The sequence below is a fragment of the Melanerpes formicivorus genome, unplaced genomic scaffold (genome assembly GCF_026170545.1).
Source record: "Melanerpes formicivorus ecotype bairdi unplaced genomic scaffold, bMelFor1.0.p_v2 SCAF_81, whole genome shotgun sequence".
Classification (NCBI taxonomy): Eukaryota; Metazoa; Chordata; class Aves; order Piciformes; family Picidae; genus Melanerpes; species Melanerpes formicivorus.
In genome coordinates, this window is record NW_027142433.1 from 2,648,479 (window position 1) to 2,717,765 (window position 69,287).

The 69,287-nt window shown below is 54.1% G+C and overlaps 2 protein-coding genes across 3 annotated transcripts; both read right to left on the bottom strand.

The window, feature by feature from the left end:
• Positions 1-5,681: 5,681 nt before the first annotated feature.
• PTGER3 (prostaglandin E receptor 3) lies at positions 5,682-16,973 on the bottom strand. The gene is made up of 2 exons (XM_068164561.1): positions 16,128-16,973; positions 5,682-7,956 (listed from the first exon to the last, which is right to left on the bottom strand). Exons 1-2 carry the CDS (start codon positions 16,971-16,973, stop codon positions 7,669-7,671), a joined length of 1,134 nt encoding a protein of 377 aa, XP_068020662.1. The 3' UTR covers positions 5,682-7,668.
• Positions 16,974-21,293: 4,320 nt separating this feature from the next.
• On the bottom strand, positions 21,294-41,563 carry ZRANB2 (zinc finger RANBP2-type containing 2). 2 transcript variants are annotated; one of them, XM_068164594.1, is made up of 10 exons: positions 41,451-41,562; positions 40,889-40,941; positions 40,647-40,755; positions 38,427-38,509; positions 33,464-33,540; positions 32,164-32,301; positions 30,247-30,419; positions 27,582-27,668; positions 24,298-24,462; positions 21,294-23,098 (listed from the first exon to the last, which is right to left on the bottom strand). In XM_068164594.1, the coding sequence occupies exons 1-10, from the start codon at positions 41,504-41,506 to the stop codon at positions 23,035-23,037; spliced, it is 1,005 nt and encodes a 334-aa protein (XP_068020695.1). In that variant the 5' UTR covers positions 41,507-41,562; the 3' UTR covers positions 21,294-23,034. The 2 variants fall into 2 exon arrangements, with proteins under 2 accessions (XP_068020695.1, XP_068020696.1); XM_068164595.1 differs by lacking the exon at positions 27,582-27,668 and having other exon boundaries at positions 41,451-41,563.
• Between the last annotated feature and the right edge of the window lie 27,724 nt (positions 41,564-69,287).

Sequence of the window (69,287 nt, forward strand, 5' to 3'; positions counted from 1 at the left end):
TGAGGGAGGTTCTCCTGCCCCTGCTCTGTCCTGGTGAGGCCACATGTGATTGGGAGACACCTGGTGAAGCTCACCTTCCACATCACAGCTTTCCTTGGGTCCTCTTCTGCAAGGAGAAACAAGCCCTTCCTGAAGGACTCACTGGAGTCTCCCATGGGTGACTGCCCAAGGGCAGAAACCTGTTTATTGTGTAAACCTCTCCTGCAGCTGGGGCACAGCCTGGGCCTTCGTGTCAACAGTCACAGGCTGATGGAAAGCTTGAGATCAGCACCCAGCAGCTGATGACATCTAACCCACCCTGAGTTAAACCTGGGCTGTCACTGCAGAGCTGGAAAGCCAGCAGTGAATCCTCACCACTCAGTGGGACCCTCACTCCAAGGACATTGAGGGGCTGGAGCAGGTCCAGAGAAGGGAAATGAAGCTGGGGAAGGGTCTGGAGAACAGGGCTGGGGAGGAGCAGCTGAGGGAGCTGGAGTGGTTCAGCCTGGAGAGAAGGAGGCTAAGGGGAGACCTTCTGGCTCTCTACAGCTCCCTGAAGGGAGCTTGGAAGCAGGTGAGGGTTGGTCTCTTCTCCCAGGGGATGAGTGACAAGGGGACAAGAGGAAACATCCTCTGCTTGCCAGGATGGATGATCCCTCAGGGAGCAGTCCTGGGACCAGGCTTGTTCAACATCCCTGTGGGTGCCATGGACAGTGGCACTGAGTGCAGCCTCAGCAGGGTTGCTGATGACACCAAGCTGTGTGGTGCAGCAGACAGCTGGAGGGAAGGGATCCATCCAGAGGGAGCTGGACAGGCTGGAGAGGTGGGCACAAGCCAACCTCAGGAGGTTCAACAAGACCAAGGGCAGGGTCCTGCAGCTGGGTGGAGGCAATCCCAGGCACAAATCCAGGCTGGGCAGGGACTGGCTGGAAAGCAGCCCTGAGGAGAGAGACTTGGGGGTGCTGGGGGAGGAGAAGCTCACCAGGAGCTCTCAGTGTGCACTTGCAGCCCAGAAAGCCAACCAGAGCCTGGGCTGCAGCAGGAGAAGTGTGGCCAGCAGGGCAAGGGAGGTGATCCTCCCCCTCTGCTCAGCTCTGGGGAGACCCCACCTGGAGTACTGCCTCCAGTTCTGGAGCCCCTATGGCAAGAGGGATGTGGAGGTGCTGGAAGGTGTCCAGAGAAGGGCCAGGAGGATGAGCAGAGGGCTGGAGCTGCTCTGCTGTGAGGACAGACTGAAGGAGTTGGGGCTGTTCAGTCTGGAGAAGAGAAGGCTCCCAGGTGACCTCATTGTGGCCTTCCAGGATCTGAAGGGGGCTACAGGAAGGCTGGGGAGGGACTGCTCAGGATCTCAGGCAGTGATAGGACTAGGGGGAATGGAATGAAGCTGGAGGTGGGGAGATTCAGGCTGGAGGTGAGGAGGAAGTTCTTCCCCATGAGAGTGGTGAAGCCCTGGAATGGGTTGTCCAGGGAGGTGGTTGGGGCCCTGTCCCTGGAGGTGTTTAAGCCCAGGCTGGCTGAGGCTCTGCCCAGGCTGATCTAGTGTGGGGTGTCCCTGCCCATGGCAGGGGGGTTGGAACTGGCTGATCCTTGTGGTCCCTTCCAACCCTGACTGATCCTATGGTACTATGATCTCAGTGAGGGGTCTTGGGTGAGCACTGGGGGCTGTGCTCCCACCTCTAGCTATGTCTGAGGTGTTTGAAATCACAGAACCCCGAGCTGGTTAGGCTTGAAAGGGATCTCTAAGAGGTCATCTGGTTGGAACCCCAGTGGTGGGCTGTGGTGGTGCCATTGTGTCCTGTGCAGGAGGAGTCAAGGAAACGGCAAGCTGCTGCTCTGCTGAGCTTTTATTCTGGCTGGCAGGCCACACAAGGGTCTGGAACACAAACAAGGCAGTCCTAAAGGCAAACAAGGATCTCAAAATAATTTTTCCATGCACTGAATTTCCCCTAAGATCTCAGGCAGCCAGAAGCACAAGAGATCAGAGCCAGAAACACTGCTCTGGTGGGACTGAAACACGAAAGGCAACACAGAGACACCTTCAGTGGCAGGCCAGGGCTGCCCTGCAGGTTGGAACGCTTGGGATCCCTGTCTGCAAGTCCATTCCTCCAGCCATGCCCCCTGGTGACCCCCATGGCTGGCACAGGGCTGCAACTCCCCCTCTGTAAACAAGTGCAGAGCAGACATCCTGCCCCATGTGCTGAGCTTTCGAGTGGCTTCTTCAGCTCACCCCACCCAAAGATGGGCAAAGTGCCTCCTGCCAAACACAAGTGTCCTGTTGCACTCCAGGCAGCCATGGTGCAATCAAAGGGTCTGAAGTGGGATAAAGTTAAACCAGCCCTGACATGAAACAACCACAAGGTCATGGCCAGTTCCTCTGGAGCCAAACAAATGCCTTCCTGCAGCTGACACAGGGCAGTGCTGCTTGGAGCTCTTCTCTCATCACCACATGCCTGGAGGTGGTCAAGGCCAGGTTGGATGAGGCCTTGAGTAACCTGATTTAGGGTAGGATAGGATAGGGTAGGGTAGGATAGGATAGGATAGGATAGGATAGGATAGGATAGGATAGGATAGGATAGGATAGGATAGGATAGGATAGGATGGGATGGGATGGAATGGGATGGAATGGGATGGGATAGGACAGGACAGGACAGGACAGAACAGAACAGAATAGAATAGAATAGAATTAACGAGGTTGAAAGAGACCTCAGAGATCACCAAGTCCAACCTCTCACCCAGCACCATCTGATCAACTCAATCATGGCACCAAGTGCCTCAGCCAGGCTCTTCCTAAACACCTCCAGTGATGGTGACTCCACCACCTCCCTGGGCAGCACATCCCAATGGCCAATCTCTCTTGCTGGCAAGAATTTCTTCCTCACCTCCAGCCTAAACCTCCCCTGGCACAGCTTGAGACTGTGTCCTCTTGTTCTGCTGCTGGCTGCCTGGGAGAAGAGACCAACCCCCAGCTGGCTACAGCTTCCCTTCAGGTAGTTGTAGACAGCAATAAGATCTCCCCTGAGCCTCCTCTTCTGCAGGCTTCAAGGAAGGTGTCCCTGCCCAGGGCAGGGGGTTGGAACTCGATGATCTTTAAGGTCTCTTCCCAGCCAAACCATTCTGTGATTCTACAAGAGAAAGCAGCACTGTCCCCTTGGAGCCAGGAAAGAGCTGCTATGAGGGGGGCCAGAAAGGAAAGATTTCTCCCAAGTGACAGGACAAGAGGAAATGGCCACAGGCTGCACCACAGGAGATTGAGGTTGGATATGAGGACCAATTTCTTCCCCCTTCAAAGCCTGGCCCAGGCTGCCCGGGGCAGTGGTGGAGTCCCCATCCTCTGAGGGGGTTTCAAAGCTGTGCAGGTGTGGTGCTGGAGGGCATGGCTTAGCACCAGACCTGGTTGGACTTGATGAGCTGCAAGGCCTTTTCCAGTGTAAGTGCTTGTGTGATTGGAAGGAGTTCTCCCTCTGTGTCCATGGAGGATCCCAGAGAAGCTGCAGGCTCCGCTGAGTGCTGCTGCTCAGAGCTGTCTGGGCAGAGGGTGACTCAGGCTGGTGCCTGAGGTCATCATGACATGGTTTGACAAGTGGCTGGGCTTGTTTGCTTGGTTTAGGACGCTTGTGTACATCCACTGAACAATGCCCCTCCCCCAGGCAGGAGGACAGGCTCACTGGGGCTCCTAAAATCATCTGCCTGAACAAATCTGGCTCCTGGAAGCTGCTTTTCTGTCACCTCCTCCTCCAAAGTGCTGAGGAGCAAATGGACCTGGGGAGCAGCACCACCAAGGTGCAGGCTCCAAGTGTGGTTCCACAGGCTGAAGGACACAGTCATAGAAACACAGAACTGATGTGGTTGGAATGGACCTGCAAGCTCATCCAGCCCAACCCTCAACCCAGCCATCAAACCATGTCCCCAAGTGCCATGGCCACAGGTTTCTTGAACACCTCCAGGCATGGGGACTCCCTGGGCAGCCTGTTCCAATGCCTGACCACTCTGGCAGGACAGACAGACTTAGGTCTGTTCTTTCAGTGGATTTCTCCTCCTTCTTAGACACATCATTTGGACACTGGGAAGAAGCTCTTGGACACTCAGGAAGAAGATCTTGGACACTGAGTAAGAAGATCTTGGACACTAGGAAGAAGATCTTGGACACTTGGGGAGAAGTTCTTGGACACTAGGAAGAAGTTCTTGGACACTGGGAAGAAGATCTTGGACACTAGGAGAAGATCTTGGACACTAGGAAGAAGATCTTGGACACTCAGGAAGAAGATCTTGGACACTAGGAAGAAGTTCTTGGACACTGGGAAGAAGATCTTGGACACTAGGAAGAAGATCTTGGACACTGGGAAGAAGATCTTGGACACTAGGAAGAAGATCTTGGACACTAGGAAGAAGATGTTGGACACTGGGAAGAAGATCTTGGACACTAGGAAGAAGATCTTGGACACTAGGAAGAAGTTCTTGGACACTGGGAAGAAGATCTTGGACACTAGGAAGAAGTTCTTGGACACTTGGGAAGAAGATCTTAGACACTCAGGAAGAAGATCTTGGATACTTAGGAAGAGGATCTTGGACACTCAGGAAGATGATCTTGGACTCTAGGAAGAAGTTCTTGGACACTTAGGAAGAAGATCTTAGACACTAGGAAGAAGTTCTTGGACACTAGGAAGAAGATCTTGGACACTGAGGAAGAAGATCTTTACTATGAGGGTGGTGGAACAATGGAATGAGTTGGAACCAGAGAACTGGAAGAGACCTCTAAGATCACCAAGTCCAACCTTGAACCTAAGACCACCATGGCCATCAAACCATGTCCCCAGGTGCCATGGCCACACATTTCTTGGAGGTCTGGGGGGTTGGTGTCTCCAGCAGCTCCCAGGGCGCTGCAAGCAGGATCTGTTTCCTTCAGTCCATGAGCACTGAGAGGCAGAGTCTGAGATGCTGTAGCCCTGTGGTTTGTGGCTGCCTTGTGAATGGAAGGCAGACACAAGCTCTCAGTTTGCACTCGAGGGCCACCCAGATAAAGTGAGCTGGATGGAGGCAGTGGCTTCTGCTGTCAGATGAATTAGTTTTGTTTGGCTGATCTGAAGATAAGGACTTGGATGAGGCAGCAGCAGCAGAAGGAAAGCCAGCAGCCAGCTTCTTGTTTGAGCAGTGACTTCTGCAAACAAAGGGAGAGGAGGGAAAATGAAAGCTCAGAGCAGGGAATCTCCAGCAGATCCAGGACTATGTTTGCCTTCAAGGCTCCTGAGTTGGGCACCTCGTGGCACACAGCCTGTGGTGGACAACTAGATGGTCTGGAAAGGATCATAGCATCACTTGGGTTAGAAAAGAGCTTTGTGTTCAGCACCCTCCCTCTGGTGTCAGACTCACAGAATCATTGTGCTTGGAAGAGACAACGAAGGTCATGGAGTCCAGCCACGAACCCAGCACTGCCAGGGCACCACTCAACCTCAGCACCACATCTCCACATCACATCCAGGGATGGGGACTCCACCACCTCCCTGGGCAGCACATCCCAAGGGCCAATCCCTCTTGCTGGGAAGAATTTTCTCCTCACCTCCAGCCTAAACCTCCCCTGGCACAGCTTGAGACTGTGTCCTCTTGTTCTGGTGTTGCTTGCCTGGGAGAAGAGACCAACTCCCAGCTGGCTACAACCTCCCTGCAGGGAGTTGGAGAGAGCAAGAAGGTCTCCCCTGAGCCTCCTCTTCTCCAGGCTAAGCAACCCCAGCTCCCTCAGCCTCTCCTCCCAGGGCTGTGCTCCAGACCCCTCCCCAGCTTTCTTGCCCTTCTCTGGACACCTTCCAGCAGCTCAACCTCTTTCCTAACCTGAGGAGCCCAGAACTGGACACAGGACTCCAGGTGTGGCCTAAGCAGTGCTGAGCACAGGGCAGGATGAGCTCCCTGCTGCTGCTGGCTGAGAGCTGAGCTCTCCTGTTAAACCTGAAATTTCCTTGTGGGAAGGACCTGACTAATGCCCACCCTTCCTGGCTCATTTTGAACCTTCCCATAGCTGCCATCTCTCTCAGATTGGTCTTCCTGGTGGAATGACTCCACCATGGAATGGTAGGGGTTGGGAGGAACCTCTGAAGGTCATTGAAGAGGGTCATGGACAGGGGAAACAAACTCTTTTGGGGGGTATTCATTTGGCCACATTGTAGGAACAGATTAGTCATGAAGCATCTCCACTGCTGAAGAACCATTTGGTGTTCATTCCAGTCCTGGGCAGGAGCATTTCCAACTGAAACAGCTGCTGTCAAACCAGGAAGAAGAACATTTCTGGTCTCTCACAGCCTGTTTATCACTCCCTCCATCTGCACAGAGTCATTTGATCACCACAGTCACAGCAGGCTTGTTCTGGGGAGGTGCTTTACAGGCTGCTGCATCAAAAACAGGCAAAGCTTTCTCACTTGTGCTACTCATCCCAGTGCCACATCCTCCTCCTCAGCAGATGACTTTGCTTCAGCTCCATGCAGAGGGAGGATTAATCAGGCCAGACCCACGTGGTGAGACCCCTGCCACCCCCAGGCCTCACAAGAGCATGAGGTCCCAGCAGTGGCTCAACAAAACCTTCTCAGGGTTAAGACATTGAAACCCAAATGAAGCCTCTTAATTCTCTCCTCAGTTCTTGTCTGTTTTGGCCCTTCCTTCCCTTGTCCCTCCAGGAAAAACACAGGGAGGAAGAAGGACTCTCTGAAGAATCCATCACAGAATGGTTTTGGGTTGGAAGGGACCTTCGAGATCATCCAGTTCCAACCCCCTGCCATGGGCAGGGACACCTCCCACCAGCCCAGACTGCCCAAGGTCTCATCCAGCCTGGCTTTGAACACCTCCAGGGAGGGAACATCCACAACCCCCCCTGGGCAACCTGTGCCAGTGTGAGCCTCTTTAATTTAAGCTCCTGAATCTGTTCCAGCTGTCCCCTGACAGCAAACCTATTTTTTCCTACCTCAAAGCCAGAAATTTCATCTCCAAACTCTACCTGAGGCCCCAAAATGTGACATTTTGCAGCTCAGTCATGAGCAGAAGGTAGGTTGCTGGTTGGACTTGATGATCTCAGAGGTCTTTTCCAGCTGAAACACCTCTGGGATTCTCTGGCAACAACAGCAATTCCATCTGCTGCCCTGGAGAATGGTTGGCAGGTGGGAGAAAGGATTGTTTGTCACTGTTAAGTCACCAAAGCCCAGAATCCCAGCATGATGAGGGGCAGAAGTGACCTCTGGAGATCATCCAGCCCAACCCCCCTGCTAAAGCAGGGCACCCACAGCAGCTTGCCCAGCAGCACAATGCCCAGCTGGCTTTGGGAGCTCTCCACACAAGGAGACTCCACAACCTCTCTGGGCAGCCTGCTCCAGGCCTCCAGCACCCTCACAACAAAAAACTTTTTCCTCCTGGCTTCCAGTTTGTGCCCATTGCCCCTTGCCCTGTCCCTGGGCACCACAGAGCAGAGTCTGACTCCATCCTCTTGCCCCCCACAGGTCCTTTATCTGTTGCTGAGCATTGCTCAGCTCCCCTCTGGGGCTGCTCTTCCGCAGGCTCACCAGCCCCAGGGCTCTCAGCCTTTCCCCCTCACGGGGATGCAGCAGCTTCTCCTGCAGATGCTGACAAGTTACCGAGGACCCCCTCCAATTCACAGTAAGGTTTGAAGGGGCTGCTTGGCCGGCGGAGCTCCCCTGCCGGCAGAGCCCTGTCCCTTCAGGCGGCCGTCCGGCGGATCTCCTCGGTCAGGGTGACGGAGCGCCCCTTCCACTCGCTGTTGGAGCACTTGGAGACGGCGCTGGCTGCCTGGCAGAACTTCTGGAGCAGGATCTTCCTGAGCAGCAGGTAAACCCAGGGGTCCAGGATCTGGTTCAGCGAGGCCAAGCGCACTGCCGTCAGGAAGAAGTTGCATTCCCTGTGCAGTTCGGAGCTCAGGGCCCCGCTGGAGAACCTCTTGCAGGGCTCGAAGGAGGTGCGGCTGAAGATCATCTTCAGCATCATGATCTGAGGGAAGGGAGGAGGAAAGGAGGAGACAGATGTTAAAAGGATGTTTGTGTCTGTGTATCACTCCATACAGAGCCAAAATCACAGCAGCACATCCCTGGTGGGGGCTGGAAGGGACCTCTGGAGATCATCCATTCCAACCCCCCTGCTCAAGCAGGGCACCCACAGCAGCTTGCCCAGCAGCACAATGCCCAGCTGGCTTTGGGAGCTCTCCACATAAGGAGACTCCACAACCTCTCTGGGCAGCCTGCTCCAGGCCTCCAGCACCCTCACAACAAACAAGTTTCTCCTCCTCTTCAGGTGGAACCTCCTGGGTTCCAGTCTGTGCCCATTGCCCCTTGTGCTGTCCCTGGGCACCACTGAGCAGAGTCTGGCCCCAGCCTCTTGCTCCCCACAGCTCCATTAGCTCTTGCTGAGCATTGCTCAGCTCCCCTCTGGGGCTGCTCTTCTGCAGGCTCACCAGCCCAGGGCTCTCAGCCTTTCCTCCTCACAGAGCTGCTCCCCAGGAGACCATTTGCCCTCTTGGCCCTGAGGGCACATTGCTGGGGTACAGTGCTGAGCCAGCTCTCAAGAAACTTGTTGTCAGGAAACCTTTTCCCCTCTCATCCCATTCCAAGTGTGAGCAGAGGAGCTCAGTGTGGGGATGGAGAGACAACCACAACACCTTCCAGGTGTCAGCAGGTTAATTGGCAGATCCCATGCTCAGAGGAGGCAGCAGAGGCTGTGTCCCTGCTCACAGAACACAGAATTAACCAGGCTGGAAAAGAGCTTTGAGATCATCAAGTCCAGCCTCTCGCCCAACACCATCTAAGCAACTCAACCATGGCACCAAGGGCCTCAGCCAGGCTCTTTTTGAGCACCTCCACAGATGGGGACTCCACCACCTCCCTGGGCAGCACATCCCAAGGGCCAATCTCTCTTGCTGGGAAGGATTTCTTCCTCACCTCCAGCCTAAACCTCCCCTGGCACAGCTTGAGACTGTGTCCTCTTGTTCTGGTGCTGCTTGCCTGCCTGGGAGAAGAGACCAACCCCCACCTGGCTCCAACCTCCCTGCAGGGAGTTGGAGAGAGCAAGAAGGTCTCCCCTGAGCCTCCTCTTCTCCAGGCTAAGCAACCCCAGCTCCCTCAGCCTCTCCTCCCAGGGCTGTGCTCCAGACCCCTCCCCAGCTTGATCCACCACAGGAAGCTGCGTGCTGGATCCTAGACCTTCAGGACACACTGGTGAGACACTGGAGCAGGTTGTCCAGGGAGGTTGTGGATGCCCTCACCCTGGAGGTGTTCAAGGCCAGGTTGGATGAGGTCTTGGACAACCTGGGGTAGCTGGGAGAGTCCCAGCCCATGTCAGGGGAGTTGGAAGTGGATGATCTTGAAGGTCCCTTGGGGGATTCTGTGAATTACTGAAGGAGGACCTTGGCTGGAAAGGTCCTGAGCTGACCTTGCAGGACTGGCTTGCAGAGGCTCATTTCCTCATGCTCACATTACCACAACCACAGGGGAGAGCTGAGCTCCTCAGAAGGATGTTTTGAGCAGCAAAAAAAAAGTATTTCCAGTCCTAAAAATGCCCTCACTGGTTCAAAAGCTGCTTTGTTCAGTGAGCTCTGAGGGTAGCAATTGGAGTTTAAGGTTAGGAGCTGAGCCAAATGGAAAGGGAGGGGGAAAAAAAAAGCTTAGCAGAGGAGTTTTGGGCAGGGAGTCAAGAAAAATCTCTCCAAGACAACCAAAAGCCTCCACATTTCCTTCTGCTGAAAGCCACAGACTGCATTTGGTGGCCATCTGACCTACATTTCCTTCTCCCCAGCCCCCAGCTGAGCTTTCCCCCCCCAGTGAAAGGTGATGGATTTAAGAGCCTGGTTCCCCAGACACCCAAAGTGCCACAGCTGGGGCGGGGGGGGGGGTGGGGTGGTTTAGGCTCTGCCTTTCAAATTTGGTTCCAGATTTTGAGCAGCAAAGTAGAGAAATGTAAATCAATCTCTCCTGGGTGTGAGAAGGGAAACCAAAGGGCATTCTGAATGATTCCATTGGAGAGAGACCTGCTGCAGGAGTGGCTGTACCACAACAGCCTGCCCTCTTCTGCTCTCTTCTCTGCCTGCTTCATGCTCTGAAGGGAGACTACTCTGCTTCTGCTTGACCTTGGCTGCAGTGTTTGGGGATAAGTGATGGTCTGGAGGAGGGCATTGAGTCCATCAGCAGGGAATGTGCAGATGACAGCAAGCTGGGGGCAGGAGTTGATCTGTTAGAGGGCAGGGGAGCTCTGCAGAGGGACCTTGCCAGGCTAGACAGATGGGCAGAGGCCAAGGGCAGGAGATTGAACACAGCCAAGTGCCAGGTGCTGCACATTGGCCACAGCAACCCCAGGCAGTGCTACAGGCTGGGGTCAGAGTGGCTGAGAGCAGCCAGGCAGAAAGGGACCTGGGGGTAGTGGTGGACAGCAGCTGAACATGAGCCAGCAGTGTGCCCAGGTGGCCAAGAAGGCCAAGGGCATCCTGGCCTGCAGCAGGAATCAGCAACCCAGCTTGGGTGACCCCAGCCAAGGTTTTCCCACGGGAGGCTGTAGTGTGGGCCAGAGAGGTCACATCTGGACTGCTGCTGTCCCCAGAAAGTGGGACAGCCAGGGCAGCAGTGAGCAGGAGCAGAGGCTCTGGGGGAGGATTTTCCCATTCAAAGGGATATTCTGGGTGCTAGATCAATAACCATTTGTTGACCTTGGAGAGGCTGAGATGGGTCTGGAACAGGAGAGGAGAATTGTTTTTGTTTCTCTAAATAGCAGCAGCTGAAGCCTCAGCCTCAGCCTCAGCCCTTCAGCAAAGTCAGCAGGAAAGCAAGGAGCCAGTGGTACAACCTTTTAGATGTGTGGAGAGAGACAGAGCCAGACCACAGCACAGACACCAGAGCCACACAGCCACAACCCTCCCACTTCCTCCAGCTGGTTTGGACACTGGCACAGCTGGGGCACTGTCACCAACAGACTGCCTGCTGTGCCCAGCAGAGCCAGCACCACACCTCCTCACCATTCACTTGGAGAATCAGAGAACTGTCAGGGTTGGAAGGGAGCTCAAGGCTCAGCCAGTTCCAACCCCCCTGCCATGGCCAGGGACACCTCACACCACAGCAGGTTGCTCACAGCCACATCCAGCCTGGCTGCAAACACCTCCAGGCAGGAGGCTTCCACCACCTCCCTGGGCAGCCTGTGCCAGGCTCTCACCACCCTCCTGGGGAACAACTTCCCCCTCACATCCAATCTCAATCTCCCCATTTCCAGTTCTGCTCCATCCCCCCCAGTCCTATCCCTCCCTGACACCCTCAAAAGTCCCTCCCCAGCTTTCTTGGAGCCCCCTGCAGATCCTGCAAGGCCACAATGAGGTCTCCTGGGAGCCTTCTCCTCTCCAGACTGAAGAATCCCAACTCCCTCAGCCTGTCCTCATAGGAGAGGTTCTCCAGCTCTCCAGCCCTTAGAAGACCTCTCAGATCATCAGTTCCAACCTTCAAGCATCCTGATGGGGACTGCAGGGTTGCCATGACCCAAAGGGCAGCATCAGAGAGTCAGTAAATGGACTGTGCCCACTCAGAGCCCATGGAAACCACACCACGTTTGCCATTCCCAGCATCCCAGCAGGGTGGGGGTGGAAGGGACCCCTGGAGACCATCCAGTCCAACCCTGCTGCTAAATCAGGGACAGCCACAGCAGCTTGCCCAGGATCACAGCAGCCAACAGTGTGCTCAGGTGGCCAAAGAGGCCACCAGCATCCTGGCCTGGATCAGCAGCAGTGTGGCAGGGCAGGGATTGTGCCCCTGGGCTGGGCACTGGGGAGGCCACACCTCAAATCCTGGGTTCAGTTTGTGGGACCCTCACTCCCAGAAGGACAGTGAGGTGCTGGAGCAGGTCCAGAGAAAGGTCTGGAGAAGAGGGAATGGTGAGGAGGAGCTGAGGGGCCTGGGGTTTTTCAGCCTGGAGAAGAGGAGGCTGAGAGCCTCCAGCTCTCGACCACTCCCCAAAAGGCGGCAGGGGTGAGGTGGGTCCCAGAGCACAGAGACTGCAGGAAAAGCTGAGCAGACAAAGCAGCTTTGCAGAACTCCACAGGGGAAGTTCCATGCTTCCCATTGCTGCTGCTGCCCCACAGGGAGGTGACCTCTTCCCAAGTTCACTCTGGCTCCTGTCCACGGCACCCTGAGGGGCAGGAGTCCTCCACACAACCATGAAACACACAGGAAGCCACTGCCAGCCAGTAGCCCTTCAGCTGGCCCTGCCTGGCACTGGGAGCAGCAGGCGCCTTGCCAGGCAGTCAGGTCACCTTCCACAGGCAAGGCTCTGAGGAGCTCTCCTTCCCTTAGCAGCTGGCCAAGAGCCTTCTGGAGCTGTCAGAGGTGTTTAGCACAGGTTCTGCTCCATTAGCTCTTCCCATTAACACTTCCTACAGACCCACTCTGCAGAGCTGTGCCCTCTGACTGTTAAACCACCCAGGGGAACCACAGAGTGGTTGGGTTAGAAGAGCCCTTCAGGATGGAAGTCCAACCATGAACCCAGCACTGCCAGGTCACCACCAAACCACATCCCTCAGCACCACATCTCCATGGCTTCGAAACCCTTCCAGGGATGGGGACTCCAGCACCTCCCTGGGCAGCCTGCCCCAGTGCCTGACCACTCCTGCAGGAAGGAAATTGTCCTCATGTCCAGCATAAACCTCCCATGGGGCAAATTTCTTTCTCTTCTCCTGTTGCTTGTTCCCTGGGAGAAGGGAACTGACCCCTCCTCACTCCAACCTCCCTGCAGGCAGTTGTAGAGAGCCAGAAGGTCTCTGCTCAGCCTCCGTTTCTCCAGGCTGAGCAACCCCAGCTCCCTCAGCTGCTCCTCACCAGCTGCTCCTTTTCCACCAGACAGCTTTTCAGCCACTCTGCTGCTAGCCTGCAGCTACAGGCTGGGGTCAGAGTGGCTGAGAGCAGCCAGGCAGAAAGGGACCTGGGAGTAGTGGGTGACAGCAGCTGAACATGAGCCAGCAGTGTGCCCAGCTGGCCAAGAAGGCCAAGGGCATCCTGGCCTGCAGCAGGAAGAGTGTGGCCAGCAGGAGCAGGGAAGTCATTCTGCCCTGTGCTCAGCACTGCTCAGGCCACACCTTGAGTCCTGTGTCCAGCTCTGGGCTCCTCAGGTTAGGAAGGAGGTTGAGCTGCTGGAAGGTGTCCAGAGAAGGGCAAGAAAGCTGGGGAGGGGTCTGGAGCACAGCCCTGGGAGGAGAGGCTGAGGGAGCTGGGGTTGCTTAGCCTGCAGAAGAGGAGGCTCAGGGGAGACCTTCTTGCTCTCTCCAACTGCCTGAAGGGAGGTTGGAGCCAGGTGGGGGTTGGCCTCTTCTCCCAGGCAGCCAGCACCAGAACAAGAGGACACAGTCTCAAGCTGTGCCAGGGGAGGTTCAGGCTGGAGGTGAGGAAGAAATTCTTCCCGGCAAGAGAGATTGGCCCTTGGGATGTGCTGCCCAGGGAGGTGGTGGAGTCCCCATCCCTGGAGGTGTTTAGGAAGAGCCTGGCTGAGGCACTTGGTGCCATGGTTGAGTTGATCAGATGGTGTTGGGTGAGAGGTTGGACTCTGTGATCTCAAAGATCTTTTCCAACCTGGTCTGGTCTGGTCTGGTCTATTCTATTCTATTCTATTCCATTCCATTCTATTCCATTCCATTCCATTCCATTCCATTCCATTCCATTCCATTCCATTCCATTCCCCTATCCTATCCTATCCTATCCTATCCTATCCTATCCTATCCTATCCTATCCTATCCTATCCCATCCTATCCTATCCTATCCTATCCTATCCTATCCTATCCTATCCTATCCTATCCTATCCTATCCTATCCTATCCTACCCTACCCTCTGCAATGTTCCTGATCACTCAGGTTCTGAAGGGAAAAGAAGAGGACAATTCCTCATCTCAGGGCTTTTCTGTGGACATCAGAAAGCTGCTTGAACCCTCAGGTGAGAGGGGCAGAGCCTGCTGCTGTGCTCTCCACTCCTCACTGGCTTTGCAGTGGTGGTTTCATGGCTTGCCTTCGTCACCAGCTGTTAATGATCAGTAGGAGGTGAGCTGCCAGCCTCTGGCTGCCCTTGGGGCAGGGCTAGCTTGGAGATGTGTGGAATTTATAACTAATTTACAAGGCTAAGTTCATTCATTTGAGCTGCTTTCCATTTTTCACCTCCTCCCCACTGGCTGTTAGTGCTGCCAGCCCTTCCTCTTCTCTCAGCCCCAGGTTCTCTGTGCACAAGGAGGAAGAATCCTTCTCTGGCCATGAAATGCCTTTCTCATAACTTCAGAATTACCACAGCTAGCTCCAGCCCTTCCCTGCTCGTGGATCCACTGACAGCAGCAGAAGTTGTCCCCTTTCAGATGGGGTATTTGGCCTCCTGTCCCACATGTCCCACAGCATAGCCAGCAGGGCCAGGGAGGGGATTCTGCCCCTCTGCTCCACTCTGCTGAGACCACAGCTGGAGCTCTGGGGCCAGTGCTGGAGCCTCTGTGCCAGGAAGGATCTGGACGGGCTGGAAGGTGTCCAGAGAAGGGCCAGGAGGAGGAGCAGAGGGCTGGAGCTGCTCTGCTGTGAGCACAGACTGAGGGAGTTGGGGCTGTGCAGGCTGGAGAGGAGAAGGCTCCCAGGAGACCTCATTGTGGCCTTGCAGGATCTGCAGGGGGCTCCAAGAAAGCTGGGGAGGGACTTGTGAGGGTGTCAGGGAGTGATAGGACTGGGGGGGATGGAGCAAAACTAGAAATGGAGAGATTGAGATTGGCTGTGAGGAAGAAGTTGTTCCCCAGGAGGGTGGTGAGAGCCTGGCACAGGTTGCCCAGGGAGGTGGTGGAAGCCTCCTGCCTGGAGGTGTTTGCAGCCAGGCTGGATGTGGCTGTGAGCAAGCTGCTGTGGTGTGAGGTGTCCCTGGCCATGGCAGGGGGTTGGAACTGGCTGAGCCTTGAGCTCCCTTCCAACCCCAACAATTCTATGAATCTCTGTCAGAGACATGGATTCAGCCTCCTCTAGTCCTAATCCATAGATTTATGGGATGGTTTGGGTTGGGAGGGACCTTGAAGATCATCGAGTTCCAGCCCCCTGCCACAGGCAGGGACACCTCCCAGCAGCCCAGATTGCTCAAGCCCTCATCCAACCTGGCCTCAGACCCCTCCAGGGAGGGAGCATCCACCACCTCCCTGGGCAACCTGCTCCAGTGCCTCACCACCCTCACTGGAACGAATTTCTTCCTAATCTCCAGTCTCCATCTCCCCTCTCCTGGCTCAAAGCCATTGCCCCTTGTCCTAGTACTACAAGCTCTGGTATAAAGCCCCTCCCCAGCTCTCCTGTAGCCCCTTCAGGTGCTGGAATCTTCACGAGGCACTCAGTTTGAGGAGAAAGCAATGGTGTTAAGTGAGGAATAACAGAGAAGTGGAAAGAAATGCTAAGGTCCTTTAGAAACCAGGGATGAAAAGCTCAGAGTGCTGCTGCACATCAGCCAGGGGGAAGACCAGGAGGCCCTCACCAAGCCATGAAGCACCAAAGGAAGTTTTGTCATGAAGTGGGAACAAAGAAAAGCTGGTCAATGGCTGTTTGCCATGGGCACAGGGCTCCAGCACTGTAACCTCACATGTTCCCCCTCACTGAGGAGCAAGAAGGATCTGGCTCCCCCTGTCCCACCACCTTCAGACCTCTACGGTGCTATGGAGTGGGTAGAACATGTTGAGCAGGAGCATAACCTGCCCTGCCTGCCTCTGCAGCCTGCAGCCAGCACCAGCTGTCCCCTGCTGCATCTGCTCAGTGCCTGTGGCTCTGTGCCACAAGCGCTGCCCACATCAGTGTGCTGCCCCCAGACCCACGGTCTCCTTGCACTCTCCTCCCCTCGGCTTTGCTCAAGGTCCCTCCCTCTGACACCAGTTCCTTTGCCTTGTATTCCAAACGTGCTGCACTTGGGCTATCCTGATGGACCTCTCTCTCCCAGCTTCCCTCCTGCCAGCCTTCCATACCTGATATCCCCCAAACTCTGTGCCTGTCCCTGCTCTCTCTTCTCAGGGGCCATGCTTGCCCGTGCAGTTGGTGACGAACCTGAACTGAGGTTCCCGGTGGAAACCTCCTGCCCTAAAGGAAGGAGGGAGGGAGGGAGGGAGGGAGGGAGGAGGTCTGGGGTGACCCCAGGATGGGTGGCAAGGCGACCTACCAGCAGCGGTGACCAGCAGGCTGAGAGGACACACATGATCCCCAGGAGCTGGATCAGCGTCTCCATGGCGATCCTTCCCCACTGCTTGCTGGAGCGCGGCGCGGTCGCCTTGGTCCGACACCGGGACACCAGAGCCTCGATGGTGGCCAGGTTGCAAGCCACCGTCACCACCAGGGACAGGAGCCCCAGGACGGCGAAGGTGCAGGCGAAGAAGAGGCTGCCGGCCAGCTGGCTGCCCCCGGTGCCGATGAAGCACCACGTCCCGGGCCACTGCAGGGTGTAGTGGCCCAGGCCGGCGATGGGCAGCAGGGCGAAGGCCAGCACGGTCAGCCAGATGCCCAGCAGCACCGCCCTGGTCACCCGTGTCTTCATGTGGCTGGCGTACCAGTGGGGCGCCCGGATGGCCAGCGTCCTCTCCACGGCCATGGCGCTGGCGATGAACAGCGGGCAGAGCCCGAACACCGTCATGCTGAAGCCAAAGAAGGAGCAGAGGTGACCCGAAGGGTCGACGGCGTCCCAGGAGCGGTTGGCCAAGTAGACGGAGATGACGATGGGGCTGGTGAGCAGCTGCCCCAGCAGGTCGGTGAGCGCTAGGGAGCCGATGCACAGCAGGAAGGACCTTTTCCTCCGGCTCTCCTTAGCCCGGTAGCTCCGGGAGACCAGCAGCATGGCCAGGGCATTGCCCACGATGCCAGTGATCATCATGGTCAGGGGGAACGCCACCGACACGGCGCTGCAGCTCTCGGCCGCCGCCGCCGCCGCCCGCCCCGTCCCGTTGCCTCGCTGCCCCATGGCGCTGGGCTCGGTGCGGTTGGGGTCGCCCTGGCACTGCTGCCAGGGGCTCATGGCAAAGGGTTACCGAGGCGGCGGCAGCGGGGAGCCGAGGGGCCGCTCCATGACAGCGGGCAGCGCGCAGGGGACCAGGAGGCACGGAGAGGAGCGGGCGGGAGCCGTTATAAGGCGGAGGGCGTGCGGGGGGACGGAGCCTCCCGTCCCGAGGGGAGGGGACGGGCGGAGCAGCTCTGGCCCCTACCGCACCGCCCTCAGCCGCCAGCCCGGGAGCGCTGCCCTGGCCCCAAGGAGGCGTCTGGGGAGCCGGGAGCACCGGCAGTCCACTGACACGGCGATAGCTTCCCGTGGGACGGGGATAGCTCCCTCTGGGATGGGATGATTGCCTCTGGAACGGGGATGGCTCCTTCAGGATGGGGATGGCTCCTTCATGGACGTAGCCGCCCGCCTCAGGGGCGGGGCTGATTCCTTTAGCTCCATCAGAATCGAGGATGGTTCACTTCGGGATGGGAAGGTCTTCATGGACGTGGTCGCCTCTCTCAGGGACGGGAGTGGCCGCATCTGAAACAGGAATGGCTCCATCTGAACTAGGAGTGTTCCCGCAGGGACGGGAATGGCTCTCTCAGCGTCGGGGGGATGCTCCCGGCCGCTTCCCAGCACGACGGCGTTGACTTGTGCCGCTTGAGCCCGGCCCTAGAGCTCTGCTGCCCCCGGGTGGCACCGCGGCGGTCCCCGTCCTCTCCCTCGGGAGCCCGGCCTCGTAGCCGTAGACCTTTGAAGATCATCCAGTCCAACCCGTCCGTGACAGAGCAAGGGCCAAGGGGCACAAATTGGAACCCAGATGATTCCGTCTGAGCAGGAGGAGAAGGTTCTTTGGTGTGAGGGTGCTGGAGCCCTGGAGCAGGGCTGCCCAGAGAGATTGTGTTCTCTGGAGAGCTTCCAAGCCCACCTGGCCATTGTGACCCTGGGCAAGCTGCTGTGGGTCTCCTGCTTTAGCAGAGGGGTTGGACTGGATGATTCCCAGAGGTCCCTTCCTATGCCCATCACACTCTGATGCACATACTGCTTCCTCTGACCCATTAGAGATGGAGCACAAAGAACATACCCCTGGCACTCAGAGCAATAAAATCATAGAATGGTAGGGGCTGGAAGGGACCTCTGGAGATCATCCAGTCCAACCCCCCTGGCTAGAACAGGGGCACCCACAGCAGCTTGCCCAGGATCACAAGGGCCATCTGGGTTTAGAAGCTCTCCAGAGACTGCACAGCCTCTCTGGACAGCCTGCTCCAGGGCCCCAGCACCTCCTTTACAGGTGGAACCTCCTGGGCTCCCATTTGCACCCATTGCCCCTTATTCTGTCACTAGGCACCACTGAGAAGAGTCTGCCCCCTTCTTCTTGACACCCACTCTTCAGACATCAGAAGGATTCCCTCTCAGGCTTCTTTTCTGTAGGCTCAACAGCCCCAGGTTGGACTCTGTCCAGTAGTTCCCTGTCCCTCATGAACTGGGGAGCCCAGAGCAGGCCACAATGCTCCAGAAGGCAGTAGAGTGGAAGTAGAACCTCCCCTCAACCCTCTGGCCACAATTGGCCTTCTTGGCCACGAGGGCACATTGCTGGCCCATGGCTAACTTATTGTCCACCAGCACTCCCAGGCCTTTCCCCAGGCAGCTGCTTTCCAGCAGGTCAACCCCTATTGGTTGGCAGCTGCTGAAGGAGCCACACTCTCACTCTCTTGCTGGGTATCTGAGTGGTAGAAGTTCCAGACTGACTGATTAATGGCATCCTGGCCTGGATCAGGCAGTGTGGCCAGCAGGAGCAGGGAAGTCATTCTGCCCTGTGCTCAGCACTGCTTAGGCCACACCTTGAGTCCTGTGTCCAGTTCTGGGCTCCTCAGATTAGGAAAGAGGTTGAGCTGCTGGAAGGTGTCCAGAGAAGGGCAAGAAAGCTGGGGAGGGGTCTGCAGCACAGCCCTGTGAGGAGAGGCTGAGGGAGCTGGGGTTGCTTAGCCTGGAGGAGGCTCAGGGGAGACCTTCTTGCTCTCTCCAACTGCCTGAAGGGAGGTTGTAGCCAGGTGGGGGTTGGTCTCTTCTCCCAGGCAAGCAGCACCAGAACAAGAGGACACAGTCTCAAGCTAGGCCAGGGGAGGTTCAGGCTGGAAGTGAGGAAGAAATTCTTCCCAGCAATAGAGATTGGCCATTGGGATGTGCTGCCCAGAGAGGTGGTGGAGTCCCCATCCCTGGAGGTGTTTAGGAAGAGCCTGGCTGAGGCACTCGGTGCCATGGTTTAGCTGATCAGATGGTGTTGGGTGAGTGGTTGGACTTGGTCTTTCCCAACCTGGTTATTCTTTTCTTTCCTATTCCTATTCTATACTATTCTAATCTGCCCTAATCATAAACCACCTTAATCCTAATCCGCCTTAATCCTAATCTGCCTTAATCCTAATCCGATTCCACCCTAATCCTAATCCGCCTTAATCCTAATCCTAATCTGCCCTAATCCTAATCCACCCTAATCCTAATCCGCCTTAATCCCAATCTTAATCCGCCCTAATCCTAATCCGCCTTAATCCTAATCCTAATCCGCCTTAATCCTAATTCTAATCCGCCTTAATCCTAATCCTAATCCGCCTTAATCCTAATCCTAATCCGCCTTAATCCTAATCCTAATCCACCCTAATCCTAATCCTAATCCGCCCTAATCCTAATCCGCCCTAATCCCAATCCGCCCTAATCCTATTCTGCCTTAATCCTAATCCACCTTAATCCTAATCCTAATCCAGCTTAATCTCAGACCACCTAATCCTAACCCACCCGTCCTAATCCTAATCCACCTAACCCATCCTAATCCGCCCTAATCCGATTCCGCCCTAATATATCGTAATCCTAATCCACACTAATCCTAATCCACTCTAATCCTAATCTGCCCTAATTCATCCTAATCCTATTCTATCCTACTCCACCCTAATCATAGTATTACAGTATCATAGTATCAGTCAGGGTTGGAAGGACCACAAGGATCAGCTAGTTCCAACCCCCCTGCCATGGGCAGGGACACCCCACACTAGATCAGCCTGGCCAGAGCCTCATCCAGCCTGGACTTAAACACCTCCAGGGACAGGGCCTCAACCCTGGACAATCCATTGCAGGGCTTCACCACTCTCATGGTGAAGAACTTCCTCCTCACATCCAGCCTGAATCTCGCCACCTCCAGCTTCATTCCATTCCCCCTAGTCCTAATCCATCCTAATCCTATCCTATCCTAATCCTATCCTGATCCTATTCCAATCCTGATCCTATTTTAATCCCGATCCTATCCTAATCCTGATCCTATCCCAATCCCTATCCTTATCCTATCCATATCCATATCCTTATCCTAATCCTATCCTTATCCTAATCCTATCCTTATCCTAATTCTACCCTATCCTAATCCTATCCTACCCTAATCCTATCTTTATCCTAATCCTATCCTTATCCTTATCCTAATCCTAATCCTAATCCTAATCCTATCGTATCCTAATTAGTACCAGTTAGTACCAATCCTATCCTAATTAGTACTAGTTGGATGAGGCCTTAAGCAAGCTGGTCTAGTGGGAGGTGCCCCTGCCCATGGCAGAGCTGGAACTGGATGATCTTCCAACCCAAATCCCGTTCCATGAAGGCTTGCTGGTGTCTCCAAGAGAAAAGGACTCACTGCACAGTTAACTCACAGCTTTTATTTACACTTTGTTTTTTGTTTTCCTACAGAATAATTTTTGCCTTACAGGTGTTTGGGTTTTTTAATCTAAAGCCAAATGAAACCATCATCTTTCCCTCCCCTCCTCCCCCCCCCCTTGTGTCTGCCTGCTAAAGTTAAAAACCTCTCATCCCTTTGAAGCACAGCAACGATTCCAATACAAAGCACAAGGAGAAAGAGAGAGGGAAAAAAGAACAAACTCCCCCAAAACCTCCTCCTCAAAGAGAAAAATAACAACAACAAAAAAAACCCCAAACCAAAAAGAAAGGGGGGGGAGGGGAACCCCACAACCCCAAAAAAGGAGCTAAGAAGAAAGCATCTATCAGCTCTGATGTGCACAGGTTTGTTAGGCCTGGGGGACTTGGCAAAGAGGCACAGTGACAAGCCTACAAAAACCACCCTGCTCTTGTGCAGCCCCTACACAAGGTCTGAGCTTTGGAAGTGGAAAGCATTGGAAAGAGGAGAGGGCAGAGCACTTAAGCTGCAAAACAAAACGAAACAAAAGGTAATTAAAGAGGTTGTTTTGTACACACACACAAAAAAAACCCCACCACCACCAACCCACCACCCCAAACCCCCTTCTTGCTTGAGTGTCTTCAGCAATGGAAATAAAGGCTTGGGGTTTTTTTTTTTTGGGGGGGGGGGGGGTGTGCAGTTGGGGGTTGAACAGGAAAAAAAAAACCCAAACAACCCCAACCCCTCCCCCAAAAGGTAGAATCTGGAGGAAGATTTTGGAAGTGGGGGAATCAAAATGCTCTTAAAAAAAAAAACAACCCCCCAAAAAAAGATCACTTCCCCTCAGGTAGAGAATGAATTGTCCTTCCCATACTTACCTTGTGTGTGGTGGCACTGCTGGGATTTAAAACCCTTTCCTAAAGCCCAAGGGAGCTCAAGAGAGGCCACTGCTAGCGAAATCGAGGCGATGAAAGCATTTTAAGCCATAAATGCTTCTTGAAAAGGGGGAGGAGGGGGAGGAAAGACACAACCCAAAGCAACAAACCCCCCCCCCCCCAAAAAGAGATTGCTGAGGAACATCTGGAAGAGGCCAAACCTTTCTACTCCTTTATTCTTAAATAAAAATGAAATTGCAATCCCTTGAAAAGGCTAAGCCAGCCCTCCCCCTACCCCCCAAAAGGGGATTTTGCAGGGGGCCTGCAGAAGCTTCACTTGATCCCAAGAAGCTAATTCCACACTCAAACAGCAGCTCCTCAAGAGGATCCTGTGTGTCAGTCAGGATCCTGGAGTCCAGGGTCCACACAGTGGGAGAGCCACTGATGGCAGCAAGTGGTTCCTAAAGAGGGGCACTCAAGCAGTGGAGAGGACAGTGCTTGATGCCTCACCCACCCTCACTTGGAAGGAATGAGGTCTAACTCTACAGAAGCCTAGGATGGATTGGGTGTTTCACAGCTACTTTGCACTGAGCACAGCTAAAGAGAGGGGCATCCAGCTCTACTTTTACTTCAGCACAGGAAAATAACAAAGACTTAGAGCTAATTACTCACTACTGTCATCCAAAAGGTGACACCAGCCCTGCAGCTACCTTAATAATCTCTTGTGGTCCCATTCGAGCTACATCAGACAACCTCAAGGGGTGGATGCAGAAAGCTCACAGGCTCTTCCCCTGCTCCTCAGATACTGACCTGAAGAGCATCCTCAGGCACCATGGGTGAGCTGGGGAACATCCTCAGGCACCGTGGGTGAGCTGGGGAGCATCCTCAGGCACCGTGGGTGAGCTGGGGAACATCCTCAGGCACCGTGGGTGAGCTGGGGAGCATCCTCAGGCACCGTGGGTGAGCTGGGGAGCATCCTCAGGCACCGTGGGTGAGCTGGGGAGCATCCCCAGGCACCGTGGGTGAGCTGGGGAACATCCTCAGGCACCGTGGGCGAGCTGGGGAGCATCCTCAGACACCGTGGGTTGAGCTGGGGAGCATCCCCAGGCACCATGGGTGAGCTGAAGAGCAGAGCTGTGGGAGGCCATATCCAACCTGCACCTGCTCAGACACGTTACACCAGAGCCAGGAATCCCTTAAACCGAGCCTTTAAAAGTTAACAAACCTCTCCCTAGCCAACCAATTCCAAACTTTCACACCTCCTGTGGGCAGTTTATGGCTTAAAATGCTACCTCAAGGCTTTTCTGTTGTTGTTGTTGTCTGATGAATGAACAAAGCTGCAGGTTTCCAGCAAGCAAGGACAGACATGCACCTCTACTAGCAGATTCAGCACTTCTGACCAAGTTTAAGACACCAACTCTGTAAAAATGTCTCATGCACTGACTGGATTTTGTTTTGCTGTTGTTGTTTTTCCTGTTGATTTCTTTTGTTTGCTTTTGTTTTGTTGGGGCTTTGTTTGTTTGGTTTGTTTGAAATGTGTGAGCTTTGTGCACGTTTATTTCTTTTTAGAGCTGGTGCGGGACCCCGAGTGAGAAGATCCAGAGGACGATCTGCGGCGTCTGCAAGACAGAAAAGGGGAGAAAGCATGCAAAGAAATGAGGTGGGAGCTCCTTCTAGCAGCCCCCCCACCCCCCTCCCCCCCTTTTCTTTTTCCTCTTGAGTAGTTTGCATCCTACTATTACAGTGAAAGGATATCTGAGAAAGGGGCTCCTAGGATCCTAGGAAGAGCTCGAAACCACTTGAGACTCATCGAGTTCATATCAAACACATGCCCCCCCCTTTCCTCCTGCCTCAATCCTCCCCCTCCCCAAAATATAATCTAAACTTAACCCTGGAAATAGAATTTTGATTGCTAATTGCAGGACTGGCTGGGGAAAAATCAACCACTGGTGTGCACATCAACTGCAAGAAGGGCGACCGATGCAAGAGGGATCAGAGGTGAGAAAGGTGACCCAGCTGCAGGCACTGGGGGGACCCAGCTGCAGGCACTGGGGGGGGACCCAGCTGCAGGCACTGGGGGGATCCAGCTGCAGGCACTGGGGGGGGACCCAGCTGCAGGCACTGGGGGGGGGCCCAGCTGCAGGCACTGGGGGGATCCAGCTGCAGGCACTGGGGGGGACCCAGCTGCAGGCACTGGGGGGGGGGCCCAGCTGCAGGCACTGGGGGGATCCAGCTGCAGGCACTGGGGGGACCCAGCTGCAGGCACTGGGAGGGCACCCAAGTGCAACAAGGGTGCCCAACGCAAGAAATGTGGATCAACTGCAAGAAGGGTGAGCTGGCTGCAGGAATGGGGACACACCTCCAAAGAGGGCAACACAGCTCTCTCCATGCTCCCAGCAAGAGGAAAGGCAATTTACAGAGCTTTTAATAATGACCTGAGAGGAACCTCCTCTGAATCTCAACTGCTGGGATTCAACTCCTGCCCTGTGAGGAACCTCCTCTGAATCTCCACTGCTGGGATTCAACTCCTGCCCTGTGAGGAACCTCCTCTGAATCTCCACTGCTGGGATTCAACTCTTGCCCAGTGAGGAACCTCTTCTGAATCTGAACTGCTGGGATTCAACTCCTGCCCTGTGAGGAACCTCCTCTGAATCTCCACTGCTGGGATTCAACTCTTGCCCTGAGAGGAACCTGCTCCGAATCTCGGCCCTCTTGCCCTGAGAACCCTTCAGACCCAAATGGAACAAAGCCCAGAGAGGCAGACCTAACAGGCAGACATTTCAACTACAGCCAATGCTTATGCTACATAAACCCAAACCTTTCTGGTGACCGTGATCTCGATCGTCTTTTTTTGCGGTCGCCAGCTGAAGAGGACCGAGAGCGACTTCTCTTCTTGCTTCTCTCGGGGGAAGAGGAGGAACGAGAGCTTGAGTAAGATCTTTTTCTTGGGGTGGAAGAACCCCTGTAGGACCTGGAGCTGGATCTTTATTGATTAAGAAATAAATCAGATTTAATTCTGGCAGTAATTATATGGGAAAAAAAACCCAAACCAAACAAAGCAAAAGCACAACAAAGCAACACAACCAAAGGCAAAGGACAACAGAGACAGGCTGCGTGAGGGCTCCCTACTCTAGTGCCACCACAGCATGGCCACATCAGCATCTGGCTGCTTTCATACTTACTCCTCAGTTACCTGCCAACAAAGCCTCTACTGCTGTGGAGCTTCCTCTAATAAAGTTTGCTAAATACTGTTTCTTGATGCAGGTTTGGAAACCACCGTCCAGCACTCACCAGCCCTCCTCCCTTCAGCCTTTGCTCCTCCAAGCCCTCCTCCCTTCAGCCTTTGCTCCTCCAAGCCCTCCTCCCTTCAGCCTTTCCTCCTCCAAGCCCTCCTCCCTTCAGCCTTTCCTCCTCCAAGCCCTCCTCCCTTCAGCCTTTCCTCCTCCAAGCCCTCCTCCCTTCAGCCTTTCCTCCCCCAAGCCCTCCTCCCTTCAGCCTTTCCTCCTCCAAGCCCTCCTCCCTTCAGCCTTTCCTCCTCCAAGCCCTCCTCCCTTCAGCCTTTCCTCCTCCAAGCCCTCCTCCCTTCAGCCTTTCCTCCTCCAAGCCCTCCTCCCTTCAGCCTTTCCTCCCCCAAGCCCTCCTCCCTTCAGCCTTTCCTCCCCCAAGCCCTCCTCCCTTCAGCCTTTCCTCCTCCAAGCCCTCCTCCCTTCGGCTTTTCCCCCTCCAAGCCCTCCTCCCTTCAGCCTTTACTCCTCCGAGCCCTCCTCCTTCAAGCTCTCCTCCTTCCAGCCTTGCCTCCTCCAAGCCCTCCAGCCTTGCCTCCTCCAAGCACTCCAGCCTTGCCTCCTCCGAGCCCTCCAGCCTTGCCTCCTCCAAGCCCTCCAGCCTTGCCTCCCAACTTTCCTCCCAACTTTTCACCATTTTCTCCAAACCTTTCAACTTTTCACAGCCTGTTAAGCTTTGAGCTTGAGAACCAGATTTAACCCCAATCAACCCATTAATAATGGTTCTTGGCTTGCAAACCAAACCACCAGTTTAACCCTGAGACTTCCCTACCGCTGGATATTTCACACTGGAGTTTTTAATCAAGCCCTGAGTAGGACATGAAAAGCCTTCAGAAGATCTATTTACAAACCTCAAAGTGAATTTGTGTGGAAAGCAACCAAACTGCTTCACACCCCCACCCCTCCCCTCTTTACATGCAGTCTTTTGGATGCTTCACAAAGGATAAAACCAAAGCAGCTTCACTCCAAAATCATTTTGGCTATCTAAAAAGCCAAGGAAAAAAACACCCAACCTATTGGTGGGGGAAAAAAACCCAAAAGAACAGACTGAAAGTCCTAACCTGCAACTGAAATGACAGAAAAACAGCTAAGAGGATTGAGGGTTTCTTTTCCCCCCAAGAAGTTGGATTAAATCTTTAAGAGAAAGCCAACCATCACAGAATGTGTGCTGTGGGTGAAGGGTTTGCAGGGTGCTCACTGTACAGAACACCACAGTCCTGCTCCTGACACGCTGAGGACACTTGGTGGATGCCTTACAACATGCCAGCTGAGACCCCAGAGAGCAGAGAGATGATCTTCCTCCTCCTGCAAACCCCCCAGATTCCATCTCAGCTGACCCTTAGGGCATCATCCCCAGCAGTTTTGTCACCAAAGCGTGGTGGCAGCAGGTGGGGTTTGCTCTTCCCAACTCAGCCTTCCTTCCTTCCAGGTTCCAAACTCTCTGCCTGCCTGGAGGTGGGACAGCTCTTCATCACAAGAGGCATGTCCTGCTAACAGGACACCTGAAGGAACCTGCATGCTTTGCTGACTCCACCACACAGCTCAGCCACTGCTCCCTCCACGGGCAGCAGCCAGCTGGAACTGCTGGCAGCTGCCCCCAAGGTTCACTACTGACACTTTCAGATGGTATGAAGGTAACAGCAGCACTGTCTAGTGGGGGTCAGATATGTTAGCACCTTCCCCCTGGGCCAGAGGAGGTTTAGGCTGGACATGAGGAACAATTCCTTCCCTGCAAGAGTGGTCTGGCATTGGAACAGGCTGCCCAGGGAGGTGGTGGAGTCTCCATCCCTGGAGCTGTTCAAGAAATGCTTGGCCATGGCACTTGGAGACATAGCTTGGTGGCTGTGGTGGTGTTAGGTTGAAGGCTGGACTCAATCTTAAGAGGACTTTTCCAACCCAAACAATTCTATGATTCCCCCAACACAAAGCCAGGAGTATGGTCTGCTTTCCAACACTCTTTGACATGAAGTAGAACCAGCAAAAAGTCCTGAGGCAAACACACAAACACCAAAATCCTTCTTCCTTCCTAGTGAAGATCTGTGGTGTCCACTCCTCCACCTCAGCCCAAACTAAAGCCCTTCAACCCAACCCTCTCACTCTCAAGGAATACATCTGTGGTGGTAACAACCAGGTGCAGAGACTCCAGCAATTCTGAGAACAAAAGGAGCCAGTGCTCTGCTGTGGTGAGAGTACTGCTCACCTGCAGGACTGTGCACAGCTCTGGGACCCCCAGCATAGGAGAGACATGGACCTGCTGCAGCAGGTCCAGAGGTGGCTACAAAGATGATCAGAGGGCTTCAGCACCTCTCCTATGAGGACAAGCTGAGGGAGGTGGGGTTGTTCAGCCTGGAGAAGAGAAGGCTCCAGGGAGACCTTGGAGTAGCCTTCCAGTACCTGAAGGGAGCTACAGGAAGGCTGGGGAAGAAATTGTTTAGAAGGGCCTGTGGTGATAGGACTAGGGGAAATGGTTTGAAACTCGAGCAAGGTAGGGTTAGGTTGGACATCAGGAGGAAGTTCTTCACAATGCAAGTGGTGGAACACTGGAACAGGTTGCCCAGAGAGGTGGTTGAGGCCTCATCCCTAGAGACATTCAAGATCAGACTTGATGTGGCCCCTGGGCAGCCTGCTCTAGTTGAAGGTGTCCCTGCTGCCTGCAGGGGGGGTCGGACAAGGTGACCTCGGAGGGTCCCCTTCCAACCTGATGCCATCTGTGAACCTGTGCAATGGGGTGTTTTTTTTGACCAGGATGAAATCAACCAGAGGTTGGTTCCTCTGCCCTTGTGTTCTCTCTGCAAGGACAGAGTGCTACCTCATTCACCTGGATTTCGACCCACGAGATCTAGATTGTTCTCTGGAACTGGAACGAGATCTTGATCTGGAACTGGAAGAACTTCTTGAATGGGACCTGAAACAACAGGGAAGTGGGTTTTTTTTTTTCCCCCCAGTGTCTGACTGGGAATTCAGCAGAAGATCTGCAGTTGTTAGCAGCAAGAGACAAACCATGAAGCAACACAGCTTGGCCTAGAGCTACTGGAGAAGTGACCATTCCCTCCTACTCCCCCAGTCATCACCACGGGCACGCTCGGCAAACAGGCAACTGGACAGGGAGAGGGTGCAGCAAAACCAACCAAGTCAGCTTTGAATGACAGAGACATTAAACAGGACTGCAGTTACCTGGCAAAATGAAACCACTGCACATCTACTCACTGCTTCATGAGCTCCAGGCCTTAACTTTTGGTTTGTGCTTTAACCTGAAAACCAGCAAGCTGCTTGGAAAGTAGAGCAAGGAAAAGAATTTGGGCTAGCTAGCTCCTCAAGGCAGGGCTCACGAGTGTGTTGGCAGCAGTTGTGAGCTTCCAGAGATTCACAGATCCAGAATTTCACAGATCCACAGAGCCAGAGAATGGTTTGGGTTGGAAGGCCCCTTCCCTGCCATAGGCAGGGACACCTTCCACTAGACCAGGTTGCTCGAGGCCTCATAAAGACTTTCTCCTGCATCAAACATCAGAAGTGAGTTAATCCTTCTCTGAAAAAGCAGACAACATTAACACTGTTTTAGCTAGTCAGAATCATGCTCCATTTGTTTTCCATGGTGATGATCTTGAAGGTCTTCCCCCACCTTAAATGATTCCATGAGTGTGGGATGCTATGGTTTTCTTTAAAGCACAAACCACAAAATGGATCTACCAATGGCAGCAGAGGTGCAGGAGCCACTGGAAGGAGGCAGCACTGCAGTCAAACTCTAACCATATCTTCAGGGCAAGTATCTTCCACCTGCTGTCAACCTCCCAGCTGCTATCACCACCAGCTCCCTTTCATTTGGTGTGCCAAACAAAGGCAGTGTGAGCATAACCCAAGGGTGACATTGACCAAAACCACCTTAAACAGCACAAACAAGCATCCACAAGTGGCAGGGGTTACTGCCAATGAACCAGCTGTAGCTAGAAGCAAAAAGGTCACCAGGAGATTGCAAGATCTCCAGCCAGTTTCCCTTAGGACAACCTCCTTTGACTTTGCTGTTGACATTTGTGAATTAAGGAACAGAGTTAATGGCCAGAGGAGGTTCCTCTGTCTTCTTTGACCTGCCCACTCCCCAAAATAGCTCCTGCACTCCAATGTAGCCTGTGCTGGCTGCACTGTCCTCACAGAGGGCAACACAGCCATGTCCTGGCTGAGAACAAGGCCTCATAAGCCAGCACTGGGCCCTTGTGGACAAGAAGGCCAATGGGCTCCTGAAGGGCATGAAAGAGTGTGGCCAGCAGACTGAGGGAGGCTCTCTTGCTCTGCCCAAGGGAGAATATAGCTGGAGTCCTGGGTCCAGGTCTGAGCTCCCCAGTTCAAGAGGGACAGGAAACTACTGGAGAGAGTCCAGGGGAGGCTCCACACATGCTGAGGGGCCTCAAACATCTCTGTGAGGAGGAAAGGCTGAGAGCCCTGGGGCTGTTGAGCCTGGAGAAGATCAACCTGAGAGGGGATCTGCTCAATGCTCAGCAAAAGCTAAAGGGTGGGGGGAAAGGATGGGGCCAGAGTCTTGTCAGAGTGCAGAGAAGGGCAATGAAGCTGGTGAAGGTTCTGAAGAACAGGTCTGGTGAGGAGCAGCTGAGGGAGATGGGTTTGTCCAGCCTGAAGAAAAGGAGGCTGTGGGGAGACCTTCTGGCTCTCTACAACTCCCTGAAAAGAGGCTGCAGCCTGCTAAGGCTTGGTCTCTTCTCCCTAATAAAATGCCACAGGACAAGAAGAAATGGCCTGAAGTTGCAGCAAGGGAGGCATAGCTTAGATACTAGAAGAAACTTCTTCCCTGAAAGGGTTCTCAAACACTAGAACAGGCTCCCCAGGGAAGTGGCTGAATCCCCCATCCCTGGAGGTGCTTACAGGAGGCAGATAGTTGGTGCTGGTTTAGCAGCAGCCTTGGCAGAGGTAGAGAATGGTTGGACTGGATGATCTTAAAGGGCTTTTGTAACCTCAAGTTCTATGATTCTATGGCTGCCCTCATATGCCACCTCCTCCCACTTCAGCAACATTCTGCTGCTCTCTCTCATAGAATGGTTTGGATTGGAAAAGACCTTTAAATATCATCTAGCCCCAACTCCCCAGCCAGGGGCAGGGACCCCTCCCACCAGAGCCCGCTGCTGGAGGCCTCAGGGATTCAGCACCTCAACGCTGCTACCAAACTGCACCCCCTTGAATCAAGCAGCCTGCAAAAAGCAAATTGTTAAAGAAGCTGGAGGTTCATTGGAAGGGCTCAGCAGAAACATCAAGTTCATTTAAACCAACTATTAGAGACCCAAGAAGCCTCCCTGAGGCTCAGGAGGAGGTCAGGCCGGGACACGATCTCCCTGGGTAGATAAAAACCGTTAACGACCTTCAAACCAAAAGTGTCAAAGCAATCCAAAAACTAAAGAAACCATTAAAACAAAAAGGTAAATAAAGAAGTTAGATACTGACATTTTGCCTGGTGTTACCCTTGACCTGTACCCGTTTACCTGGACCTAGACCTTGAGCTTGAGTGAGAGGATGAGCGCGACGAAGAGCGCGAGTGAGAAGAGCGCGACTTGGAACGGCTGCGCCGGGGGGCTTTCTTCTTCTTGGTACTGTCCTCTTCCTCACTGGCATCAAGATTGTATTTGGAAAGGTCAGCATCATCTTCATCCTCATCCTGAAAAGTGCAGAGACAAAGGCAAAAAAAAAACCCAGCATCACTGTTTTGGTAGTTTACAATAGAACAGAATTAACCAGGTTGGAAAAGGCCTCGGAGAGCATCGAGTCCAAGCTCTCACCCAACACCATCTGAGCAACTCAGCCATGGCACCAAGTGCCTCAGCCAGTTCCCTACTAAACATCTGCAGGGATGGGGACTCCACCACCTCCCTGGGCAGCACATCCCCAGGGCCAATCTCTCTCTCTATGAAAAACTTCCTAACATCCAGCCTAAACCTCCCCTGGCACAGCTTGAGACTGTGTCCTCTTGTTCTGCTGCTGCTTGCCTGGCAGAAGAGACCAACCCCCACCTGGCTCCAACCTCCCTGCAGGGAGTTGGAGAGAGCAAGAAGGTCTCCCCTGAGCCTCCTCTTCTCCAGGCTAAGCAACCCCAGCTCCCTCAGCCTCTCCTCCCAGGGCTGTGCTCCAGACCCCTCCCCAGCTTTCTTGCCCTTTCCTCTGTTGGGTTTTCTACTTCTTGCAGGTGAGGGGTTGGTGTCTTCTGCCTAGGGTCAGGTGACAGAATGAGAGGAAATGGCCTGAAATTGGGCCAGAGGAGGTTTGGGTTGGACATGAGGAGCCAATTTCATTCCTGCAAGAGTGGGCAGGCATTGGAAGAGGCTGCCCAGGGTGGTGGTGGAGTCACTGTTCCTGGAGGTGTTCAAGAAATATATGGCCGTGGCACCTGGGGATGTGGTTCAATGGCCATGGTGGTGTTGGGTGTATGGTTGGACTCAACCTTAGAAGAGTATGATAAAATGTGACTGGAAACTTTGTGTTTCAAAGCAAATGATTAAAAGGCCTGCAAAAAAAACCCCACCACCTGAATTCCCATTGTCTGTTGTTTCACAGAATCAGAATGCTTTGGGTTGGAAGGAACCTTAAAGGCCATCTAGTTCCAACTGCCTGCTCAAGCAGGGCACCCACAGCAGCTTGCCCAGCAGCACAATGGCCAGCTGGCTTTGGAAGCTCTCCACACAAGGAGACTCCACAACCTCTCTGGGCAGCCTGCTCCAGGCCTCCAGCACCCTCACAACAAACAACCTTCTCCTCCTGTTCAGATGGAACCTCCTGGGCCCCAGTCTGCATCTGTTGCCCCTTATACTATCACAGGATACCTCTAAGAAGAGTCTGGCCCCATCCTCTTGCACCCCCCAGGTCCTTTATCTCTTGCTGAGCATTGCTCAGCTCCCCTCTCAGGCTGCTCCTCTGCAGGCTCAACAGCCCCAGGGCTCTCAGCCTTTGCTCCTCACAGAGATGCTGCAGGCCCCTCAGCATTATGGAGCCTCCACTCATCTCTCTTGAAGTGGGGAGCCCAGAACTGGCCACCAGACTTGAGATGTGGCCTCACCAGGGGCAGGAGAACCTTCCTGGACCTGCTGGCCACACTCTCCTTCATGCCCCCCCAGAAGCCATTGGCCTGCTTGGCCACGAGCGCACATTGCTGGAGCACAGATAACTCACTGCCCACCAAGACTCCAAGGTCCTCCTCCATGGAGCCTTGCTGGCCAGAAGTGCTGGCTCTGGTGTTGAGGAGAAACCAGCTTGTGCCCAGGCTGTAGAGAAGCTGCAGGCATCTCCACTGAGAGCTGCTCCTCTGAATTGCTCTGAAGGCAGCTAAAAAATCCAGGCCCAGCTCTACCTGCCCAACACTGAGCTGGAGCAATGAAACATTGACAGTAAATCAACCAACAGCACACTACCTCATCCAATTTGTATTTGGAAAGATCTTCATCCTCATCCTCCTCATCTTCTCCTTCAGATTCCTTATCTTCCACTTCCTTCAGGATGGAGGCAGGACCAACTGGCTTCCCTCTGTACTTTTTCTTCTTGCGTCCAAACTGCAAAGATTCATTGGATCAGGAGAGGAGGGACTCAGAAATCATCCCCAGCTGCTTTGGGCTGATCAACTCACAAGAAAATAAAGCAACAGCAAGATACAAACTACAAAACTTCATTGCATGAGGAGAGGAGGGACTCAGACATCATCTGCAGCTGCTTTCGGTTGGCAGCCTCAGGAGAAAGCAAAGCAACATCGAGGGGCAAGGCGGTGGCGCTCCAGGGGAAGGAGAAGGGTCACTGAAACATCAGCCAGCAGCAAGCAGCTTTGTCAAGAGAGGCTTGCTTTAGATCAAATGGATGGATTAATGGCAGAGAAGATCCATGTAAATCTGAGGTTAATAGGAGATCAATTAATAGTGGGGCCCATGGGATGCCCTTGTGAAGCACCTGGTGGAACACAACCTGAGCGCGGCTGGGGCCAGCTCCCAGGGAGGTTCAACTCATCCACCTTGCACCACTTCAATGTCAACTCATTCCTAGGTTTTCACCCCAAAAACCAGACCAGCTTCAGTCACTCTCAGTTCACAGACTCAGGGAATGGCTTTGGTTGGAAGACACCTTGAAGATCATGGATGGATCAAAGATGTTGAGGGAGCTGGGGTTGCTTAGCCTGGAGGAAAGGAGGCTCAGGGGAGACCTTCTTGCTCTCTACAGCTCCCTGAAGGGAGGTTGTAGCCAGGTGGGGCTTGGTCTCTTCTCCTAGGCAAGCAGCACCGGAACAAGAGGACACAGTCTCAAGCTGTGCCAGGGGAGGTTTAGGCTGGAGGTGAGGAAGAAATTCTTCCCAGCAAGAGAGATTTGCATTTGAAATGTGCTGCTCAGGGAGGTGGTGGAGTCCCCATCCCTGGAGGTGTTTATGAAGGGACTGGATGAGGCACTTGGTGCCATGGTTTAGTTGATAGATAGTGTTGGGTGAGAGGCTGGACTTGATGATCTCCAAGGTCTTTTCCAAGCTGGTCTGGTCTGGTCTATTCTATTCTATTGCCAGCCCCCCTGCCATAGGCAGGGACACCTTCCACTAGACCAGGCTGCTCAAGGCCTCATACTACCTGGCCTTGAACACCTCCTGAGCATTTGACAAGGAGGTGAAGCACAATAGAAGCCACCAAACCCAAAGGTCTCCAAGCCAGCCAGCCCAGCAGGTGTCTCCCCAGCCCTCACCTCATCGTACTCCCCGTCCGACTCCTCGCGCTCGATGTACTCCACGTTCTCTCGCTCGTTGAAGCCTCCTCCGTAGCCTTGAACAAGAGGGAAAAGCAGACAAGCTCATCAGCTTCACCAAGCTCAACCACAACAAGCACAGAGTTCAATCACAGAATCAACTAGGTTGGAAGAGACCTCCAAGATCATCCAGTCCAACCTCTCACCCAACACCATCCAATCAACCAGACCATGGCACCAAGTGCCTCAGCCAGGCTCTTCTTGAAGATCTCCAAGGAGAGTGACTCCACCACCTCCCTGGGCAGCACATCCCAGTGGCCAATCTCTCTTGATGGGAAGATTTCTTCCTAACATCCAGCCTAAACCTCCCCTGGCACAGCTTGAGACTGTGTCTTCTTGTTCTGGTGCTGCTTGCCTGGGAGAAGAGACCAACCCCCACCTGGCTACAACCTCCCTGCAGGGAGTTGGAGAGAGCAAGAAGGTCTCCCCTGAGCCTCCTCTTCTCCAGGCTAAGCAACCCCAGCTCCCTCAGCCTCTCCTCCCAGGGCTGTGCCCCAGACCCCTCCCCAGCTTTGTTGTCCTCCTCTGGACACCTTCCAGCAGTTCAACCTCTTTCCTGAACTGAGGAGCCCAGAACTGGACACAGGACTCAAGGTGTGGCCTAAGCAGTGCTGAGCACAGGGCAGGATGACTTCCCTGCTCCTGCTGGCCACACTCTTCCTGCTGCAGGCCAAGATGCCCTTGGCCCTCTTGGCCACCTGGGCACACTGTTCAGCCTACTATCAACCAGCACCCCCAGGTCCCCTTCTGCCTGGCTGCTCTCAGCCACTCTGACCCCAGCCTATAGAGCTGCTTGGGGTTGCTATGGCCAAAGTGCAGAACCCTGCACACAGCCTTATTAAATCTCATCCCATTGGCCTCTGCACATCTGCCCAGCCTGGCAAGGTCAGTCTGCAAGTTGAGGATGAACTTTTCCCAATGATGTTCTGGAAGCTTCCAGTGGATTTAGGACATTCCCACAGCAGGAACTGAGGTGATCTCTAGAGGAACCTAAATTGTTCCCACAGGTTTTTGCTGCCTGAGGAGAAGAGACTTCAGGGAGATCTTCTGGTGGCCTTTCAGTCTTTGCAGGGGCTGAGAATAAAGCTGGCAACAAACTTTTGAGCAGGGCCTGTTGTGACAGGACAAGGGGGGATTGGTTTGAAATCAAAGAGGGAGATTCAGGCTGGATGTGGCCGTGAGCAACCTGCTGTGGTGTGAGGTGTCCCTGCCACACTGGCTGAGCCGTGAGGTCCCTTCCAACCCTGACAGTTCTATGATTCAGACTGGAGAGAAGAAGGAACTATTTGACACTGAGGGTGGTGAGAGCCTTGCCCAGGCTGCCCAGGGAGGTGGGAGCTGCCCCACTGCAGGTCAGGCTGTCTGGGGCTCTCTGCTCTAGTGGACTAGATGGACCCTGAGAGTTTCCTTCTCACTCAGATCATCCTGTGATTCCATCTTTAAAAGACTGGGAAATACAAACCAAATCAAAACAACAGCAACAACAGCACCCCCAAACCACCCAACCAAACCAGACCCACCACTACCACACAAACAACACCCATCCAACCAACCAAGCAACCAAAGAAAAGCAGTTTCAGGTTTATAGCTTTGCTGAGCCTCCAGCTTCCCAGAGGAGCCTTGGTGGGGCTGCAGTGCCTGAGAACCACCTCAGGCTGGCTAAGCACAAGGAGCCAGGCCAAGGGGTACTGCCCTCAAAGAACACAATCCCACCTCTGAAAGCCTCCCAGCAGCCAACTGGAGAAGCCAGCACCAAAAGCTGAGCTGAAGGCAACGCTGGCTTAGGGCCCTCCCAGCTGCTGGCCTTGCTACAGCCAGGTCCCACTTGCACAAAGCCTGCCTGGTGGCTTCTGGGCCATGGCTGCTCCAACAGCTGAAGCATGCCATGCCATAAAGTCTCCTGGAGATCCTCAGAGAGCAACAGGAATAAATGCATTAGAGCTGGGCTGAATTGGGCAAGATTTGCCTGAAAATCCTTCCTGCTGCTTTTTATGAGGGGAGTGGAAAACCCCCAGAATCCCAGCAGCTACTCCCAGAATCCCAGCATGGGGGTGGGGTTGGAAAGGACCTCTGGAGATCACCCACTCCAACCCCCCCTGCTAAAGCAGGGCACCCACAGCAGCTTGCCCAGCAGCACAATGGTCAGGTGGGTTTGGAAGCTCTGCAGCGAAGGAGACTCCATAACCTCTCTGGGCACCCTGCTCCAGGGCTCCAGCACCCTCACAACATCTCCTACTCTTCAGGTGGAACCTCCTGGGGTCCAGATTGCACCCATTGCCCTTTGTGCTAGCAGTCTGCTCCAGGGCTCCAGCACCCTCACAACATCTCCTACTCCTCAGGTGGAACCTCCTGGGGTCCAGACTGCACCCATTGCCCTTTGTCCTAGCAGTCTGCTCCAGGCCTCCAGCACCCTCACAACATCTCCTACTCTTCAGGTGGAACCTCCTGGGGTCCAGATTGCACCCACTGCCCTTTGTCCTAGCAGCCTGCTCCAGGGCTCCAGCACCCTGACAGCAAAGAAGTTCCTGAAGGTGTCCCACAGCACAACCAGAAACTTAGTCTGAAGGACACCAGAGCCTGACAATGGAACCAAACATCCTGAAGTATTAACATATTGAAGCAAAGAGGCAAACTTTGAGGATCTAAAAGGCTGCAGGAAATGCTATTGCAGATTGTTATTTCACATTCTTACAGCCCTAACAATACCAAAAGGATTCTTTTTCCTTTTACTAACACACTCTGTGCTCCTCTCCAGGCTGCTCTTTTGCACCCAGAGTCACAGAATGCTTCTGGTTGGAAGAGACCTTTACGAGCATGGAGTCCAACCATGAACCCAGCACTGCCAGGGCACCACTAAACCATGGCCCTCAGCACCACATCTACCTCTCAGGGAAGGAGGACTCCACCACTGCCCTGGGCAGCCTGGGCCAGGTCTTCATGATCCTCAAGGGGAAGAAACTGTTCCTCATGCCCAACCTAAACCTCCCCTGAAGGAACCTGAGGACATATCTCCTGAGAAGAGACCATCCCCAACTCACTCCAACCTCCTTGCAGGGGGGAGAGCAATGAGGTTTCCCCTCAGCCTCCTGTTCTCCAGGCTAAACAACCCCAGCCCTGTCACCTGCTCCTCCCCAGCCCTGCTCTCCAGACCCTTCACTGTCTTTGTTGTCCTCCTCTGGACTTGCTCCAGCCCCTCAATGTTGTTCTTGGAGTGAGTGGAACAAAACTGGACCTAGTTTTTGAGCTGTGGCCTCCCCAGCCAGTGCCCAGCAGAGGGGAATTTAGTCCATGCACACTGATTCTCCACCTTGGAGTGAGGAGGCCAAAACTGAATCTAGTTTTTGAGCTGTGGCTTCTTCAGTGCCCAGCAGAGGGGAATTTAGTCCATGCACATCAATTCTCCACCTTGGAGTGAGGAGGCCAAAACTGAATCTAGTTTTTGAGCTGTGGCCTCCCCAGTCAGTGCCCAGCAGAGGGGAATTCAGTCCATGCACATCAATTCTCCTGCTGCCCCCACTGCAGAGGTGCAGTATAAATAGCCCCAGCCCTGCTGTAAGGACATCTCCTGCTCTACTTACAGGCTTCATGCTTAATTCAGGAGGAACCTGAAATGTGTCACAGTGTGACCAGCCCTCAGCACACGTTGGGAGACAAATGGTCTCATCTCCACAGCCACAAACCCTGCTGGCTGACTGCAGAGCCAGCTCTGGATGGACATTATGCAGCCAACAGGCTCCTGGGAGTTTAATTAACTGCTGGTTTGCTCCTTCCAAAGTTCTCAGTGTCCAAAGCAAATGTTTAAGGTGAGTGCCTGCTGAGCTTCCAGGTGAAACCATCACACAATTCATACACTTCTCAAAACAATCAGGTCCAGGAAGCTACAGATTTGCTCACATCATGAAATGGTTTAGCTTGGAAGGGACCTTGAAGTTCCAACCCCCTCTCCCACTGGGCCAGGTTGCCCATCTAGCCTGGCCTTGAACACCTCCAGGCAGGCAGCATCCACAACCTCCCTGGGCAATCTGTGCCAGGGTCTCATCACCCTCCCTGGAAACAATTTCTTCCTCATCTCCACTCTGTCTCTCCTCTGCCAGCTCAAAGCTATTGCCCCTTGTCCTGTCACCACAAGTCCTTGTATAAAGCCCCTCTCCAGCTCTCCTACAGCCCCTTCAGGTAGCAGAAGGCTGCTCTAAGGTCTCCTTGCAGCCTTACCCTCTCCATACTTGGTGCCATGGTTTAGTTGTCAGGAGGTCTTGGGTGACAGGTTGGACTTGATGATCTTTGAGGTCTTTTCCAACCTTATTGGAGTGGAGGTGGAGAGGTGGTGGAGTCACCATCATTGGAGGTGCTCAGGAGGAGACTTGCTGGGGTGCTTGGTGCCATGGGTTAGTTGATTAGGTGGGTTGGATTGGTTGATAGGTTGGATGTGATGATCTTGAAGGTCTCTTCCAACCTGGTCTGGTCTGGTCTATTCTATTCTACTCCGTTCTATTCTACTCTATGATTTATACTGACCAGCCCCAACTCTCTCAACCTGTCTTCCCAGCAGAGGCACTCCCAATCCTCAGATCATCTTCATGGCCTCCTCTGGAGCTGCTCTAACAGCCCCAAGTCCACAGCAGGGTGTTTTTTCACCAGATTCAGACACAAAAAGGCAGACAAAGCCCAACTGTGAGAGCAGTGCAGCCCCTACACCTGCAACATCATTCAACTTTGCTTACAATCACAGCATCAATAAGGCTGGAAAAGACCTCAGAGATCATCAAGTCCAACCTGTCACCCAGCACCTCCTGACTGACTAAACCATGGCTCCAAGTGCTTGGTTCTGCTGTGACCCAAACCAAAACCCACCCCAGAAGCCTTTAATTATGAAATGAAACAGGATTTGAAAGCAGGAGCTCACCTGTCCTCTCCTCCAACTTGGCATACTTTGGAGTGTTACACATGTTACATTCTGATCTTCTGGCCCAGTTCACGTTGCCACATCTTGGGAGGTCAGAAAAGCCAAGAAGAGGAATAAGAAACTCTGAATTTAAAGCAATAATGATACTACAAAGGCATTTCAAAGAATGACAATCAGGTCTCTGCCAAGTTTCAGTAATTATCTGCAGTCACCAGCACAACAGGACTCCCAGGGTCACCAGGAGATAAAGAAGCAGCAAGGGCTGCTGGGTGTTCCACCAGCCCCAAGCCAAGAGCAACACCTTCACACCAAGCACATCAGGGAGGAAGAGGAAAATCCCAGCATGGAGAGGTTGGAAGGGACCTCTGAAGGTCATCCACTCCAACCCCCCTGCTAAAGCAGGGCAGCCACAGCAGCTTGCCCAGCAGCACAATGCCCAGCTGGCTTTGGGAGCTCTCCACACAAGGAGACTCCACAACCTCTCTGGGCAGCCTGCTCCAGGCCTCCAGCACCCTCACAACAAACAGCCTTCTCCTCCTGGTCAGATGGAACCTCCTGGGTTCCAGTTTGTGCTCCTTGGTACCACTGAGCAGAGTCTGCCTCCAGCCTCTTGCCCCCTTTATCTCCTTTATCTCTTGCTAAGCATTGATCAGATCCCCCCACAGCTCCTTTATCTCCTGCTGAGCATTGCTCAGCTCCCCTCTGGGGCTGCTCTTCTGCAGGCTCCACAGCCCCAGGGCTCTCAGCCTTTCCTCCCCACAGAGCTGCTCCAGGCCCCTCAGCATCTTTGGAGCCTCCCCTGGACTCTCTCCAGTAGTTTCCTGTCCCTCTTGAAGTGGGGAGCCCAGAACTGGACCCAGGACTCCCACTGTGGCCTCACTAAGGCAGTGTAGAGCAGGAGGAAAACCTCCCTTTGCCCTGCAGGCCACAGCCTTCTTCATGCCCCACAGGAGACCACAGCCACAAGGGCACCCTGCTGTTACATGACTAATTTGTCCTCCCTCAGCACTCCCAGGGCCTTCTCCACAGAGCTGCTTTCCAGCAGGTCAGCCCCTTCCCAGTGCCCAGCAGAGGGGAATTCAGTCCATGCACATCAGTTCTCCACCTTGGAGTGAGGGGGCCAAAACTGGACCTAGTTTTTGAGCTGTGGCTGCTGCATGGTGCTGCTCCTCCCCAGGTGCAGGACTCTACACTTGAGCTCTTAAGCTTCCCCTCTGCCCAGATCTCACTGGATGGTGGTGCAGCCTGATGCTCTACCAGCCAATCCTCCCAGCACTGGGACCAACAATGGTGCCCTGGAACTCTGCCATCTCCCACTGCAGAGCAGCAGAAATGGAGACCCCTCAGGCTGAAACCTGCCAAGCTCTGGCAGTCAAAGGCACCAAAAAGTCAAACTCCCCTGAGGTGACACCTGGCTTCAGCAGCCCAACCTGAAACCCTGCCAAGTGCTCCATGCTCAGAGCACCTTTCCACACAGCACTTTAGCAAGAGTCCTTTGCTAGTTCAGATCTCCACATCCCCCACTGAGGGCTTGGAGAAACATCCCCAGATGTCACTATGAGCTCAACTTCACTCATTAAACACTTCTTAGGGAATGTTAACAAGAATCTGGAAGGGAGGTGTTGCTTCCACCCACCCACTTCTTCTGAGCTGGGGAAGTGCCTGGGCTTAGCAAACAAAACCAACAACTTTTACTTGCCTTGGCTTCTTCTAACCCTTTTGCAGCCACCTGAAGAAGCTGAAGCCAAACAAACAAGAATGAACACGACCATCACAGCCATAGACTACCAGGGGGATGTTCTGAGTGCAGATCAACAGCTAGAGGGTCAAGAGGCTGGGGCCAGACTCTGCTCAGTGGTACCCAGGGACAAGACAAGGAGCAATGGGCACAAACTGGAACCCAGGAGGTTACACTTGGAACAGGAAGAGAAACCTGTCTGGTGTGAGGGTGCTGCAGCCCTGCAGCAGGCTGCTCAGAGACTGAGTGTGGGCTTGGAGAGCTTCCAAGCCCCCCTGGATACGGTGGTCCTGGGCAGGCAGCTGTGGGTGTCCCTGCTTTGAGAGTGGGGCTGGACTGGACGACCTCCAACCCCCACCATGCTGTGGGATGCTGTGACTATCTGTCAGTTTAGACCCCTCATCATCAGTCCAAGCCCACTGATAACTGATCAAAGGAGGTGCCTGTGGCTCCAGGAGAACACCCTGCAGCCTTTCACCTACGTTTTACACTGCCAGTCATTAGCACTGAAGAGGCCACGACTCTTTTCAGCCAGTGTCTTTCCTATTTCAGTCCCTCCAGCTTTCATCATCTTGGCTTCTGTTGTCTTTTCTGCAACAGAAAACGAAACAGACAAACCCAAACACTTCTCAAACGCTCTGCTTTCAGAGGAAGCACAAAGATGTTTGCATTCTGGGCAGGCAGAAAGAGAGGAGGAGAAAAAGACAGATCGTCTGAGACTGACCTCTGCCACATCTGTTGCAGCTGGTTCTTCTGGCAAAGTTAACATTCCCACACCTGGAAACGAAAGCAGAAAAGAGAATGAAGGCGCTGGTTAGCTGAGCCGCGACGGGAATCACGGAATGGTTTGGGCTGGAAGAGACCTTCAAGATCATCTAGTTCCAACCCCCTGCCATGGGCAGACGGCACCTCCTACTCGATCGGGGTGCTGGAGGCCTCATTCAGCCTTGCTTTGAAGGCTGCCAGGGAGAAGCACCCACGGGACACTCAAAGAATTAACCAAAGCTTCTCTATTTCAAACCCTATTTGCTCCGAATTTAAACACCACGTCTCTCGGGCCGTGCTCGCCCCCCGCGGCGCGGGCTGGTGGGTGCCTGAACCGTTCCACCGAGGGGCCAAGGGGCTGTAAAAGCCCCCTGGGAATTTCAGCCCAGCCCAGCCCGGCGTGAGGGCGGCCGCCCCCCGAGACCCCGCACCCGCGGCTGCTCCGCGGGATCGCCGGCTGCGGGGCCGTGGCGGAGCCGGGGCGGCGCGTGCCGATCCCCGCATCCCGGAGCCCGGCTCACTTCTTGTCGGGGCAGATCCAGTCCCCGTCGCTCACGCGGAAATTCTTGGTCGACATCTTGGACGCCACCGAGCCGAGAGCCGAGCGCCCAGCGCCGCCGCCGGGGAAGAGGACCTGGGTCCTGCGGCCGGCCGGGCTGCCCGCCCGCGCCTGCCTTCCGCCGGCCCCGCAGGGCCGCGCCGCCGCCCCCAGACATTTTTGGTCAGGCAGCGATGAGGACACCTCAAGACGGGGAACACGCGCCCCCAAGCGGGCCGGAGGGCCGTGTGCGCCAGGCGCATGCGCAGTGACCCGCGGCGGCGGCGCCCGGGGGCGGGCTGGGGGTCTGAGGGGGGAAAGCTGGAGGGGGCCAGCGGGGAGGGGGGCAGCAGGGAGGGGGCCAGCAGCTTCCTCAGCCCTCAGGGGTGTAAAGTCGCTCGTGTGCGACCTCATTTATTCAAGGAAGGGGCTATTTCCCCACCAGGTGTCGATATAGCTCTGTCAGCCCGAGCTGCAGGGGCACAGCCACCCTGGCTCCCAGAGCAGCTGCCCAGAGGAGTTCAAGGCCAGGCTGGATGAGGCCTTGAGCAGCCCTGATGGAGCAGGAGGCGACCCTGCCCACGGCAGGGAGTTGGAGCTGGCTGCTTTTTAAGGTCCCTTAGTAACCCAAACCGTTGAATGGCTCCGTTGCCCTCGGGAGGAAAGCCTGGCAGAGAATTCCTCCCAGGCACCTGCTCTCCAGTGCAATAAAGAAAGAAACAGTGAAAGCTGGCTGAAAAGAGGCCTTGTTTCCAGAGATGAGAGACTGGGCAAGGGTCAGGCTGCTTCCCCAGCAAGTGTCAGCCTAGCCCTGCAGCTGGCTCAGGGCAGCCCCAGGCACTGACACAGGCTGGGCAGGGATGGCTGAGAGCAGCCCTGGAGAGAGGGACCTGGGGGTGCTGGGGGAGGAGAAGCTCAGCAGGAGCCAGCAGTGAGCACTTGCAGCCCAGAGAGCCAAGCAGAGCCTGGGCTGCAGCAAGAGAAGTGTGGCCAGCAGGGCCTGGGAGGGGATTCTGCCCCTCTGCTCCACTCTGCTGAGACCACAGCTGGAGCTCTGGGGCCAGGTCTGGAGCCTCTGTGCCAGGAAGGATCTGGAGGGGCTGGAAGCAGGAGCAGGGAAGTCATCCTGCCCTGTGCTCAGCACTGCTTAGGCCACACCTTGAGTCCTGTGTCCAGTTCTGGGCTCCTCAAATTAAGAAGGACATTGAGAGACTTGAAGGTGTCCAGAGCAGGGCAAGAAAGCTGGGGAGGGGTCTGGAGCACAGCCCTGGGAGGAGAGGCTGAGGGAGCTGGGGTTGCTTAGCCTGCAGAAGAGGAGGCTCAGGGGAGACCTTCTTGCTCTGTACAACTACCTGAAAGAAGGTTGTAGCCAGGTGGGGCTTGGTCTCTTCTCCCAGGCAAGCAGCAGCAGAACAAGAGGACACAGTCTCAAGCTGTGCCAGGGGAGGTTTAGGCTGGAGGTGAGGAAGAAATTCTTCCCAGCAAGAGAGATTGGCCATTGGGATGTGCTGCCCAGGGAGGTGGTGGAGTCCCCAGCCCTGGAGGTGCTCAAGACAGGCTTGGATGTGGCCCTTGGAGCCATGGTTTAGTTGTCAAGAGGTAACAGGGTGATAGGTTGGACTTGCTGATCTCTGAGGTCTTTTCCAACCTTATTGATCCCATGATTCTCTGAATCTCTGGTGTGACTTTAGTGCCTACAGCAGGTGGCACTTGAGTTCCATACAACTTCTCTAGACCCTGTTGTTATTGCAGATTAAATCCTGGGTGGTGTTTTTGGTCTGTGGGTTTTGCTGGAGGTTTTTTTTTTTTGGGGGGGTGTGTGTGTAATTCAGGAGAGAGATTTTAAATATCAAGATACTGATAACTCTGACAATGAAAAAAGCATCACTGTCACCCTGTGTGATTGGCACTGGGAATGGATGGCAGGATGAGCTCTGAGCTGCACCTCATGCAGAGCTGTACATTGGCAAAGAGCACAGAACAGCATCACAGAATGGTTTGGGTTGGGAGGGACCTTCAAGACCATCCAGTGCCAACCCCTCTGCCATGGGCAGGGACACCTCACACCAGCCCAGGTTGCTCAAGGCCTCACCCAACCTGGTCTTGAACACTTCCACGGTGCTACGGTGTCTGTCTCCTTCCAGACCTCCTGCAAGCAGGCTTTTCCCACTCTCACCTGCGGAATGGAATGGAATGGAATGGAATGGAATGGAATGGAATGGAATGGAATGGAATGGAATGGAATGGAATGGAATGGAATGGAATGGAATAGAGAAGAGAGGAGAAGAGAAGAGAAGAGAAGAGAAGAGAAGAGAAGAGAAGAGAAGAGAAGAGAAGAGAAGAGAAGAGAAGAGAAGAGAAGAGAAGAGAAGAGAAGAGAAGAGAAGAGAAGAGAAGAGAAGAGAAGAGAAGAGAAGAATAGAGTAGAATAGAATAGAATTGAATTAACCAGGTTGGAAAAGACCTCAGAGATCATCCAGTCCAACCTCTCACCCAACACCATCTGATCAACTCAACCATGGCACCAAGTGCCTCAGCCAGGCTCTTCTTAAACACCTCCAGGGATGGGGACTCCACCACCTCCCTGGGCAGCACATCCCAATGACCAATCTCTCTTGCTGGGAAGAATTTCTTCCTCTCCTCCAGCCTAAACTTCCCCTGGCACAGCTTGAGACTGTGTCCTCTTGTTCTGGTGCTGGGTGCCTGGGAGAAGAGCCCAACCCCCAGCTGGCTACAACCTCCTTTCAGGGAGTTGGAGAGAGCAAGAAGGTCTCCCCTGAGCCTCCTCTTCTCCAGGCTAAGCAACCCCAGCTCCCAGCTCCCCAGGCTGAGGGGAGACTTTCTGGCTCTGTACAACTCCCTGAAAGAAGGTTGGAGCCAGGTGGGGGGTGGTCTCTTCTCCCTACTAACAAGTGACAGGATAAGAGGAAATGGCCTCAAATTGGCCCAGGGGAGGTTTAGGTTGGACATGAGAAACAATTTGCAGCCCAGAGAGCCAAGCAGAGCCTGGGCTGCAGCAAGAGAAGTGTGGCCAGCAGGGCCAGGGAGGGGATTCTCCCCGTCTGCTCCACTGCTGAGACCACAGCTGGAGCTCTGGGGCCAGTTCTGGAGCCTCTGTGCCAGGAAGGATCTGGAGGTGCTGGAAGGTGTCCAGAGAAGGGCCACGAGGATGAGCAGAGGGCTGGAGCTGCTCTGCTGTGAGGACAGACTGAGGGAGTTGGGGTTGTGCAGTCTGGAGAGGAGAAGGCTCCCAGGAGACCTCATTGTGGCCTTCCAGGATCTGCAGGGGGCTCCAAGAAAGCTGGGGAGGGACTTTTGAGGGTGTCAGGGAGTGATAGGACTGGGGGGGATGGAGCAAAACTAGAAGTGGGGAGATTCAGTTTGGATGTGAGGAAGAAGTTGATCCCCATGAGGGTGGTGAGAGCCTGGCACAGGCTGCCCAGGGAGGTGGTGGAAGCCTCCTGCCTGGAGGTGTTTGCAGCCAGGCTGGAGGTGGCTGTGAGCAACCTGCTGTGGTGTGAGGTGTCCCTGGCCATGGCAGGGGGGTTGGAGCTGGCTGAGCCTTGAGGTCCCTCCTATGATTCTATGATTTCTTCCCCAGGCTGCCCAGGGCAGTGCTGGAGTCCCCATCCTTGGAGGGGATTTCTCAGTTGTGTCCTTGCTGGCAGCTCTATTGCTGATCCAGGCCAGGATGCTGCTGGCCTTGTTGGCCACAGTGGCAAGTGCTGGCTGAAGTTCAGCTGCTGTCAACCAGCACCCCGAGGTTATTTTCCACTGGGCAGTCTCCAGCCACTCTGCCCCAAGCCTGGAGCCCTCATGGGGTGGTTGTGACCCAAGCGCAGGACCCGGCACTTGGCTTTGTTAAACCAAGCAGAAATAGTCTAACAAGAGGCAGTAAATACTAATACTTGATGGTGCCTTTAGGCTTCACTTCAGGATTGTTGAGGTGCTGATCTCCTGCTGCTTTTCCCCTTCTTGCAGAAGGCTTCATTTCAATATCCACTCCCTCTTTTCACCCCAGCTGGTGAACAATTTGTCTTGGATTCCTCTTTCTCTCTCGGAGCATTTCGGCTTCAAATGTGGGTAAGGATTTGATAATAACCAAGTAAATGAGAAACACATCACCCATCACTTGAACCTAATGGAACCCAACAGCTGAAAATGAAAAAAATGGACAGAGAGCTCTTTAATTGGCCTCTCTCTAGACAGCCAATTCCTACCAACAAGCCCTGAAAAATCGCTTTCCCTGAAGAAAAACTCAGAGGTACAAAGGGAGAGGGAGATGTGAGCCAGGGAATGAAATGAAGGTCGCCTTCAGAGCTCACTGATCCAGCTTCTCACCTCCCTTCCTGAGGTGACATCTGCCTGCCACCCATTTACTGAGCAAAACGGGGCACCTGGGCTTGAAGCATCACTTTAAAGCACTTAATACACTTCCAAGGTGTGATAATTAATACTGATTTCAGATCTAGGAGTTGAAAGAGTGCAGTTTGCTTCCATCAAGGAAGCTGGACTGAAGGTTGGGCTGGATGGTCCTGAAGGTCCCTTCCAATGAGTCAAAGGTTAGGCTGGATGATCCTGAAGGTCTCTTCCAGTGGGTCAAAGGTTGGGCTGGATGGTCCTGAAGGTCTCTTCCAATGGGTCACAGGCTGGGCTGGATGATCCTGAAGGTCTCTTCCAATGAGTCAAAGGTTGGGCTGGATGATCCTGAAGGTCTCTTCCAGTGGGTCAAAGGTTGGGCTGGATGGTCCTGAAGGTCTCTTCCAATGGGTCACAGGCTGGGCTGGATGATCCTGAAGGTCTCTTCCAATGAGTCAAAGGTTGGGCTGGATGATCCTGAAGGTCTCTTCCAATGGGTCAAAGGTTGGGCTGGATGATCCTGAAGGTCTCTTCTACTGGGTCAAATTTTGGGCTGAAAGATCCTGAAGGTCTCTTCCAGTGGGTCAAAGGCTGGGCTGGATGATCCTGAAGGTGTCTTCCCATGAGTCAAAGGTTGGGCTGGATGATCCTGAAGGTCTTTTCCAATGGGTCAAAGGCTGGGCTGGATGATCCTGAAGGTCTTTTCCAACCCACTATGTTCTGTGATCAGGAGAAAACTAACTCTTGTGAGAGCCTCTTTCCCTCAGTGTCATTGAGCAGACACACAAATAATGGGTGGCTGTTGGGTTGCAAGTGTGCCTAAACAAGATGGTTATCATCTTTGGCAGCAGAATGGGCAGCAGGACTGAGGTACCCTCAGAAAGTTTGCTGGTGACACCAACTGTGTGCTGCTCTTGACACCCTGGAGGGAAGGCATCCATCCTGAGGAACCTGGAGATGCTTGGGAAGTGGGCCCAAGCCAGCATCATAGCATTCAACATGACCAAGTGCAAGGCCTTGGCCTGGGTTGGGGTAATCCCAAGCATAAATCCATGCTGGGTGAGGAGAAGGACTTGGGGGTGCCACTTGATGGAAAACTCAACATGAGGCAGCAATGGCTGCTGGCAGCCCAAAGCCAGTTGTGTGCTGGGCTGCATCAAAACCAGTGTGACCAGCAGGATTAAAGAGGAGATTGTGCCCCTCTGCTCTACCCTGGTGAGACCTGCCCTGGAGCAGTGCATCCAGTTCTGGTTCCCCCAACACAAGAAGGACAGGGGACTGCTGGAGCAGATACAAAGGAGGTCATGCAGATGATCTGAGTGCTGGAGCACCTCTCCCATGGGGACAGGCTGAAAGAGTTGGGGCTGTTCAGCTGGGAGAAAAGAAGACTCCAAGGAGACCTTAGAGCAGCCTTCCAGTACCTGAAGGGAGCTACAGGAGAGCTGGGGAGGGACTTTGTACAAAGGCTTGAAGTGACAGAATGAGGGGCAGTGGCTGACAGGATGGGGGGCAGTGGCTGACAGGATGGGGGGCAGTGGCTGACAGGATGGGGGGCTGTGGCTGACAGGATGGGGGGCAATGGCTTTGAGCTGGAAGAAGGGAGATTGAGGCTGGAGATGAGGAAGGAATTCTCTCCAGTGAGGGTGGTGAGACCCTGGAATAGGCTGCCCAGGGAGGTAGTGGAGGAGTTCAAGGTTGGATGAGGTCTTGAGCAGCCTGGGCTAATGAAAGGTGTCCCTGCCCATGGCACAGGGGATGAAATTCGATGATCTTTAAAGTCCCTTCCAACCCAACCCATTCTAATAGTCTCTGTTTGAGGAGGAGGAGAGTTGGCAAATCCTCACTAAATCATTGAAATGTGGGGCTGAGAGGGCTTTGCCCAGGTTCAGGGGTACAGGTAGTTAAAGAGCTCAGTTCCAGACCAGACAGCTGCTGGTTTAATCCCAGAGCAGCCCCCCAAGCTGTGCTCTAAACCCTCTCCTAATCCATTTCTGTCATTTGTAGCTGAGCAATGAGTCACCAGCAGCAATGCTGACCCAAATCCTGCTCTCTGCAGATTAAACAGCAGCAGTTTGCCTGCCCACCAGCTGACACACAGAAAGCCTGCCTCTGCTCTCTTGGAGAGCATCCTCTGGCACGTGTCAAGAGCCTGGCCCTCTGCACTTCAACCAGGAATTTAACTTCCCTCTTTGCCTTTGTTTCCTGGAACTTTGATCTTTGTTGATACTCAGCTCTAGGCTGTCCCCAGCCAACAGAACCTCCCCTCACATCACTTGCTGGAGTAGGTCCAGAGAAGGGAGCTGGGGAAGAGGTCTGGAGGTCTGGTGAGGAGCAGCTGAGGGAACTGGGGTTCCTTAGTCAGGAGAAAAGGAGCCTGAGGGGAGACCTGGCTCTCTAGAACTCCCTGAAAGGAGGTTGAAGCCAGCTGGAGGTTGGTTTCATCTCCCAGGGAGTACAGGACAGGAGAAGAGGAAATGGCCTCAAGTTGCCCCAGGGGAGGTTTAAGTTGGACATGAGGATAAAACTGAGGAGCCCGGAACTGGACACAGGACTCAAGGTGTAGCCTAACCAGTGCTGAGCACAGGGCAGAGTGAAGGAAACACTTTGCCTGAGCTGGGGGTGAAACCACATCAGCATTCAAAGGAAGAGCTTCTGGAGGCAGGGGGGGAAGGGGTGGAGGGAGTGCTCAGCAGGGCCTGTGGTGGCAGGAGGAAGGGCAATGGTTTGAAACTGAAGCAAGGGAGATTTAGGCTGGGCATTGGGAGGAAGCTCTGCAGAATGAGGGTGGTAGAGCAAGTTGCCCTCATGAGGCTGAGGCCTCACTCCTGGAGACATTCAAGATGAGACTTGGGGTGACCCTGAGCAGGGTGACCTAGTTGCTGGCTGCAGGGGGGGTTGGTCAGGATGACCTTTGGGGGTCCCTCCCAACCTGATGAAGTCTAGAATCGGTGAATGTGGGAGTCTGCTCCGGAGGGGCCTGTGTGTTGCCACCTGCTTTGCACATGAGCTTGCTCCTGCACCTCCAGCATCTAGTGCAGGAATAGCATGGGCTTTTGATGTGGAGATGGGCAGGAAGGATGAGAATGGACAATATTTCATCATCCCCTTTTTACTCCCAAACAATAACAGTCTGTTCTCCACCCGAGCGCTCCTTGCTGCTGACAGGAGCCTGTCCTGCAATCAGAGAGAGGCTTTATTGACTCCAGCCAATTCCACCTGTCAGACAGTTGGTTTAGTTCCTCTGACTCCTTCCTGGAAATAAATAAGGACTCATGATCCACTTCACTCTCCTGACAGGGCAAGTCCAAATCTGTATTTGCCCACAATTGAGCTGACATTTGCAGTCCAGGCTGGGGCTTTCCCTTCGAGCCTCGGGAGTCCTGCTTGAGGTTGTTAAACTGGCATCTCCAAAGCAGATGGAAAATGAAGTGATGTTGCCCTCCTCACTCAGGAGAAGTAACCTTAAAAGGCTGTGTGAGAGCCAGGCAGGTGAGAGCCACAGATTCACAGAATGGTAGGGATTGGAAGGGGCCTCTGGAGATCATTGCGACCGCCCGCCCTGCCCCGGCAGAGTCGCCTCGTGAAGGTCACACAGGAGCGGGCCCAGGTGGGTTTGGAATCTCTCTCTCCAGAGATGGAGACTCCACCACCTCTCTGGGCAGCCTGCTCCAGTGCTCCACCACCCTTCAATTTAAGAAGTTCCTCCTCATGTTTAGGTGAAACTTCTGATGTTCAAGCTTTGGCCTTCTCCTGTCACTGGGTGCCACTGAAAAATGCCTCTGGACAACCACCCTTGAAGTATTGATCATAGAATCAGAGAATCAGCCAGGTTGGAAAAGACCTCAGAGATCATCAGGTCCACCCTATGACCTAATACCTAACACCCCCTGACAACTAAACCCTGGCTCCAAGTGCCACATCCAAGCCTTTCTACAACACCTCCAGGGATGGGGACTCCACCACCTCCCTGGGCAGCACATCCCAATGGCCAATCTCTCTTGCTGGCAAGAACTTCCTCCTCACCTCCAGCCTAAACTTCCCCTGGTGCAGCTTGAGACTGTGTCCTCTTGTTCTGCTGCTGCTTGCCTGGGAGAAGAGCCCAACCCCCACCCGGCTACAACCTCCCTGCAGGGAGTTGGAGAGAGCAAGAAGGTCTCCCCTGAGCCTCCTCTTCTCCAGGCTAAGCAACCCCAGCTCCCTCAGCCTCTCCTCACAGGGCTGTGCTCCAGACCTCTCCCCAGCCTCATTGCCCTTCTCTGGACTCATTCAAGTATCTTCCTTCTTAAACTGAGGATCAGATGGAGCCCTTTAAGTTCAGGCTTGTGGCCCTGAGCAGCCTGCTTTCGCTGAAGGTTGCTTACTGCAGGGGGTGGGTGTGGGTGGGTTGGACAAGATGACCCCTGGGGGGGGTCTCCTTTCACCTGATGCAATCTGGAAGCTGTGTTGCCATGACACCTTGCCCACCTGCCTTGCACATGAGCCTTCTCCTCCTCCTTCAGCTTCTCCTGGTGATGTGTTGAAGAAAAAGCATCCCTGAGATCAGCCAATATTTATCACTTTCCCCCAGGTTTGTTTGAGCTGGGTGTAGGTGAGCTGCAGGAAAAATCAAGCCCCAGCTGACAGCTCTAATTACTGGGGTTCACAGGGAAAACACAAATAAAAGGGGCCAATTTCCCAGGGAAAATAAACCAAACCTGTTTAAGCAAGAGCACTTAACAGGCAGGTGCAGCAGGAGTGAAGCTGAGGCATAGGGAGGGGGAAAAAAGAGCTGATATAAATACATATATCTATAGATATAGATTAAAGAGCTAGCTTGGAGAGGGCTCATCATTTAAGGAGCCTTTGTCAAACAAAACAGGATGTGATTAACCTTCCCCCATGCTTGTCCTCCCCTGCTCTTCTCACACTGCATGGTACCACCACTAATTAGTGTGGTGGCTGAAGGAGCTGTGAGATGTCCTCTGCTCACCCCGGCGAGGAGCCTTTGTCACCATGGCATCTGAGCCCCAGAGGTGGCCTGGCTGCAGCAGCACTGCTGGAGTGGTTCCCTCACACCCACCTGGAGGGGTTCAGATGAAATCCTCCTTCTTGGTGATGGATGTTGAGGCTTTTAACAAGCTAATTTTGCAGTCATTTGCTTCTCCTCTCTCTCCTGGTGCCCATAACTCACAACTGTCCTCAGCTTTGGGCAGCTGTGCTCCTGGCACAGCTGGAAATGCTTGCAGAGAGGAGTTGAGGTGCTGGGCTGGCCAGGAGGTTGGGTTTTCACACCACTTTGGCATCTCTGCCTTTAGGCTTGATTTCTGTGGTGGGCAGGGTGAGGAGATCCCTACAGTGGCTTGTGTGGAGGAATGGAATGGAATGGAGTGGAATGGAATGGAATGGAATGGAGTGGAATGGAGTGGAATGGAATGGAATGGAATAGAATAGAATAGAATAGAATAGACCAGACCAGACCAGACCAGGTTGGAAGAGACCTTCAAGATCATCATGTCCAACCTATCACCCAACACCATCTAATCAACTAACCCATGGCACCAAGCACCCTACCAAGTCTCCTGAACACCTCCAGTGATGGGGACTCCACCACCTCCCTGGGCAGCCCATTCCAATGGGCAGTCACTCTCTCTGTGCAGAACAATGGTCCCTGTGAGGAAGGCAGGGCTGTGGTCCTGGCCAATGCAAGGCTGAGAACAAGGGGACACCTGCTCACAGGCTCACAGGATGTCAGGGGTTGGGAAGGACCCAGAGATCATCCAGCCCAACCCCCCTGACAGAGCAGGTCCATACAATCCAGCTCAGCTCACACAGAACACATCCAGATGGGGCTGGAAAGCCTCCAGAGAAGGAGACTCCACAACCTCTCTGGGCAGCCTGCTCCAGGGCTCTGGGACCCTCACAGGAAAGAAGTTCCCCCTGGTGTTGAGGTGGAGCCTCCTGTGCTGCAGCTTCCATCCATTAGAGATGGGGGTTCAGCAGACAAAATCCCAGAAGCCCAGCATGGTGGGGGTTGGAAAGGACCTCTGGAGATCATCCACTCCAACCCCTCCTGCTAAATCAGGGCACCCACAGCAGCTTGCCCAGGATCATAGTACAGCAGGGGTTGGAAGGGACCTCTGGAGATCATCTAGCCCAAAGCCCTTGCCAAAGCAGGATCACCCTGGAAGGCATCCAGGTGAGCCTTGGAAGTCTCCAGAGAAGGAGGCTGCGCAACCACTCTCTGGGCAGCCTGCTCCAGGGCTCCAGCACCCTCACAGCAAAGAAGTTTCTCCTCCTGTTTTAAGTGGAACCTGCTGTGTAAAGTCTGACTTGGTCACAGAAATAATGAGTTCCTTCACACCAGAGAATTTAAATCAGTGTTTTTCACTCTCTATGTGTAAATAAAGTGGGCTTGGCAAAACATCCCTTACTCTGGCCATCTGTCTCCAAAAACAGATAGCAAAAGTCCACTCACACCCAGCTGATGGAAATGAACAGCCCCAAAAGAGTGAAGAGCCTGGAGGGGCCTCCATGGGCTGCTGAGTCGTCTCCCAGAGGCTCTCATCGAGGGTCAGGGCTGTGCTGGCCACCAGACAAGGGGCAGAGGCTCCTCATGAAGCCCTCTGCTTCCCAAAGGGAGGAGATAGGGAAGAAGGGAGAGAGGCTGCTGGGGTGGGAAAGGAACCAAACCAGCTGGGGTGGGAAGAAGAACAATGCCATGGGATAGAGACACAGAGACACAAACCAAGGTGGAACCCAACCCCTGGTGGCAATGCTGGCACCATGGGCACCACTGCTGCTGGGGGCAGGCACTGGGCAAGTCCCAGCCTGGACTCAGCAGCAGATGGGAAATGGATTCTGGAGCTGGATTCAGGAGCACAGGGATGGGGATGGAAGGCAGAAGGGACAGAGTCCTCCTGGGACATTGGCCAGGGAAGAAGAGGCTTGACCCTGGTGCTCCCTCAGCTGTCTCCTGCAGATGCCACCCATGGGCTGCAGTCCCTTGCTGGGCAATTGAAGGTCCTGGCTGCTCTTCCCCACAGGTGCCAGCTCTGCCTTCCTGCCCCCCAGCATGGGGCACAAGCTGTGGCAGTGCCCTTGGTGTGGGCAGGAGCAAGTGCAAGGCAGAGGCTTTCTGCAGCCCAGCCCAGGCAGTGCCTGTCCCCATCAGGCTCTCAGTGCTGGCAGCAGCCCCTGGCTGCAGACATCCACCCTGAGCCCCAGAGAGAGCCAGCCCTGAGCAGGGGCTGAGCTCAGCAGCCACAGCTCTGAGCACAACCTGCTCTGCTCCAGCCCCAAGCAGGACAAGTTTCCTCCCTACAACCTGAGGGTGTCCAAGGAGAACCCTGAGTGCTCCTTCCCTGCCAGGGACTTTGTGAGTCCTCCTGCACTGCTGCCCACCAGCCAGAATGCAAAAGCAACTTGGTGTCCTGGTTTTTGCAGGCAGTTCTGCTGCAAAGGTGCACATTTCAGTGAAGACACTTGCTCTGTTCCCAGAACTCTCAATTGCAGTCTCCTCAGAGACACAAAGTCGTTCTGACAAGTGTCCTATTTACCGCGAAATGAATGGGCTGCCGAGGAGAGGCCTCCCTGCCTTGCCCTCTGCTTTCTGTGAGTGTGGAAGAAAACCCTGGAGGAAAATTTGTTTCTCCTTAAATTGCAATGATCAATAGAATGAAGACTTCAAAGCACATCTTCAGTTCACATCCTGCTTCCAACCAGCCTGCCACACCAAACCAAGGGAATCCGCTCCGGGCACGGGCTGGGGCCCCTGGTCAGGAGCTGTGGAGAGATTTCAGCACCCAACAGACTCATAGGGCCATAGAAGGGGTTGGAAAGGGCCTGGAATGATTTGACTTAGAATCATAGAACTGGAAGGGACCTCAAGGCTCAGCCAGCTCCAACCCCCTGCCATGGCCAGGGACACCTCACACCACAGCAGGTTGCTCACAGCCACCTCCAGCCTGGCTGCAAACACCTCCAGGCAGGAGGCTTCCACCACCTCCCTGGGCAATCTGTGCCAGGCTCTCACCACCCTCCTGGGGAACAACTTCTTCCTCACAGCCAATCTCAATCTCCCTATTTCTAGTTCTGCTCCATCCCCCCCAGTCCTATCCCTCCCTGACACCCTCACAAGTCCCTCCCCAGCTTTCTTGGAGCCCCCTGCAGATCCTGGAAGGCCACAATGAGGTCTCCTGGGAGCCTTCTCTTCTCCAGCCTGCACAACCCCAGCTCCCTCAGTCTGTCCTCATAACATAGAAAATCACAGAATCAACAAGGTTGGAAAAGACCTCAGAGATCATCAAGGCCAACCTGTCACCCAAGACCTCATGTGCTCCAGCCCTCTGCTCCTCCTCTTGGCCCTTCTCTGGACACCTTCCAGCACCTCCAGATCCTTCCTGGCACAGAGGCTCCAGAACTGGCCCCAGAGCTCCAGCTGTGGTCTCAGCAGAGTGGAGCAGAGGGGCAGAATCCCCTCCCTGGCCCTGCTGCCTCTGCTTTTCTTGATGCAGCCCAGGATGTGATTTGCTTTCTGGGCTGCAAGTGCTCACTGCTGGCTCCTGTTGAGCTTCTCCTCCCCCAGCACCCCCAGGTCCTTTTCTCCAGAGCTGCTCTCCAGCCAGTCCCTGCCCAGCCTATAGCAGTGCTTGGGATTGCCCTGAGCCAGCTGCAGGACCTTGCCCTTGGTCTTGTTGAACCTCATGAGGTTGTCATGGGCTCAGCTCTGCAGCCTGTCCAGGTCCCTCTGGATGGATCCCTTCCCTCCAGCTGTCTGCTGCCCCACACAGCTTGGTGTCATCAGCAACCCTGCTGAGGGAGCACTCAGTGCCACTGTCCATGGTACCAACAGAGATGTTAAACAAGACTGGTCCAGTACTGATCCCTGAGGGCCTCCACTTGGACATGGACCATTGACAGCCACTCTGAGTGCGTCCCTCAAGCCAGTTCTGTATCACTGAATGCCTCTTCCATGGAACCCATCATGCACCAGCCTGGAGACCAGGATGTGGCACAGGACAGCGCCCAAGGCTTTGCTCAGCTCCAGGTCAGTGATGCCAGGTGAAGGACTTGATGATCCTGGGGGTCTTTTCCAACCCAAACAATTCTCTGTCTGTGATTCTATGATCACCCAATTCCAACTCCCTTGCCACGGGCAGGGACACCTCCTGCAAGGTCAGGCTGCTGAGAGCCTCATCCAGCCTGGTCTCAAACCCTGCTGCCCATTTCCCCACCCCCAGCTCCGTGCGAGTGGGGAATGAGTTTTGTCCTTTCTGTCTTAGCAGCTCTTGCTTTTGGTTAGTGACAGAAGTTTGGAGGGCTCTGCAGGATCTTGAAGTTGCTATGGTTATAAGCCAGCCATTCCTGGAGTCTCCTCAGTGCAGCTAGGGAAGAATAAAACCCAAGCAATTCCCCAAAGCAGGAGGTTTTCAGATGTTTCTTCTGCTGTCCGTGGGGAACGAAGGTGGCAAAGTAGGTTAGTGCCATCCTCTTTCTTCTGCTAATATAAACCTCATTTGCAGCCTGAAACTTTGCTAGTTAGAATGCATCCCAGGAGGGTTCCAGCTTAGAACTTTGGGGCTAATTTCTACAAGCATGTGCACTTTTCTCCCCCACCCCCCCCAGTTAAAGCTATCCAAGCATCCTCTTCTTTCTTTCCTTCCCTGGTTGTCTTCCTTCATCTTCACAGCCCTCTCTGGCTCCTTTTCTGCTGTAGACACAGCAGAAAGAACAATCTCACAGCATCCCAGCATGCTGGGGGTTGGAAGGGACCTCTGGAGGTCATCCACTCCAACCCCCCCTGCTGCAGCAGGGCACCCACAGCAGCTTGCCCAGCAGCACAATGCCCAGCTGGCTTTGGGAGCTCTCCACACAAGGAGACTCCACAACCTCTCTGGGCAGCCTGCTCCAGGCCTCCAGCACCCTCACACCAAACAAGTTTCTCCTCCTCTTCAGATGGAGACTCCTGGGTTCCAGTTTGTGCCCACTGCCCCTTGGCATCCTTGGAGCCTCTGCTGGACTCTCTCCAGTAGCTCCTTGTCCCTCTTGAACTGGGGAGCCCAGAAGTGTGCCCAGGATTGCAGATGTGGCCTCATAGGGCAGATGAGGGAGAGAAGAACCTTCCCTGGCCTGCTGGCCACACTCTTCTTCATGAACCCCAGAACACCATTGGCCCTCTTGGCCACAATGGCACACTGCTGGCTCATGGGCAGCTTGTTGTCCCCCAGCACTCACACATCCTTCTCCACAGAGCTGCTGCCCAGCAGCTCACCCCCTCATCTGTGCTGGTGCAGGGAGTTACTCCTGCCATGGTGAAGGACTCTACACTTGCTCTTGTTGAGCTCCATGAGGTTCCTCTCACCCCACTCTCCAGCCTGTCCAGGTCTGGCTGAATGGCAGCACAGCCTGATGGAGTGTCAACCACTTCTCCCAGTTTGGTATCACCAGCAAAGTGGTTGAAGGTCTGCTCTGTCCCCCCATCCAGGTCATGGATGGAGATGTTAAACAAGAGATGTTAAACAAGATTTAACACATGGAGAGGTTTAACATGGAGATGTTAAACAAGATTTAGCACATCCAAGTGCCAGCTTCTACACATTGGCCACAGCAACCCCAGGCAGTGCTACAGGCTGGGGTCAGAGTGGCTGAGAGCAGCCAGGCAGAAAGGGACCTGGGGGTAGTGGTGGACAGCAGCTGAACAGGAGCCAGCAGTGTGCCCAGGGGGCCAAGAAGGCCAAGGGCATCTTGGCCTGGATCAGGAAGAGTGTGGCCAGCAGGAGCAGGGAAGTCATTCTGCCCTGTGCTCAGCACTGCTTAGGCCACACCTTGAGTCCTGTGTCCAGTTCTGGGCCCCTTAGGTCAGGAAAGAGGTTGAGCTGCTGGAAGGTGTCCAGAGAAGGGCAACAAAGCTGGGGAGGGGTCTGGAGCACAGCCCTGGGAGGAGAGGCTGAGGGAGCTGGGGTTGCTTAGCCTGGAGAAGAGGAGGCTCAAGGGAGACCTTCTTGCTCTCTCCAATTGCCTGAAGGGAGGTTGTAGCCAGGTGGGGGTTGGTCTCTTCTCCCAGGCAAGCAGCACCAGAACAAGAGGACACAGTCTCAAGCTGTGCCAGGGGAGGTTCAGGCTGGAGGTGAGGAAGAAATTCTTTCCAGCAAGAGAGATTGGCCCTTGGGATGTGCTGCCCATGGAGATGGTGGAGTCCCCATCCCTGGAGGTGTTTAGGCAGAGCCTGGCTGAGGCACTTGGTGCCATGGTTGAGTTGATCAGATGGTGTTGGGTGATAAGTTGGACTTGATGAGCTCTGAGGTCTATTCCAACCTGGTTACTTCTGCAAGAGTGGAGCCAGCACTGCCCCCTGGGAAACACCACAAGCTACAGGCCTCCAACTAAATTCTGCACCACTGCTCACAGCCCTGTCACTGTCCACAACCATCATTACTAACACACCTCCGAGGGGTCCCTCTGCACCAGGCTGTGAAGCTCCTCCCTTGGCCCAGGAGATGCTGCACCCAGGTGTTGCCATCTTCCCTCTCCATCTGGAAAACCTCTGGGCCTCCATCCCTGCACCCCAGCCCAAGGCAGCAGGTAATTGGTGGCAGCAGGTAATGAAGAGTGACAATTTCATCTTTAAGCTATTTATCAGTGGGTGCTCTGCACATCAGGTGTCTCAGGAACATGACAACCCTTGTCAGCAAGAGATGAGAGCTCTGTGACAGGCTCTCAATTGCATTGCCTCTCCCAGCTCTTCCAGTGTTCACACCACCTTCAACCAGCTTCATTCCTCAGTCAGAATAAAGGGACCAAGCCCCAGTGAGAGCACAGCCAGACATCTCAGTTATTCTCCTCAGTCCTACCAACACACTTCCTGTTGCTCCTTTGGTGACTTCAGAATGTCTGGGTTCATCAAAAACATTAAATGGTCTGGGTTGGAAGGGACCTTAAAGATCATCTAGTTCCAAACCCTCTGCCATGGTTAGGGACCTTAAAGATCATCCAGCTCCAAACCCTCTGCCATGGGAAGGGACTTTAATGATTATCCAGTTCCAAACCCTCTGCCATGGTAAAGATCATCCAGTTCCAAACCCTCTGCCATGGGAAGTGACCTCAAAGATCATCCAGTTCCAAACCCTCTGCCATGGTAAAGATCATCCAGTTCCAAACCCTCTACCATGTGAAAGGACCTTAAAGATCATCTGGTTCCAAACCCTCTGCCATGGGCAGGGACACCTTCCCCTAGAGCAGGTTGCTCCAGGTCCCATCCAACCTCCAGGGAGGGGCAATCCACAGCCTCCCTGGGCAAGCTGTTCCAGTGCCTGCCCAGCCTCAGTGGAAAGCTGCAGTGGGATGGGAGAGGACCCAAGCACAGGAATCCTCTAAACCCTCGAGGGTTGGGAACTCTTCCCAGTGTCAGTGGATTTACTCAATTTACTCAGGAGGCTTAAACCTTCAACAAAGCAAAAACCCCCAACCAAACAAGAACAACAACAACAAAAAGCCCAACCCCAAGCAGCTCTCTTTTACCTCAGACATAAATCAGCTTTCCCAAGCCATATGGATGCTTTATTTTTGTCCCCAGCATGTTGCCATGCGACTTGGAGAGGCATCAGCTCCTTCTCAGTGATTGCCATGAAATCTCCATCCAGCTCTCTTCATTGTGTCGTTGTTAGGAGCTTTGAGTGACCTTCCATCCCTCTGCCCATATCCTGTGCAGTTCTCCACTTCCAAACAAGCAAGCCACAGCCTCTTGACCTTTCTTCCATGGTCCCTTCTCATCAGCAGTGCTCCTGAAGGACATGGAGGCAGACTGGTCCTTCTGGTGGCTATTAAACCTCGAGAGTGCTCTTCATTCTTCTTTTATTGGCATGCCAGCATCCTCCCACACAAACCAAAGAGACACTCAGAGGAGGGTGGGGGCGTGGGGTGGGTAGAAAAATTCAGTTTCTGAATGGTTTGGATCCAAGAAACAAAGAACAAAGTCCAAATCATTCAAACCTTGTGGGTATGACAGCAAGAGCTTTGGAAAATGAAGATAAGGGCTGGGGAGACACTGGGACAGGTTGCCCAGGGGGGTCGTGGATGTCCCCTCCCTGGAGGTGTTCAAGGCCAGGTGGGATGAGGCCTTGAGTGACCTGGGCTGGTGGGAGGTGTCCCTGCCCATGGCAGAGGGTTTGGAACTGGATGATCTTTACCATGGCAGAGGGTTTGGAACTGGATGATCTTTAAGGTCCCTTCCCATGGCAGAGGGCTTGGAACTGGATGATCTTTACCATGTCAGAGGGTATGGAACTGGATGATCTTTACCATGGCAGAGGGTTTGGAACTGGATGATCTTTAAGGTCCCTTCCCATGGCAGAGGGCTTGGAACTGGATGATTTTTGAAGTCCCTGCCCATGGCAGAGGGTTTGGAGCTGGATGATCTTTAAGGTCCCTGCCCATGGCAGAGGGTTTGGAACTGGATGATCTTTACCATGTCAGAGGGTATGGAACTGGATGATCTTTACCATGGCAGAGGGTTTGGAACTGGATGATCTTTAAGGTCCCTGCCCATGGCAGAAGGTTTGGAACTGGATGATCTTTGAGGTCCCTTCCCATGGCAGAGGGTTTGGAACTGGATGATCTTTAAGGTCCCTGCCCATGGCAGAGGGTTTGGAACTGGATGATCTTTAAGGTCCCTGCCCATGGCAGAGGGTTTGGAACTGGATGATCTTTACCATGGCAGAGGGTTTGGAACTGGATGATCTTTAAGGTCCCTGCCCATGGCAGAAGGTTTGGAACTGGATGATCTTTACCATGGCAGAGGGTTTGAAACTGGAAGATCTTTAAGGCCCCTTCCAACCCAACCCATTCAATGAATATGGATCTTCCTCTGCTCTGCACTTAACCACTTCACAGCCTCATCACAGAATCATAAAACTGCCTTGGTTCCTTTCCCAAGGATGGAGACCATCAGTGGGACAGGGCTGTGGATCACTGACTGCTGCTGTATGTCCCTCAGGCTGCTCCCTGTGCTTGCAGGACTGGCTGCCAGTTCCTTCAGTGTGTGGTAGCCCTGAGCTTGGCAGAGACACTGGGGTGGGTGTGTGTCAGAGCCACTTTGGGTAGAGTCCATCTCCTTGACCTACACAGCAGAGACACCAAAATGTGTTGACCTACAACATGTCAGCCCTGCAGGACTTCTGGAAAGTAAATTCAGTCACAGAATCCCAGCATGGTGAGGTTGGAAGGGACCTCAAGGATCAGCCAGCTCCAACCCCCCTGCCATGGGCAGGGACACCTCACACCACAGCAGGTTGCTCACAGCCACATCCAGCCAGGCCTTAAAGACCAGTTCAGGAAAGATGTTGAGCTGCTGGAAGGTGTCCAGAGAAGGGCAAGAAAGCTGGGGAGGGGTCTGGAGCACAGCCCTGGGAGGAGAGGCTGAGGGAGCTGGGGTTGCTTAGCCTGCAGAAGAGGAGGCTCAGGGGAGACCTTGCTGTGTACAACTCCCTGAAGGGAGGTTGTAGCCAGGTGGGGGTTGGCCTCTTCTCCCAGGCAAGCAGCAGCAGAACAAGAGGACACAGTCTCAAGCTGTGCCAGGGGAGGTTTAGGCTGGAGGTGAGGAAGAAATTCTTCCCAGCAAGAGAGATTGGCCATGGGGATGTGCTGCCCAGGGAGGTGGTGGAGTCCCCATCCCTGGAGGTGTTTAAGAGGGGACTGGCTGAGGCACTTTGTGCCATGGTTGAGTTGCTTAGATGGTGTTGGGTGAGAGGTTGGGCTCAGTGATCTCTGAGGTCTTTTCCAACCTGCTTAATCCTGTGTTCAGCATCACTGTGCTGTGCTGCTCCCCTCCAGCTCTGCCTGAACCTCCTTGAGCCGGACCATAAATATTCAGTACCGGAGATGTAAACAGCAGCTGCAGCAGCTCCGTGGTGAGGATTCATTTAGTGGGTGAAGGACCCAATCATCCATCTCCTGAGCAAACCTCCATCTGTAGCTTTTGAGGGGATGTTGAGGTGGGGTTTGTATTAACTGCAAAGCCACAACTCATTTCCAGAAGTGGTGTGGAAGATGTCTCTGTGCAAGCGCACGGCAAAGCCCAAATGGATTCAGGCCATTGAGGGATGGAAATATTTGAGTGATTTGAGGTTTCAGCTGAGCACATCCAGGAGAAAACAACTTGTCCTCAGCAGTTCTAAAGCTTCCATGCCTGGTGGTTAAATTCTTGAGAGCAATTAGGCTTTTTCTTTGTGCTTATTCTTCCTTCGGTTCCACTTCTCGCGTCTTCAGCCCGAGCTCCATAGTTCCTTATGCTTCAAGAGCAGCTCTTCACTTCAAGGGGAAATGCTGCTACGTCTCCATGTGAGACAAGTACCTCATCAGCTTCCTTCAGCACAGTTTACTGGAGAACAACCCTAAGTTTCTCCATTTATTTCCACCTAATGCCTTTGCAACTCCCCCAGAGCTCATCTTGCCCTCCACAGGCTGCTGGTGGCAGGAATCTTCACATTTACCCAGTAAACCTCTCATATTTAGATCAAGCTGTGCTTCACAGACCTGAGTCACACAGTCATGGCACCACAGAGCTCTGGAGATCACCCAGTCCAACCCCCCTGCTCAAGCAGGGCACCCACAGCAGCTTGCCCAGCAGCACAATGCCCAGCTGGCTTTGGAAGCTCTCCACACAAGGAGACTCCACAACCTCTCTGGGCAGCCTGCTCCAGGCCTCCAGCACCCTCACACCAAACAAGTTTCTCCTCCTGTTCAGGTGGAACCTCCTGGGTTCCAGTCTGTGCCCATTGCCTTTTGTCCTGTCCCTGGGCACCACTGAGCAGAGTCTGGCCCCATCCTCTTGCCCCCCACAGGTCCTTCAGCTCTTGCTGAGCATTGTTCAGCTCCCCTCTGGGGCTGCTCTTCTGCAGGCTCCACAGCCCCAGGGCTCTCAGCCTTTGCTCCTCACAGAGCTGCTCCAGGCCCCTCAGCATCTTTAGAGCCTCCTTCTGTAGCTGCCTGACCCTCTTGAACTGTGGAGCCCAGAACTGGACCCAGTGCTGCCGGTGTGGCCTCCCCAGCAGCACAGCCCACACCACCCACTCCTTTCCAGGCAGTTCATAACCTTGCCCATGTATTTCTCCATTCCCCCCTGCAGCTCTGTGCAGGATCTTCTGGAGCCAACATTTACTTGCAGGTTTATTTTTAACCTCCAGGCAGTTCAGTGTTTCCCCCACGTTAATCACCAGCAGCAGCATCTCCAAATCCTGCTGCACAGTCAAAGTTCAGCCCTTCTGATAATACTTTCCCCCTCTCAGGCATGACTCAGCCCATCACCACCTTGACCATAATCAGGGTGCTAATGGATTAGCAACGTGGTGAGAGCCAATTACTGGCAGATCAGGATTTTGATGCTTTGAAATATCAGAGGTCACAGAGAAAAAAACAGGGAATTAGCTCTGCTTTTACAACAAGGCTTTGATTGTCATCACATTTGGAGGAGTAATTAATTATCTGCAGGCACTAGAATCACAGAATTGTTTGGGTTGGAAAAGACCTCCAAGACCACCAAGCCCAACCATCAGCCCATGGGTGAGTTGTTTAGGTGGGTTGGATTGGTTGATGGGTTGGACATGATCATCTTGAAGGTCTCTTCCAACCTGGTCCATTCCATTCCATTCCATTCCATTCCATTCCATTCCATTCCATTCCATTCCATTCCATTCCATTCCATTCCATTCCATTCCATTCCATTCCATTCCATTCCATTCCATCCCATTCCATTCCATCCCATCCCATCCCATCCCATCCCATCAACCCAACCCAACACCACCACGGCCATCAAACCATGTCCTCAAGTGCCATGGCCACACATTTCTTGTACCCCTCCAGGGGTGGTGACTCCACCACCTCCCTGGGCAGCCTGTTCCAAAGCCTGACCACTTTCACAGTGAAGAAATTGTTTCTCATGTCCAACCTAAACCTCCCCTGGCACAATTTCAGGTCATTTCCTCCCCCTCTAGCACCAGATACTAGGCAGAAGAGACCAAACCCCTGCTGACTCCAACCTGCTGTCAGGGAGTTGTAGAGAGCCAGGAGGTCTCTCTTCAACCTCCTATTCTCCAGGCTAACCAACCCCAGTTCCCCCAGCTGCTGCTCACAAGAGGAGTTGTGGAGTCTCCTTGTCTGGAGAGATTAGACATTGGCACAGGTAGCTCAGGGAGGTGGTGGAAGCCTCCTGCCTGGAGGTATTTGCAGCCAGGCTGGATGTGGCTGTGAGCAACCTGCTGTGGTGTGAGGTGTCCCTGGCCATGGCAGGGGGGTTGGAGCTGGCTGAGCCTTGAGGTCCCTTCCAGCCCTGACAGTTCCATGACTCTATGACTCCAAACCCAGCTGGCCATAGTGATGCTGGGCAAGCTGCTGTGGGTGTCCTTGCCTTAGCAGCAGGGTTGGACTGGATGATCTCCAGAGGTCCCTTCCAAACGTGGCAGGCTGTGTTTCCAGCCCTGCTCCAGCTGTCCATGAGTCATCTTGGGCTTGAGTATCTCCCAACATCAGAGGCTGCACAGTTGGTTTGGGCAACATATTGCAGTCTCCTGTTGCCCCCACCATAAAAATATGCTTTCTGTGGCTGAACTCTCACCCTTGAGATACTCATCCAGAGGCACACAACAAACCAATGAGGGGAAAATCATAGAATCACAGAATGCTCTGGGTTGGAAAGGACCTCAAGGCTCAGCCAGTTCCAACCCCTCTGCCATGGGCAGGGACACCTCACACTGCAGCAGGTTGCTCACAGCAACATCCAGCCTGGACTTAAAGACCAGCTCAGGAAAGAGGTTGAGCTGCTGGAAGGTGTCCAGAGAAGGGCAAAAAAGCTGGGGAGGGGTCTGGAGCACAGCCCTGTGAGGAGAGGCTGAGGGAGCTGGGGCTGCTTAGCCTGCAGAAGAGGAGGCTCAGGGGAGACCTTCTTGCTCTCTCCAACTCCCTGAAGGGAGGTTGTAGCCAGGTGGGGGTTGGTCTCTTCTCCCAGGCAAGCAGCACCAGAACAAGAGGACACAGTCTCAAGCTGTGCCAGGGGAGGTTTGAGCTGGAGGTGAGGAAGAAATTCTTCCCAGCAAGAGAGATTGGCCATTGGGATGTGCTGCCCTGGGAGGTGGTGGAGTCCCCATCCCTGGAGGTGTTTAAGAGGGGACTGGCTGAGGCACTTGGTGCCATGGTTGAGTTGATCAGATGGTGTTGGGTGAGAGGTTGGCCTGGATGATCTCTGAGGTCTTTTCCAACCTGGTTAATCCTGTGTTCAGCATCACTGTGCTGTGCTGCTCCCCTCCAGCTCTGCCTGAACCTCCTTGAGCCGGACCATAAATAAATAAAGATCCTGCAGTTCCAGCCCCCTGCCCTGGGCAGGGACACCTCCCACCAGCCCAGCTTGCTCAAGGCCTCCTCCAGCCTGGCCTTGAACACCTCCAAGGAGCTCATGCACCCCCCCAGCAGGGATTTTCCCCGTGTGTTTCTCAGCCCTGTCTTTGAATGTCCTCAGTTGATGATTAATTTCCTGGCATTAGTTAAAAATAGATTCATTATTTGTTTTAACTCCTTTCAGCCCATCCTGGGACTGCTTTTAATTAACTACTAAACCACTTTCCCTCTACTGCTGAAGATTCCTGACGTCTGCAGCTCACCTTGAAGACAACCAGCACGCAGCAGACTGTTACAGGCAGGTGATACAAAGGCAGTAGGGTTTGGGCTGCTGGGCAGGGCTCAGGAAACTTGAGAGGCATCCAAGGCAGGGAGGTTGGAGAAGATGATCTGTGAGGTTCCAGCCAATCTAAACCATTCCATGCTCAGAACTCAGAATGCAGAATTAACCAGGTTGGAAAAGATCTCTGAGATCACTGAGTCCAACCTCTCACCCAACACCATCTGATCAACTCAACCATGGCACCAAGTGCCTCAGCCAGGCTCTTCCTAAACACCTCCAGGGATGGGGACTCCACCACCTCCCTGGGCAGCACATCCCAAGGGCCAATCTCTCTTGCTGGGAAGAATTTCTTCCTCACCTCCAGCCTAAACCTCCCCTGGCACAGCTTGAGACTGTGTCCTCTTGTTCTGGTGCTGTTTGCCTGGGAGAAGAGGCCAACCCCCACCTGGCTACAACCTCCCTTCAGGGAGTTGGAGAGAGCAAGAAGGTCTCCCCTGAGCCTCCTCTTCTGCAGGCTAATCAACCCCAGCTCCCTCAGCCTCTCCTCCCAGGGCTGTGCTCCAGACCCCTCCCCAGCCTCATTGCCCTTCTCTGGACACCTTCCAGCAGCTCAACATCTTTCCTGACCTGAGGAGCCCAGACCTGGACACAGGACTCAAGGTGTGGCCTAAGCAGTGCTGAGCACAGGGCAGAATGACTTCCCTGCTCCTGCTGGCCACACTCTTCCTGCTGCAGGCCAGGATGCCCTTGGCCTTCTTGGCCCCCTGGGCACACTGCTGGCTCCTGTTCAGCTGCTGTCCACCAGTACCCCCAGGTCCCTTTCTGCTTGGCTGCTCTCAGCCACTCTGCCCCCAGCCTGTAGCACTGCCTGGGGTCATGGTGTGGTGGCTGTGTCACCACATGGAAGCCCTGCACCTCAGAATCATGGTGTGGTGGCTGTGTCCCCTCCAAACCCAAAGCCTTCTGCTAGCTGTGGCAGATACCCACCAAAACAGCCCTCTGGGATATGTTTGCATGTCCAAGGGGGTGGTGGAGTCACCATGCCTGCAGGTCACCAGGAAATGTGTGGCCATGGCACTTGGGGCCATGGTTTAATGGCCAGGGGGATGCTGGCTTGATGGCTGGACTGGCTGATTTTATAGCTGATTCCAGCCCCTCAAAACATTCTCTGATTCTTCAGCTGCAGGCTGGCAAATTGTTGAAGTTAAAGACCATTTATCCCCCAGGAAGTGCAGAGATTATTCTCTGGGTCTTAGTCAAAAGGATACCAATCCTCCCTTTAGGAAATCCATAGCTCAAGCTCCATCCTCAGCCCAGGCACAAGATACAAATCTGGAAATTGGAGAGCTCTGAGAAACAAAGGAGAGCTCCTCAAAGGCCTGCCATGTGGTGCCTTCCAGAGCTCCCAGCTTGGGGGGAGGGGGGGAGGGAAGGAATGAAAGAGGAGGGAAATAAAGGATTATTTGGGTTTTGATTTCAGCCACCTCTGGCTCAGTGCTCTGTGTGTTAGTGGCAGACAGCTTCGGGTGATAGGCTCTGTGTGGATGCTCCTGGAGATTAATAGCCACATCAGACTAATCTAGGGAAAGTGAAGCTATTTCTTTGTACCTGGCAGAGAGAGAGGGTGTGGATCAATCCTGGGGGGAAAGCAGCTCAGAATCCTCTTCACAGACACATGCCAAAGAGGGAAGAGACCCACGGTGAATTGAGTCACAAAGGGGGTCCTGGGGTCTGGAGAAGAGAAGGCTCTGGGGACACCTTATGGCTACATTTCAACAACCTGAGGGGAGCAATTTCTGCCCTGGAAGGGTTGTCAAAGCTGAGCCAGGCTGCCCAGGGCAGTGGTGGAGTCCCCACCCCTGGAGGGGTTTCAAAGCCATGGAGATGCGGTGCTGAGGGAGGCGGTTTGGTGGTGACCTGGCAGCACTGGGCTCATGGTTGGACTGGATGAGTTTATAAAGATCTCTTCCAACCCAAACAATCCCATGGCTGTGTTCTGCAGAGCTCTACAGTCCTTTAAGAAGCTGCTCCCTGCTGTGTGCCAGCTGTAGCTGCACCACAGTGACCTCACTGCCACCTCCACGCTGGCAGCGCTGCCAGCTCCTGACTGCCTGAATGCACCTGGGGACAGCCAGCACCTGCAAGACATGGCACAGGTCCACATTGCCTGAGACACCCCATGCTCACCAGTTTGCTGCCTCCCTGGAGGTGTTCAAGGCCAGGCTGGATGAGGCCTTGAGCAGCCTGGGCTAGTGGGAGGTGTCCCTGCCCATGGCAGGGGAGGTGGAACTGGATGAGCTTGAAGGTCCCTTCCAACCCAAACCTCTGTGATCACATCATACAATCATAGAAGTGTTTAGGGTTGGAAGGGAGCTCAAGGCTCAGCCAGTCCCAACCCCCCTGCCATGGCCAGGGACACCTCACACCACAGCAGGTTGCTCACAGCCACCTCCAGCCTGGCTGCAAACACCTCCAGGCAGGAGGCTTCCACCACCTCCCTGGGCAACCTGTGCCAGGCTCTCACCACCCTCCTGGGGAACAACTTCTTCCTAACAGAGGCTCCAGAACTGGACCCAGAGCTCCAGCTGTGGTCTCAGCAGAGTGGGGCAGAGGGGCAGAATCCCCTCCCTGGCCCTGCTGGCTCTGCTTCTCTTGCTGCAGCCCAGGCTCTGCTTGGCTCTCTGGGCTGCAAGTGCTCACTGCTGGCTCCTGCTGAGCTTCTCCTCCCCCAGCACCCCCAGGACCTTCTCTTCAGGGCTGCTCTCCAGCCAGTCCCTGCCCAGCCTATAGCAGTGCTTGGAATTGCCCTGAGCCAGCTGCAGGACCTTGCCCTTGGTCTTGCTGCACCTCATGAGGTTGTCATGGGCTCAGCCCTGCAGCCTGTCCAGGTCCCTCTGGATGGATCCCTTCCCTGCAGCTGTCAGCTGCACCATGCTTCACCAGAGGTTTATCTTCAGAAAAGAATGGAATACAAAAGGTAGGAAAAGGTTTTGCTCCTGGTCAGCCAGGAATTCTTATCCTGGTGCCCTCCTAATGTATTGTCAGACAAATGCTGAGGCTGCTGGCAAGGCTTCCACTGCTCCACTCTGCTGAGACCCCTCCTGCAGTGCTGGGGACAGCTTTAGAGTCCTCAGCACAGACCTGGAGCTGTTGGAGCAGGGCCAGAGGAGGCCACAGCAGTGCTGGGAGGGCTGGAAGCCCTCTGCTGGGAGGCCAGGCTGAGAGAGTTGGGGTTGCTCAGCCTGGAGAGGAGAAGGCTCCAGGGAGAGCTGCTGGTGGCCTTGCAGTGCTTCAAGAGGCTGAGCAGAAAGCTGGGGACAGAGTTTTGAGCAGGGCCTGCTGTGACAGGACAAGAGGGGATGGTGTGAACCCAGAGATGGAGATTCAGACAGGAGAGAAGGGAGAAATGTTTGACAGTGAGGGTGATGAGGCTCTGGTTTTGGTTGCCCAGAGAGCTGGGAGCTGCCCCAGACCTGGCACCACTGCAGGTCAGGCTGTTTGGGGCCCTGAGCAGCCTGCTCTAGCTGCAGCTGTCCCTGCTGACTGCAAGGGGGGGGTTGGACTATGATGACCTTTAAAGGTCTCTTCAGCCCAAACCTTTCTGTGACTCCCAAAGGTTTCATTAATTAATTTCTCCTGAGCAGTTGGTATTTTCCAGTGTCCAAGCCCAGCCTTTCAGTGGGTTTTGGTGAATCATCCCTCAAAGCTTTATGGGTTTGGGTTTGGGGTTGTTCTTTTTCATCCCCCTCCCCCCCCCCCTTAGCTCCTGTTTGTGCAGAGCATCAATCATTCCCCTCCTTGACAGGGAAAAAAATGGTTTTGAAATCTGCCTTGCTTTATTGTTCTCCATTACATAAATGAAATGATTTATGGAGCGAGGAAAGGACAGAACAGAGGAGGAGGAATTGTCTGAGCGTCTTAGAACTTGTTTGCTTCATCCTCAGGTTTTTATTCTCCTGTTGGCTTTGGGGTTTGGTTTTTGGGTTTTGGGTTTGTTTCTTTTCCTTTTTGGTTTGCTTGTGTGTTGTTTTTTTCCCTCCTTGACTTGTGTTTGCACTCAGGAAGCATCTGCTGGGCTCTGCTTCAGAGCTGTTCCACCATAGAATCAACCAGGCTGGAAAAGACCTCAGGGATCATCAAGTCCAACCTATGACCTAATCCCTAACACCTCCTGACAACTCAATCATGGCTCCAAGTGCCACATCCAATCCCCTCTTAAACACCTCCAGGGATGGGGACTCCACCACCTCCCTGGGCAGCACATCCCAATGGCCAATCTCTCTTGCTGGGAAGAACTTTCTCCTCACCTCCAGCCTAAACCTCCCCTGGCACAGCTTGAGACTGTGTCCTCTTGTTCTGCTGCTGCTTGCCTGGGAGAAGAGACCAACCCCCACCTGGCTACAACCTCCCTGCAGGGAGTTGGAGAGAGCAAGAAGGTCTCCCCTGAGCCTCCTCTTCTCCAGGCTAAGCAACCCCAGCTCCCTCAGCCTCTCCTCCCAGGGCTGTGCTCCAGACCCCTCCCCAGCTTTCTTGCCCTTCTCTGGACAGATTCAAGACATGTTCAATATCACAAGATAAGTAAGATGTTAGAGTGCTCCTCAAGCTTGGGCAAGACCCAGTTTCTCCAAGCTTCAGCCTGCAGAAGAGCAGCCCCAGAGGGGAGCTGAGCAATGCTCAGCAAGAGCTGAAGGAGCTGTGGGGGGCAAGAGGCTGGGGCCAGACTCTGCTCAGTGGTGCCCAGGGACAGGAGAAAGGGCAATGTGCACAAACTGGAACCCAGGAGGTTCCACCTGAATAAGAGGAGAAACATCCTTGATG

Coding starts and splice junctions, on each gene's coding strand:
- PTGER3 (XM_068164561.1), bottom strand. CDS start 16,973: ATGAGCCCCTGGCAGCAGTGCCAGGGCGACCCCAACCGCACCGAGCCC. Junction 7,957..16,127: donor CCTGCTGGTCACCGCTGCTG/GTAGGTCGCCTT, acceptor CCCTTCCCTCAG/ATCATGATGCTGAAGATGAT.
- ZRANB2 (XM_068164594.1), bottom strand. CDS start 41,506: ATGTCGACCAAGAATTTCCGCGTGAGCGACGGGGACTGGATCTGCCCC. Junction 33,541..38,426: donor CAAGTTGGAGGAGAGGACAG/GTGAGCTCCTGC, acceptor CTCTTGTTCAAG/GCTACGGAGGAGGCTTCAAC. Junction 30,420..32,163: donor CCAAATACAAATTGGATGAG/GTAGTGTGCTGT, acceptor TGCACTTTTCAG/GATGAGGATGAAGATGATGC.